The sequence below is a fragment of the Epargyreus clarus genome, unplaced genomic scaffold, assembly GCF_041222505.1.
Source record: "Epargyreus clarus isolate Ecla_fem2 unplaced genomic scaffold, WU_Ecla_fem_2.2 ptg000027l, whole genome shotgun sequence".
Taxonomy (NCBI): domain Eukaryota; kingdom Metazoa; phylum Arthropoda; class Insecta; order Lepidoptera; family Hesperiidae; genus Epargyreus; species Epargyreus clarus.
The window spans coordinates 7,265,346-7,326,293 of record NW_027332234.1 but is presented as its reverse complement, the minus strand read 5'-3'; the positions used below and the strand labels follow the sequence as shown (position 1 = coordinate 7,326,293).

At 35.2% G+C, this 60,948-nt stretch overlaps 2 protein-coding genes across 5 annotated transcripts; one reads left to right on the top strand and one right to left on the bottom strand.

Annotated features, from left to right (window-relative positions):
* The first annotated feature begins 1,346 nt into the window (after window positions 1–1,346).
* LOC140754082 (uncharacterized) lies at window positions 1,347–9,959 on the top strand. Its single transcript, XM_073088995.1, has 2 exons — window positions 1,347–1,491; window positions 2,383–9,959. Exons 1-2 carry the CDS (start codon window positions 1,465–1,467, stop codon window positions 9,811–9,813), a joined length of 7,458 nt encoding a protein of 2,485 aa, XP_072945096.1. The 5' UTR covers window positions 1,347–1,464; the 3' UTR covers window positions 9,814–9,959.
* A 126-nt stretch (window positions 9,960–10,085) lies between these two features.
* On the bottom strand, window positions 10,086–29,476 carry LOC140753972 (protein gooseberry). 4 transcript variants are annotated; one of them, XM_073088845.1, is made up of 7 exons: window positions 29,164–29,476; window positions 28,994–29,071; window positions 26,593–26,765; window positions 25,265–25,405; window positions 22,200–22,308; window positions 11,367–11,563; window positions 10,086–10,986 (listed from the first exon to the last, which is right to left on the bottom strand). In XM_073088845.1, exons 2-7 carry the CDS (start codon window positions 29,028–29,030, stop codon window positions 10,264–10,266), a joined length of 1,380 nt encoding a protein of 459 aa, XP_072944946.1. In that variant the 5' UTR covers window positions 29,031–29,071; window positions 29,164–29,476; the 3' UTR covers window positions 10,086–10,263. The 4 variants fall into 4 exon arrangements, with proteins under 4 accessions (XP_072944946.1, XP_072944943.1, XP_072944944.1 ...); XM_073088842.1 differs by having other exon boundaries at window positions 28,998–29,071; XM_073088843.1 differs by having other exon boundaries at window positions 25,265–25,402; window positions 28,998–29,071.
* Between the last annotated feature and the right edge of the window lie 31,472 nt (window positions 29,477–60,948).

Below are 60,948 nucleotides of genomic sequence, written 5' to 3'. Positions count from 1 at the left end.
CTAAGTATTCTTGTTTTATAACAACAGTGTTATTTGCTATGTTCTAGTTTGAAGGGAGTGGTAATGGAGACATAGTTATACGAAGGATTACAATAATCGTCAGTAATAGCAACGCAGTAGTGGCTGACCTCAGACACTTCAATTCTATGCGGGATTGATTATAAATGTTTACAGGTGGCAGTTGCTACTTACCTTTGGGTGGATTACATTTTTGTTTGCCACCATAGATTAGTAAATATACTTCGCCGCCTTGAAATTGAATGAAGTCATAAACGGCTTATTTTAGTAAGTTCTTTTTTTGAATCCTTGACAAATAAAAACATTTTTAGACAAAATTTACGAATAGATAACTAATTTACGTAATAATTACGTAATAAATAAATAATTATTTCAAATATTTTAGGGACATTTTAGCACGGAGACGTGGCACAACTTTTTTACGCAACTATTTCAATTCTCAAAACTGGGTACATTTTCTTGTTAGGAGTGAGTAATCTTTACTAATCTATGTTTGCCACATCTATATTAAAAGTTGTTGTCAGTCCTAATATGAAAATCATAATGATTATTATCTAATTTCTTAATAGTGCCTTAGCATGTTTAAAGTATTAGTCTAGGATATTAAATCGTGATATTGCAAAATTATCATAGTAATTATTATTAAGCCATCTAATCTAATTAGATGCAAGTATTTTAGTGTTGATATTGAAAACAATTCGATTAGAATAGTTATAGATATATTTTGTTGGTAGTTTTTTTATGTATTACGTATCTATAGGTCATGTATTTCGAGAATTTGATTTGTCAAAAATTCTTCTGTGTTGTTTATTTACTTTAAAAAAATCTCTTTTGATAATTGTACATAGAGCTTTTTATAGCTTGTAGATCAATATATATGGTGATATTATATTCCATACATTTTTAAACCTACTTTTTTTACTTTTCCGGTGACGCTGCGCATGGATATGATTAGAGATATAAAGTGGTACCTATCTATTACTGGAGGAAATATTTATTGCTAAAAGTCGGTATTTATGTATCTGAATATCATTTTACATACAGGATATAATGTGTATATTAGGTAATCTTTAGAAAGCCCCGTAGATGTGCCGTTTCCTCTTATTTGATCTCTTTTATATCAAATATCCGGTTGTTTATGCGACTATTTTAATTATCTGCACTATTATGTTCTTTACGCTAATAGCTGTTGTTTGTTGTGAGTCAGAATGCGAAAACATTGTGTTTGCTTAAGATTTTACTCTCGTCTTTATCACTAGAGGAGCCATTATCTTACCTTATCTGCACTAATTGCCAGGTTGGGTATAAAAGATGCGTTCATAGTTTTGGGCACAAATTGTATCGAACGAGACCAAACGACACAAAAGTTTATATTGGAGATTTTAGTTTAGTGATATTTAAAATTATAAGCGAACGAATATTGGAACTGGAATTTGAACGTTCACAATGAGGATATTATTTATACTTCTTGTTGTGAGTATTAGATTTTATTTTTTATAACTTAATCATAAATCATTATCTGTTATTGATTTTAGATTTTATAAAAATAAAAATAGGTATAATTTAAAGTTAACTTGGTGAACAATTTGCTTTCAGAATATTATAAAAAGAATATTATATTATAATAAAATACTGTGTTAAATACTTTTTTTAAATAAATATTTAATTTAAAGTAGATAAATATAAAATAATATAACTGAAAATATACATATTTTTTTATAAATGGGTATTCAATTAATAATTCATTGGAGAATGCTTTTATGTCATAAATTAATTGTTATTGTATTATATTGTTTTTATATGTTGTTTTTTATTTGAATACTAAATATTTCATCATTTATAATAATTACATTTTTAATAAAAAAAATAGTTCCCTTTTCAATTTAGATTAAAGTTATATTTATAAAATTTTAATTGGGAAAAATAGACACATAATTTTACGCGCTTTAAATTCAGGGAGCACAATAAAAACTACTTCGTTTTAAATTCGTCTTATTATATTGTGTTCTTATTATTCTTTAAATTAAATTATACAGTGTTTAGAAATTGTATGTTAAAAATATCTGTTTATTTCTTTTACTTCTCGGACCCGTAATCATCAATAAATAACCAGTTGGGTTTTAAAAAGTAACGAAATTTATTTTAAAGATTTGCCTTATCAACACAATTCAAAATAATTATAAATCAATGCGCTGTGTCGAATAATTATTTGTATGCAGTAGATTAAATCTTTATATTTTAATCTCTTTTTTTATTCTTATTAGTAGGAAGTTATATTCTGCTAAAATTTATATTGTTATTGCCTGAATTATATTGCCATATGTTTTGTTTTAATTTTCTAAGCAATTACCATGAATTTTTCAGATCGGCTTTTGCATAGTCAGCGCGAAATATATACCCCATGAATCAAGTGATACGGATCCCGTATTATACCGAGTTAGAAGATCAGATTCAGATTCAAATGCGGCATCCGAAGAACGTGATGATAATTCAAGGAACCATAACGATAATGATGACGACAATGACAATAACGATGATTCTGTAGAGAGGAAGGAGAGAGAAAAACAACAAAAGCTTCGTGAAAAAGAAGAAAAAGAAGAAAGAAAACGCCGCGAAAGATTAGAAAAAGAAAGGCAAAAAGAGATTGAAGAGAAAAAGAAACAAGAAGAAAAACTGGCCAAACAGCGTGATGATAACTCAAGTAACCAAAATGATAATGATGACGATAACGACGATAATTCCGCAGAGAGAAAGGAAAGAGAAAAACAACAAAAGATTCGTGAAAAAGAAGAAAAAGAAGAAAGGAAACGTCGGGAAAGATTAGAAAAAGAAAAGGAAAAAGAGATCGAAGAGAAAAGGGAACAAGAAGAAAAATTGGCCAAACAACAGCGCAAAGAACAGGAAAGACTAGAAAAAGAAGAACGCAAGTTACAAGAAAGAATTGAGAAAGAAAGGCGTAGACAAGCAGAAAAAGAACGAAAGGAGGCGGAGAAGATTGAAAAAGAAGAAAGGAAACGTCAGGAAATATTGAAAAAGCAATTCGAAAAAATACAGAAAGAACAAAAAGAATCGGCGGAAGAACGCTATTTGGAAACTGAAGAAGAAAATTCATTGGAAATCGAAGATATATGGAAGACTCACATATACAATAAGTATGGAATAAATGTGACAAGTACGAAATGGGAAAGACAAGCTGCATTACAGAGATACTTACAAGAAGAAATGGGAATTGATGCGAATAGTACAAAGAGTGAACGGCGGCAGGCAATATTGAAATTAATACAAACGAAGCTACAAAATGATTCTGCAACAGTCGACTCTTTTAGAAATCTTATGTTAAGTCACGTAAATGCTGCACAAATACAAAAAATGCGTTCAAAATTAGAGAAGGACTTGCAAGAGTTGAAAAACAAATCGGAATTATTAAATAATATAACGTTACCATGGGCATCTGTAGCACAACAAAATGTAGAAGAAAAAAGGACTTTCTTACAGGCTATTGCTCAATTTTTGCCAAATATTATCCCCAATTGGTTTACGAATAGCAAGACATCAGATAGCTCGGCGCCAACAAATATTTCTAATGCCAATGGCGTGAACAATGTAGTTGGTGTTCAAAACAATGTAAATGGATTGTCTACCAATGGTGAAGTCTCTACAGGGTCTAATTCACCGAATGCAGATGCTCATATAGTTTCTGAGCAACCTTTAAATAAACAGCAACCCAGTTCTGCAGGTGAACCTGGTCCTTTGACTGATAATGTAAATGCTGGTCAAAATGGCGTCATTGGACTGCCTTCTAATATTATTAGTTCAGCCAATACTAATGGTGTTCCATCAACTGATTCTACGCAGTCGTCTTCGAGTTCGACCTCACCAGCCAGTGATAATGGTTCTTTAAACACTAAAATTGTTGTTGTACAAACCAACCTCAATGGAGTATCGACTAGGGGTGACGCTTCAGGTAGTATACCTGCTTCAAGTTCCAGCCAATCTTCAGGAAATCCAGCACAGAAAAATGCAGCCGATGCTAATATATCCTTGAATAATAATGGAGCTGGTACTCAGACTAACGTAAATATATCGCCCGAAAGTAATGGGGCTTCTCTCAACCCTGAACAATCAAATACCGCTTCACAACAATCTACGAGCAACCCATCACAGTTAAACAATGTTGCTTCTCTCAATAATAATATTATTGTTGGTCAAACAAACAATAATGGAGTATCTACAAATGGCATCGCCTCAGATAATTCTGGATTATCGGGTATTGTATCTAGTTCTCCGCAGACATCTGGAAATTCACCACAAAGTAATGCAGCTGTTGATAATACTTTAAACAACAATATTGTTATAAGTCAAAGTAATACAAATGCACAGAATACAGTTTTGCCATCACCTAGTTCAGGTTTAGCAAACACTGCTTCGACTTCCGGATCTTCAACAAGCCCCTCGCAACCTAATGGATCTAGTGGCAATGGATCTCCGATCAATAATATTAATGTCAGTCAAACTAACTTAAATGTACTACCAAAAACAGTTGCTGCTTCAGCTAACCCTGAAGCAAATATCGCTTCACAGACTAATTCACAAAAATCTTCAAGCAACCCATCTGAACCTAGTAATCTCGGTTCTCTGAAGAATGATATCGTGGGTGGTCAAACAGACCAGACCGGGGTATCTAATAATGCTGCTACTTCAGATAACGCTGGTACGTCAGCTAATATGTCTTCTGGTCAATCGTCAGGAGCTCCATCAGAGAATTCAGCTGGTATTGTACTAGCTAATACGGCTGCGAGTTCCGGGCCAGGACAACCATCAATCGAAACATCAAATCCTAATATGTCCAGTGACAGTGGGTCACTAAACAGTATCATCGTAGGTCAAACAGATCAGACTGGGTTAAGTGCTAATACTGTCACATCAAGTAACTCTGGATCAAGCGCTCTCGGATCTTCTTCTAGTTCTGGACAATCCTCAGGTAATTCACCACAAACCTCATCTAACTCTGATTTGAGTTCTTCGAAAAACAATATTGCTGTTGGCCCGTCTGAAGCAACGGTGTCTACAACTGATGCTGCTTCAGTAAACCCTAATCCAGTGAATATTAATCAAATAGGTCAGAAAGGTGCGGCAGATAATACTGTGGTATCAGGTAACTCTGGCTCATCGGTTACTGTATCTTCTAAATTTGAGCAAAAGAATGCTGCCAGTGACAATAGCGCGCTGAACAATCTTGCTGTTAGCCAAACCAGAACCAATTCAGATCAGAATGTAGCGTCCACTAATGCAGTGGCCTCTGGACCATTGGGTACTGTATCTTCTAGTTCTGGACAACCCTCAATCAATACAGCACAAACGAATACCGCCAGTGATAAAAGTGCACTGAATAATAATATTGCTATAAGCCAAACCAATACGGTTTCATTAACAACCAACTCTGATTTACCAAGTGCTGTTTCGTCGTCGGGATCCGGGAAACCTGGTGAAAACGGGTCTGTGAAAAACGATATTGTTGTTGGTCAAACTGACACAAAGGTGCCTACAACCGTTGTTCTTTCAGGTAACGCTGAATCTTCAAGTGTTTCTGCGACCACCACCGTGCCATCACAACCGTCTGGAAAAAATAGTACCTTGAACAGTAACGGTGATGTTGGTCAATCAATTATAGTTGTACCGCCTAAGACAGCTCAAGCATCATCCAGCTCTGAATCCATCAAACAACTCTCGAATGCTGAACCTGGACCACTTCCAGAAATATCATTAAATGCTAATGCTCCTGTGAAAAACGATATTGCTGGTGGCCAAAGTGACGTCCAAGCTTTACCTGAAATCGTTATTCCTTCAATCACCACTGAATCATCGAGTGTAGCTGCTTCTAGCATCTCGCCACAACCTCAACCGTCTGCCGAAAACAATACCTTGAATAGCAACATTGATGTTGGTCAATCTAATATAAATGTACTCCTTAAGAAAGCTCCAGTATCATCCAGCTCTGATTCCACCAAGCAACCTGGACAACCGCCGGAAATATCATCAGTTACTCCAAAATCATCTAGTGCAACGGCTTCAAGTAACTTACCACAGTCTCAAACGCCTGCCGATAACAGTAATGTAAACAATAACATTGTTGTACTACCTAAGGAAGTTACAGTGTCATCTATCGCTGATTCAACCAAGGAACCTACAAATGCTGGAGTTGGAGAACCTCCGAAAAAGTCATTAAATGGTAATGCTTCCGTAGACAAAGCTTCTGTGAAAAACCTTATCGCTGGTGGGCAAACAAACCCGCAGCCACTACCTGAAACCGTTGTTCCTTCAGTAACAACCGAATCAACGAGTGTAGCCGCTTCTAGCAACTCACCACAATCTCAATCAACCACCGAAAACAGTGCTTTGAACGGTAACATTGATGTAGGTCAATCTAATATAGATGTGCTGCCTAAGAAAGTTCCAGCATCACCCAACTCTGATTCCACCAAGAAACCCTTGAATGCTGAACCTGGACAACCGCCGGAAATATCATCAAATGCTAATGCTCCTGTGAAAAATGAGATTGCCGATGGCCAAGCTAACGCGCAAGTAGTACCTGAAATCTCATCAGTTACCACAAAATCACCGAGTGTAGCTGCTTCAAGTAATCCACCACAGTCTCAAACTCCAGCCGATAACAGTAATGTAAACATTAACATTAATGTACTGCCTAAGAAAGTCCCAGTGTCATCCAATGCTGATTCAACCAAGAAACCTATAAATACTCAAGCTGGAGAACCTCCGAAAAATGCATTAAGTTCTAATGCTTCCGGTGTTAAAGGTTCTGTGAAAATTGATATTGCTGGTGGGCAAAATGATGCGCAGGCACTGCCTGAAAACGTCGTTTCTTCAGTAACCAACGAATCATCAAGTATAGTTGCTTCAAGCAAGTCACCGCAATCTCAACCGATTGCGGTAAACAGTACCTCGAGCAGTAACATCGATGTTCGTTTCGCTGGTGGCCAGACAGACGCGCAAACTCTACCTGAAACCGTTATTCCTTCAGTTGCCACTGAATCATCGAGTGTAGCTGCTTCTAGCAATTCACCACAATCTCAACCGTCTGCCGCAAATAGTACTTTGAACAGTACCATAGTTGTTGGTATCGCTGGTGGCCAAACAGACTCGCAAGCTCTACCTGAAACCGTTATTCCTTCAGTTACCACTGAATCATCGGGTGTAGCTGCTTCTAGCGTCTCGCCACAACCTCAACCGTCTGCCGAAAATAGTACTTTGAACAGTAACATTGCTGTTGGTATCGCTGGTGGTCAAACAGTCGCGCAAGCTCTACCTGAGAACGTTATTCCTTCAGTTACCACTGAATCATCGAGTGTAGCTGCACCCAGCAATTCACCACAATCTCAACCGTCTGCCGAAAACAGTACTTTGAAGAGTAACATAGCTGTTGGTATCGCTGGTGGCCAAACAGACGTGCAATCTTTACCTGAAACCGTTATTCCTTCAGTTACCACTGAATCATCGAGTGTAGCTGCTTCTAGCGTCTCGCCACAACCTCAACCATCTGCTGAAAATAGTACTTTGAACAGTAACATAGCTGTTGGTATCGCTGGTGGCCAAAAAGACGCGCAAGCTCTACCTGAAACCGTTATTCCTTCAGTTACCACTGAATCATCGAGTGTAGCTGCTTCTAGCGTCTCGCCACAACCTCAACCGTCTGCCAAAAATAGTACTTTGAACAGTAAAATTGCTGTTGGTATCGCTGGTGGTCAAACAGTCGCGCAAGCTCTACCTGAAACCGTTATTCCTTCAGTTACCACTGAATCATCGAGTGTAGCTGCACCTAGCAATTCACCACAATCTCAACCGTCTGCCGATAATGGTAACTTAAACAATAATACTGACTTACTGCCTAAGAAAGTTCCAGTGTCATCCAATGCTGAATTAACCAAGGAACCTTCGAAAGCCGCACCTGTAGAATCTCCAAAAAAGCAACCAAATGCTTTTGCTACCGGTGATAAAGGGCCTGTTAAGAACGATATTGCTGGTGGCCAAGTAGACGCGAAAGTGCTACCTGAAATAGTTGCTCCTTCAGTTATTACCGAATCAACGAATGTAACTGCGCCAAGCAACGCATCACAATCTCAAGTGTCTGCCGATAATAGTACTACGAACAATAATATTGATGGTGGTCAAACCAATATAGATGTTTTGCCTCAGAAAGTTCCAGTATCTTCTAATGCAACATCAACCAAGGAACCCCCGAATGCTGAACCTGAACAACCACCGAAGAACCCATCAAAATCTAAGCCTAATGGTACTGGTGACAATGGTCCTGTGATAAATGCTATTTCTGTTGACAAATCTAATACAGAGAAGTTACCTAAAAAAGTTCCAGAGTCACCCAAGTCCGATTTAGCAAAGGAACCTATAAAAGATGGACCTGCACAACCACCTAAAAATCCATCGAAACCTGGTCCTAGTGACAATGGTCCCGTGCTAAACGCTATTGCTGTTGACAAATCCAAAATAGAGGAAGGGCCCAAGAAGGTTCCAGTGTCTTCCAATTCTGATGCAGCAAAAGATGTTTCCAAACCTGGACCACCACAATCCCAAGAAAAGCCGTCGAAACCTGAGGCTCCTGGCGACAACAAACCAGTGAAAAAGGATATTGCTGTTGATAAATCGAACACAGAGGTGCTGCCTAAAAAGGATCTAATATCATCCAACTCTGATTCAAATAACGGGACGAATGTTGGGTCAGAACAGTCTTCTATAAAAGCACCAAAATCAAAACCGCCTGGAGCTGATGGTCCTCTAGAGAAGAATAATAACGCTATTCCTGTGCCCGTAACTGTGGCCACTTCAATTAATCCTGAATCAACTAGTGTTTCTTCACAACAGTCGGAGAGTAACCCTTCACAGCCGAATGCATCTGGTACCAACGCTGAGTCGCTGAACAATAATAGTTCCAGTGCTCAAAGTGACGTGAAGGCTCCAGTCGATGCTGTTGTTTTACCCAGCTCTCAGGCACCTAATGCCATTCCAGCGAACATTTCTGAACAACTTTCAACAAATTCACCGCTACCTAGTTCGACTAGTGACAATTCTTCCCTGAAAAGTGACGTAGTTGGAACGACTGTCTCTTCCATAATTGTTAAAGATACCTCACTAGCGTCTGGAACAGAAAATGTTGCCAATACTGAATCTCTTCAAGTAACAACAGCCTCTACTTTGATAAATAAATTAAATGAGACAAGCTCATCTTCCGTTTCTGTTGACAGTTCAACTGTGGTTTCACAAATAAGTACTGTTGCGGGTAATGTTCCTACCAATGTTGTTACTGATGCCGTTGAAGCTGTTTCTACTGGAAGCGAATCATTTACATCGAGTCCCGATGTTATCACTGATGCTAGTTCAATAAATACTCAACCGATTAATGAAAATGTGATTACTGGAAAACTGAGTTCTCAAATTGACGCTGTATCTGACGCAGCTACAACAAGTCCCGTTACAGAAAGTGTAAAAGTTGGAGATTTAACTACAGGGTTTGTAGATTCGCCATTGATAGCGAAATTACGTCCTGTTGTTCCAGTCAAGGTAAATCCTGAACCAGGTACAATTCAAGGTCAAGAAAATGAGAATACACCAACAAATTCTGCAAGAGTCGTAACGGAAACACCATCGGTTCCTGTTGGACCAGTTATGCCTGCTGGAGTTGTGCCTGTTGTGCCGGTTGTGCCAGCTGGGGTCGCCGTGCCAGTTGAACCTGGCGCATCCATTGTTGGCATAAAGACACAATAATTACGAAATATCGTATCGTAATTTAGTTGTAGTATTCATAAATAAGTGTTAAGTTTGTATAAATGTAATTTGAAGACATATTTATTGTACTCCTAATATATTGGAACTGGCTATGTAAAATTTGAATTAAAATTGATTAACATGTGCATCAATTATGTTGTTTACATTATTTTCCACTACAAGCCTTTTTAATTAATTAATTAATAATTGTAAATTGGGAAGGTTTTGAATAAATAAAACAACGTCATTATGCTTAACAATATGTACTAGTGACTTTTCTAAATACAAGCTGTTTGGTTTAAAAATAGGTATCATAAAGTGGAATGCACAATGGAGGTATTTTTTCTCAATGCACACATTAAAATACTTATAATACATAGAATATAATTTAAATAAATTTAACGACCTACTTACACTAAAACAAATCTTAACTAAGCATAAATTACTCTGTCAAAGCCAATACTTGTTAGGTGCATTGGGAGCGTTTGGATAGTTGTGTTGGGCGAGAGGATCACTTATATTAGGAAAGGAGTAAGGATCGTTCATATACTTATATTCACTGGATAATCCAGCTAAATTCATGTTAAGGGTATTATGGGATGGACTCCAACTAGAAGTTGAAGGATCAACGGCTACTTTAGAGTAATCTGCAGGAACTTTTGGATACTCGTTATTTGGTAACTCTTTGTAATCAGTTGCAGTGGGTTTTGCATAGGTATCATCCCTAGGCTCTATAACTTCTTCGGCAACAACCTTATCATCTGCATCATCTTTGGGTAAATAATTTATGGTTTTATTGTACACATCATTAGTAGGATACCGAGCGTAGTCGTTTCTTGGGATACCAGTATCCAGTAATTGACTGTGTGGAGGGCCATTAGCGCCGGTAACTAGGTGGCTAAAGGTAGAGCTAGAAGTGCTTGGGAAGGTAGCGCTTTGAAAAGCTTGGTTGAGATGTTGGGATTGTGCCATCAGTTGGTTATAGTTGGCATATTTTTGGTGGTGCCAAGCATCTGGGTGTTGGGGATGATGCTGGGAAAGTGATGGTATCTCACTAGCCGGGTAAGGGCAAGGTATTTGAGGCATTGGCAGAGTCGAGTAACTTGTTAGCGAGGGTGAAGAGTTTGACCCGGTTTGTTTACGTAGTCGAGCTCTTCGGTTTGAGAACCAAACCTGAAATTTAAAAAAAATATGTTTTTTATTTCATTAAAATTATTTTGGATATAATATGTATTTCGGTAATCAAATATTTAGTTATTTTAAATTAAATTTCAATAATTAATGGAAAACAGAAAACTCTGTATCTAGTTAGTTGTGTTTTTGTTTCTTCTTAAATAATGCACTAAGATAACTAACTTTGACTTTCTTAGTCTTGAACTAGGGTTTTTCGTACAAAAATGTCGTTTAGAAAATTTTCATTCGTTGAATCTCATTTAAGACTTTAGTTTCGCTTGCATAGATATTATTATAAGTATGTTATATATAAACCTCCGAGGTATGTGGAGGTACGTACGTACGCCCGTATCTTACTAAATTCCAACAAAAAATCTTACTTGAATTCTTGCTTCAGTTAGTCCAGTTTGCAAAGCCAGCTCCTCTCTGGTATACACATCAGGGTATTGGGTTCTATGGAAGGCTCTTTCTAAAGCATCCAGCTGTTCTCCAGTGAACGTGGTGCGGGACCGCCTCTGCTTCCTCTTCAGGGTGAGACCTGGCTCCGACTCAATATCTGATGAATCTGAACCTCGTCCTGGTAAAAAGAAAGAGTTACAAAATTAGTTGCGTTCAAATTTTGAGAATACATACGTGTCGAATTAACTTATATGTATAACTTTCAAAGATGGATTAGTTTTGGAATCACATCATAGATGTGTTGTTATGAGGATGTGGAATAATAGCAGGAATGATAGGTGCATAATAGAATTATTTAAAATGTATATGTATAATTTATAAACATATTTTTATGATCATTTTATTTGCAAATACAATGTAGTTTGTAGGTTAAGAAAAATCTATATTTTTAAATAAATTAGGAAATTATTTCATGCATGGCTTACTGTCAAGATATGCTAAAATTGATAGGCCTGTTAACGTTAAAAAGAAAATTATTTAATGGAGACAGTACACAGACAGCAAAGGTATTTAAAATATCACGGATAAACTGGAGCCCTATCCCTCAGTTATCAATGATCTGTCTTCTTAACGCAGAGATATAATTTATGTGACGTTCCATTGTACCAATTTGTCTTCATCTGTTTTTTTATCGCGTAATTTATTAACGGAACGTTTTTTCCAAAAACCCATATCACGTTTTAATTCGCCTATACGTAGCGCGTCTCATATATAAGTCGGTAGCGGTATCCTACGGAAACAGATTAAAAAACAGGCGTAACAATGAGCGGCTTTGGCCTCAAAACTGATTTTAAAAAATGCGGCTTATATTAATAGCCTTTTGAAAGTCAAAATTGAATGAAATGAAAAAATAGGGGCTCAGTGTGGAATAAGGAACACCCAATGCGGCGGTCCCTTTGTCGGCGTGTTTGCTGTTCGGGTGACATTTTGGCACCATTCAATATTTTGGTGTCGCGGACTGGATTTATGACATGTAAAACGACAACGGTTCTTAATGCGCCCGCGCGTTTAGCTTTCGTTTGTGGGGCTTTAGTTGAAGCCTGAACGGATTTTAGTTATTGATCGTAATAGTCAGCGAGACATTTCACATTAGGTAATACTTTGGTCTTCTTTCTTGGTGTTCATGTCTTGGTGTGAATGTTTAACATTTGATTAGGGATCTTTGATTATGTATATTTTAAGCACGCAACTCTTTCAAAGTTATGTAACTTTCAGAAACTAATTAACATCTTACACGTCTGAGAGTCTTTTAAATAAAAGTTCTCAGTATTCGTACTTGGCCAGCGCAATGGACTAAGGCCTAACCCCCTCTTACTTCCAGAGGAGACCCGTGCCGAGCCAACTGCTCGGTGGTTGACGACAATGTAGTTATTGCTAATGTATTCAGTTTCCTTTCCCAGTATGTGATTTCAGTTTCCCTTTAGAGGTGGTGCCCTCAATGTAAGGTGTAGAGGTCGGGAGGTGGAGAGTAGCAGGCGCACTTCTAGTATTTCGTTGTTATGTGAGTTATAATATGATGTATTAGATAAATGTGTTTTTTGTTATCAAAAGACTTAGGCCGGCGTTGAATGAGTTGTAACACAAATCTTTGAAATAAAAGGTAAATATATATGAAATAAAAGGTAATACCTACTAAGTGCAGAAAAAAACATATGATATATCAGTATAATGTCTGTGTTTTTAAAAAATATGCGTAAGTTTATATTTTGTTGTTTTGCTTAGTTAATTAACAAATATCTACATTAATACACTAATACGAAATATACGACTTGCAAGATATCTGTAATTAAAACTATACAACACAAGTTTTAATTAAAAAGACAACGACACCGGTTAATAAAAAACAAAGTATTGTAATAAAATGATTTACATTGCTCAAATTCCCTCGCAGGCACCACACTAAGTTATTTGGCCTTTTTGTTGCGTTGATCATAACGTATGGGACTAAATGAGGAGTACGAAAAAAGGGCTTAAGATCTTAACGCGTGCTCATAAAGTTCAGTTCATTTCTTGTTTCGGGAACGTTAAAGAAACGAGGATTTTTATGTGCGAAGGAACGAGAGAGGTGTATGTAGTTTGGTCGGGTAAGAAAGGGATATAGTTTAGCGATTGCCGAAATGTGACCCCGTGAAGGGATCTCGCATCGAAAGTCATAATTTGGAAGTTGAAAGAGCAGCGGCGGTTTAACACCTTCATAATCTGGCTTCATTAAAACGGTCGGGCCGCCTTTGTTTCAGCGGGTCGTTGCGATGCTAACAGATGGCCGGATTAGCACGTCTGTGGGCGTGCATTTTGCGACCTTCGGATTCTTAAACAAATCGTGGGCTGTATTTGTGTTAACCTAATTTATTCTTAGGGTTATTCTATTAATTACGTCCCACTCCGTCCCTGTCTCGTTTTATTCAGTAAAGCCCTTGTTGTGAGGTCACACTTGAAAATATGGAACTCGTATTGTCACGTCATTGTGATTACTTTTAATTTTGACCTAGCGGTTACGAAGTATTTTGAATGACCTTTGACTAATGATGAATTCACCTATTTTGATAACAAACAGGACTTCATCTCATATTGCGATACAAATAAGAAGTCTACTGCGAAGAGGGGACCCTCTTAATACGCCTTTTAATGGCTTATATAAACCTACAGGTGAAATCTTTGTGTCAGATTACTCCAACCGTTAAAATAAAGGATTTTTTATTTTCTTTCCATTTCTATTGAGGGTCTGGGTGTTTCTATTCTCACAACCTACTCCTTGACATACGAGTAGACCACATACAATTTAAATACACTGTTTCTTCTCGTTAAATAAAATTATATAGTGATTGAATCCTAGGATGTAAATTGTAATAAAAGTAATAATTATTGGGAATGGTTTGATTTCTTCATTGTGCATTACATGTTCAATATAATAACAAGGCACAGTAAATTCTATCTTACAGCTGGGCAAATATCGGTAGTGCTATATCAAAAGACTTATAGGAGCAACTAGCTATATATTGGAAGATCATCTGAACCCATTTCGCCTCCATTCTGGTATGCGACGCCAATATTCTACACAGGGTTGTTTGGAGCTCAATACCCGATACCGAAACCATCGGATATCCAAAATAAAAATTTAACCGAAAGAGTAACTGAATCTAATATAAAAATAGTATAGCGTATTTGTATTTTTTTACTTTTAAAATTCCTTGAAAACCTAATATATGTAACTGAAATTATCCGAGACTATCAGATAACCGCAAATAATTTAATATCTGCAGCAATATCCGAAACGGATAAAGGGTAATACTTGTCATATATTCGTATCCGTATTCATATCCGAAATTTCAAATCCGTAACATCCCTAATTCTGCACAAAGGCTTTAGAGCTTTAAGTGTAGGCTAGCTGTACCTCAGGTATACAAGGTATGCCTTTGACATGTGATAATTTTGTTATGAAGACAATCTTACATTGTAATACGTCTGTATATGTTCATCTTAATGAATTTCAGGGAATAGTGAATATGCAACATGAAAATTTTTGCTTGATTTGACTGCAAATATTGGTGTCTTCGCTATATTCTGGTACGAAAAGCGTGCTAAAGATGTAAGAAATACATATGGTACATTTCCACTCACTTCTTAGACACGGTAAACTAATTGACATGGTGAACAAATTCTGGTAACCCCATGGGTAGGAGCGATCACTTACCATCAGACGTAGAAGCTTGTTTGCGAATATAATTTCATAAAAGTATAAAAATGCCACCAAGACGAAAAACACAATAAGACAAGATCAAAAATTTAAGGAAGGATTGGAAATTCATGACCTATCATTCAAGAGTGTCACACATATGATTTCAAACTATGTAGTACATAGCAACTATGTAGTATGTAGCATTTACCAAGTTGATAGATTATTTTATTTATTATTTATTATTTTTTACATTTTTTTAAACTTGAAATTCATCTTGAATAATATTATGTTTACTTTAACTTCATTATTATACAATATAATTATAATAATCGTAAAAGATACACTAGTCATGTAACTTTATTTGCAAAGTCACCTGTTAGGTATTTTATAACTATTTTTATGGGTTATTAGGTTGGTTATAGACGATATTATAAACAAACGATTATATTTTATTGGACGGGCGACTACTATATCATAAGCGATTTCTAGTACTAATTTATATGATATCAACGTAGCTTGTAGTTTAAATTTCACAAGGTTACTATGATTTTTAAAACATCAGTCTTCAGCAGCTCTCTAATGCGCCATAAAAAGCAGACTTCAACAATAATGTCATTAATCGGATCCAAAATACTCGTATATACGAAATTTTTTTATTGAATTAAAAAGTTTCGGATATTACCGTATTACATTACATGTGATTTGTAAATTACATTATTTCGATACACTAATTATCAATAAATAGGGATATTGATAGGCGTATACCGATCACTTCACATTAATATTGTTAACTTGATTTTTTAATAAAAAAAATCTTTGCGATATCTACCAAAAGTTCGAAAATTTATATTTTTTTAGAAATTGTCGAATGTCGAACATTGATAGATACAACAAAGGATAGATTGATTTTAATAATCAATAATGGGCGATAGTGGATGGAGTTATACAGTATTACAACTTTTTAGTATGTAGTACCAAAATATATGTGTACTTAAGATTTCTAAGTCCACATTTGCACACAAGCCGTCAACGTAAAGCTAGGTTAAAATAAAAGCATTCGACGACACGTACATGGCAGCTGGGTGTTTTTTGTGAGGCTTGATGGTGGCATGTAATCCGAATGTAATGTCTTGGAGCAGCGGTTCTCAAACTTATGTCTACCGCCCAGTTCAACAATAACCTATTTTCTAGCACCCCCTTCTTCCGCTTTTTGGGAATAGTTCAGCGGCAAAAATGGAAATTTTGCTATAGCAATAATCTGTCACTGAAATAGTTCGCCAAAAAAAAGCTTATCGGAGGCAATCCAGCTTTGTCCTGAGGGGTAGCGATGCATTTGCAGGCGACTTCATGTAGGAAACTAATCTTATCTGGGGTTAATTGCAGATGTCCATGGGTGACAGTAACCACTGACCATCAGGTGGACTGCATGCTCGTCTGCTTCTCTGGTACCTATTATAAAAGAAGCTTTGCAAAGTTGAAAATCAAATCATTTATCGCCCTATCACTTAAACACTTGAAATTTAAGTAGGACCATCATCGCCCCTTTAGGCCAGCTGATATTATCGTCCACTTTGAGAACCACTGTCTTAGAGAGATTGCCGCCGTGGAGGTTCTGTAATAGTCCTCCGACCGCGCGACATTAGTTGATTCTAACGAGCGATGTTATTAAACAAATGCGAGATTTTATCGCATACTCTTTTTGTATTGTTCTACCGATGTGAAAGTAGACCACTTGTTTTATTATGGTCGTGCAATAGCCATATAATAAATACGCGGTTTCTAACACTTGTAATGACTTTACGTAAACGCACTGTTGCTTAGTTATGTACAAGTTGGTAGGTGCATTTCCACCTTATGTACTTAGATTTCCTAGTTTACATTCTATATGTATGCATGTGTTATGAGAAAATTTCTTACATACATTTATTTGATTATAGACACATGACACCGTCTCAGCCAAGTTCAAAAAAATGCTTAGTAAACAATTTACATGAATAATTCCATTGGCTTATATTTTTTCATGTTTCTACACGGGAAAAACACAAGAGATATAGGGTAGGTAGTAAAGCTAGGATTAAAAACGAGTCAGAGCAATTTAATTACATACATAATCATAAATGGTATTAGACTAGAGAAGTACTCGTACTTTTCCGATGTTAGGTTTAGGACTTACACATAAATAGAAGTATGAAAACAGTTCTGTTTTAGCTCAAGAGAAGTAAGTTAATTTAATTGATTTAAATTTTATTGTATTAGTATAAAAACGTTAATTGAGCAACCTATAATAACATCACAAGACTATCATTTATTAAATGCAAACTGAAAAATGAAAAATGTTAAATGTTTCTGACCTTATAAATAAAGTCTTTATTGGAAAATGAATGCTTTTGTGAGTTATTTCATGCTGATGAAAAGTTTCACAATTACCATTTTCAAGCTAGACTGAATGTAAAGCCTATCATTTACAAAGAGCTGATGTTAATTGTTTCAATTAATTAAATTGGGAAAAGATTTCCTTTAATTTAATCTCACGTGAAAGACTTATACGATTTAAAAATGCTTAAATACTTTATTTAAAACATACATGCCTATTGCCGTATTGTGTTTCAAATAATTGCATGCCTGATTTTGCACACAATTTTCTAATGACTTCATATTTCTTATTATGTAGGTCTTTGTTTTAATAATAGCTTTGTTTTAAAAATACTGTCACCAACATTATTGTACTTACTATGAAAACGAGCAATCTTATATATAAAATTCTCGTGTCACAATGTTAGTTTCCGCACTCCTTCGAAACAGCTTTACCTACTCGTATTTTCATCAAATTTTATATTTTATATGCATATTCAGTAGGTCTGAGAATCAGCTACTATCTATTTTTGATACCCCTAAGTGGTAAGGGTTATTCACCTTTAACATTTTTTTATTTATATGGCAGCACAACGTTAGCCGGGTCAGCTAGTTTCACTATAAATATTTTTGCTCTACATTTAACGTAACAGGTATGAGGAAGTGTCGCTTTCAAATCAGCCCGACATCAAAATGCACAAAGAATTGAGTGTTTACTATAAATTATGGAATAGCACAACAAAGCCACAATAGGCAAAACATTGTCAATTGTGTACCATTTCAGCACTATCGAATCGCTGCGGGCGACCGCGGTCCGCTTTGTCGGAGGCGTCTGTACTCGCAAACAGGTACCGCTCTTACGTATTGATGTATCTGATTGTGTGGAGGGCGCACCCTTTCATACCAAAGAAGACGATAAATCTGAACTTGCCTTCAGTGGTACGGAGTATAGTCAAGCTCTAAGTGGTAGAGACTATTCTAGAGTTGCTTATAGTAAACTAAAATTGGCATGTATTGGGTGATTTACGTGATATTAACGCTAGTATTTTTTTCAAGTGGTGAGTTTGATATGTATAAATTTGCAAATTTTCATGGAACTATATTGCTTAAGTTATGTAATGTTTTAGTTGTAACGTTTAAGTTTGGTACCTGTTTATCTTTTTTTTGTTGGTTGTGTTTATTGTAGATACTTCAAATTATTACCCGATAGGTACCCAATGATAAACTATCCTGTACTAGTGAGAACTACTTCATTAACTGGTGGTAGATTTGGCAGTTGTTAGATCTCTTATCAGCACCACTTGGGAGTCAGACGGATAACGGGAGTAAAGTCGCTAAAGTTCTGGCATGAATTCGTGCTTCAGAGTTTGTCCGTTTGGCTTTTTAGGCGGTTCAATCTCATACGTCGAGTTCGTCGTCGTCGTTTCCCCTAGTAATGGAGAGAGAAGTATGCCCAGTTACAATCCATAAAAAGGTGCAACAGCCTTAACTTAGGTACAAGCGGCTACACCAACTAGCTATTACACGGATATACGGCAAGTTAACTACTCAACTGGCAAACATACATAATACAACAAAGGCAAAAGCAAAACATGTCGCGTCAATTGTGCCTGATTTCAGCACTATCGTGACGAGCAGCGGGCGACCGCGGCCCGCTTTGTCGGTTGCGTCTGCGAACCAAACGAATGCCGCCCTTTGACGCCTCCACAAACAATATTTCAAGCGACAATGACGTAGAGATTTGTGTGCGGAAATTGATTTTTTGAGTCGTGAGAACTTGACAGGTTGCGCTATTAACTTTTGCAATGCGGATGACGTTTTCGGGTTTGTTAGGAAACGGTTGTGCAACGATATTTGTTTGCATATCAATATCGGAAACTGTTTTCCCTGATATCAGCTCAGTTTCTTACCGATTGTTTTAACTCGTTGAACTTCATTTGCTTTATCTCTGATTTACTATAGGAAACCTTTTCCTGAGCGTTCTTAGAAAAGAGGTCGCAAGTGTGTGTGAAGTGAGTTGGCTAGTGCGATGAACTATGAGCTAAGCCTTCTCTCAGAGAAGACCCATGCCCAAAAGTAGAATAGTAATGTTTTGATGACAAATCGAAAGCATATCTAGTGGGGTGATTGAAGTTCCATAAATATAGGAGAGAGTAGACTGAAAAAATCGTATCGTAAAAGCATACGAGTAAATGTGGCTGAAAATAGATCTGGTACAGGATCCCTAGTATAGTTTTCATCATTTATTACTAACAAGCTGATTTTTCGTGAGTAGCTTCGTTTCGACAAGACGCCCAACATTTTTCTTTACAGCAATGTTGGTAAATGGTAGCTTGATGGGGCAGCAAGGATAAAATATGTTGACCGGACGAATTCTAAAAATTTATTACTAACCAAATTTTTCTTTGTTAATTATCAAGATAATTATTTAAATAACGTGAAAAAATATTTGTCCTACAAAATATAAGGTTTTTATTAAGGCGTCCCCCCTCTCCAACATGTATCATAAACAAGGTCATGAAAAATAATTACTAACCAGCTGATTTTTTTTTTATTGGCTGTCTACCATTTACATAGTCTACCATGCACATTGTCCTACAAATTGCATGGTATGTCATCTCGGACCTACGCTGAAAAGATGTTAATTCCGCAGGATTCTTTTTTTTATTAGTAACTGTAGGACAAAGGTATCACGTGATAGGATAATATAATTTTTATCTAAATAAAACAATGTCCTACAAAAAAAAGGGTAACTTTTATTAATCCTACAAGATTTGTAATTTAACTATAATATAATATAAATAAACTATAAAACTGGCGGACTGGAATAACGTACTTCGCAATTTGTAGGACAATGTGGGTAGTAAGCTGTGTAAATGTTAGACAGCTAATAAAAAAAAAATCAGCTGGTTAGTAATTATTTTTCATGACCTTGTTTATGATACATGTTGGAGAGGGGGGACGCCTTAAAAAAAACCTTATATTTTGTAGGACAAATATTTTTTCACGTTATTTAGATAATTGTCTCGATAATTAATAAAAAAAAAATCGGTTAGTAATATGTTTTTTTGATTCGTCAAATCAACATATTTCATCCCTATTATTTTAGTTATAAACCACAATCGAGAACTTTCGTACGAGAATTTGTTGGGCGTCTCATTGAAACGAAGCTATTCTGGAACACTCAGCTTGATACTAATTATTTTTACATTAAGTATTAGTACTACAACTTTTAAGTGTAGGTCCGAGATGACATACCATGTAATTTGTAGGACAATGTGCATGGTAGACTATGTAAATGGTAGACAGCCAATAAAAAAAAAATCAGCTGGTTAGTAATTATTTTTCATGACCTTGTTTATGATACATGTTGGAGAGGGGGGACGCCTTAATAAAAACCTTATATTTTGTAGGACAAATATTTTTTCACGTTATTTAAATAATTATCTTGATAATTAACAAAGAAAAATTTGGTTAGTAATAAATTTTTAGAATTCGTCCGGTCAACATATTTTATCCTTGCTGCCCCATCAAGCTACCATTTACCAACATTGCTGTAAGGAAAAATGTTGGGCGTCTTGTCGAAACGAAGCTACTCACGAAAAATCAGCTTGTTATTAATAAATGATGAAAACTATACTAGGGATCCTGTACTAATCGTAGAACAATGCAGCAATTCAAGCAGGTGTACGGATGAAGTAGATGTACTACGACTATATCATACGAGAACGTTTTGTTTCAAAAATAAAACGGTGATTATTTAGTTTTGCTGAGCTTATGTTTTTTAGCATATTGTATGTAAGTATGTCTCATTCTTTGGCACCCTCTACAGGCCAAACCGATTGATTTTAACATATGAATTGTCGTCAGATTCCTCTAAGTCTAAATTGTGGGCATGACATAGGTTACATTACTTGCCGTTTCAGTTAGTTAGAATGACTCTGACGAATGACGTAGCGGCAGTACATACGTTATATCCGTAGTACCATACAGGATCGATTGTAGGTAGGCTATACTTTTTGTGTTTAGTTAGAGAGAATTATCCATGGGCAGCATTTAAATAAGATATATCCATTATTTGCATTGAAAACAGTACAAAGTAGCTAATAGTAATGTAATAAATAATAGAAAGTTGCGTTATTATTGCAACATTGGATATTTACTTATATGCCCTTTACTTATAGGACTTACAAAATAGAGCAACTCAAAAAAGTCTCCATAGGACTAACTGACTGCAGGTGTTCTTAATGAAGGTTTCACCATAATCGGCGTGACAATGTAGTGTGTCACTTAAGGCCATGTTATTATAGAAAATATCAAAGAATCTTTATAACCATTTACTTTTACAATTTGCACATCGATAAATTGCACATAGATTTATATACAGCCCTTTTAGATGTAGGTACCTCTCACAGATTCGGAAGGGATTCTATTGAGCGACGTAATTATAAAATCATACAAGAAATAGAGAAACAAGATACTTAAAGGATTTTAAACGTATTGTAAATAGCTTAGATAGAGTCGTTATTTAATGAGAACATGATAGGCTTCATATAGCTGATTACCATTGATTTGCCAATACCGAAAACGCCTTATGCGTCGGTGTAAATGTCGATATTCTTTTGTTACTATACACGACAAGTACCCAATGTACTCGTAGTAGTGCAGGTAGCCAAATTACGAGTATATTACTTTTCAGCAATTCATATGAGCAATACTGTCTTACCTCCAAGAATGCCGTCTATGCTGTAGTCTTTCTTGCCGTCAGGGTCCCTCGCACCGCCGCGTAGCAACCGTGAGATGGACGATATGCTCGGTGGGTCCGATACACCTTCCTGCAATCGTGTGTTTCCTTAATATAATACGAGTTAGGAATAAAGATAAAGAAAGAATAAGTTTCTTCGTCTTTGTGATAAGTATGCATTTCAAGATAAGTTTTCATAGCCGCTCATATCTATTATCAACTTCAGATTGAATAGGAGTTCTGTCTGAAGTTGACGCGTTGCTACTTGAGGACTAAGTTGGAATGTCTCGTATATGTCTCGTATCTCTTCAAACCAAAATATATATGCGCTTAACATTTCTCTTATTACCTTATTACTTAGACACAAATAAGTTTGGCAGTAGTCCCTTAGTTGAACCACATCATATGGCAAAAGTATTCAGTCATTTATTGCCAATGCCAATATATAAAAATACCCACAGAGTTTCAAATGAAACGTATAAACTTTGAATAGATTAGTTTACCATGAAAATCTATTCCAGTTTCAGCAAATTGTTCCTGTACCCTTACCAGGAGTTTTTACGTTTCTACAAATATGACTGTTTTGGTATTTGTTTACGTATTGGCTCATACAATTTCCTAGTTCTGCACACAATCCGCTAGGGGCGCTGATTGGAATTTGTATGGGCAAATACGTAAACAAATACCAAAACAGTCATATTTGTCGAAACGTAAAAACTCCTGGTAAGGGTACTGTTATGCGGGCGAAACTGTGCATTGAGTTTCAGCTATTCACAGATGTGAATGCTGACCCGCGAATTCTGCACAGACTACAGAGAGGTGTTAAATTTTGTTCTCGCGAATACTTTACAAACATTCTACTGAAATTTGCACTGCAATATGTTTATTAAAACTGCACGTTCAGAATTACGCTTGAATACCGCGAATTTCAGGAAAGCTTGTAGAGGAGCTTAATTTCAGGGATGTAATTAATTGCATACTTCAAAGTATATGCTTCGAATTCAGATTCCAGAATTTGTGGAGTTTGTGGAAATTTGGCTGTAGTGTTCACCGCTAATAGTTTGTAGTTGCGTGGGTATGGGAAGAATCTGAGCATATTTTGTAGCTGGTAGAACTATTTATGGTTCGACTCCGTAGGAACTATCGCCACACCAATTTCTGCCTTATAATAGTAGTTGAGAAATATGTTGTGAAAGACATATTTATCCGTCAATTGCATGCTCGTTTGCTACTTCTATAATTAAAAAAATATATATATTTTTAAATTACATACCCTGATTGAGTCTACGATAACGACTGAAACCTACTGCATGTTGTTATTAGTCAACACCATTAAGGGATTGATGACGAAAATAAAAAAAATGGGGTAAATGTTTATGATATGAGATGACACGAAAGCTCTCATCCTCTCGTAAATGCTTTAGTGTGGTTACTCCTATTTACGTAAATGCCGTAAACCTATGCCACAGTCTAAAAGTCTTATGTCACTGGGTAACTATTATTGGATTTAGACCCATGTCACGGACTAGAAGTATATGCGATTATATAAACTTTATAGAATTTGATGTTTTCATGAGTCCCTACAAAATCAGATTACACAATATGTACAGACATGATTTTGAAAATGGGATTTTCATTCGTGTAAATAAGCAACAATTTTTCAAAGGGTCGTCTTTAATTGATTGCAGAGGGTAATGTTTTTCGTGCGTATGTATGTCTCATTCTTTGGTACGGAGCTCAAATGGCTTGACGGATTTTAACATGTGAAGTGTGGTTAGATTCGTCTAAATTACACTAATAAAGTGACAAAAGCTACTGGAATGGGTAAACAAATAGTTTTAAGGAGTCGGGTTTTTATAATAATTCTCTTAATAAAATTTATTAGGTATACACGAGTAAACAAGTGAGCGGTCGCACCTGTTTAATAATCAAGAACAAAATATATTTATTTACTATTTATCATTTGCACAATAGCTACAAAGTACGTGAACTCTTCTAGACTGCGTTGATTGAACGCTGATACAGGTAGATTTTATTAGGTGCATACTTTTTAGCAAACCATATTACTTTTTATGAGACGTTTTTGCCAACAATGCGCCGTCGATTCTAGTCACGATTTATATTTATTGGCGTTTCTTGTTGCCCATATTTGCCATTTTTGATGAACTGTTACAGGCCATGTTTGAGGAGTATTTGTTATGAGTCATTTGGAAGTATCTGAGCTCGAATTTTTAAATGTTCGGATTTTGAAGAGGAAACTCAATGTTGCCAACGGCAATGAAATCCTTACTTCCTTACTAATATTATAAATCCGAAAGTAACTCTGTCTGTCTGTCTATCTGTCTGGTTGTCTCTTCTTCACGCCTAAACCACTGAACCGATTTTAATGAAATTTTGTACAAAGATAGTCTGAGACCCGAGAACGGACATAGGATAGTTTTTATTTCGGAAATTCCACGGGAACTAGGGATGGCGATCTAAGATCTATTAATCGAAGAATCGATCTTTTGGACCAAAAAAATGGATTATTTTAATCGATATTGGTAAGGATTGAATCGGAAAGTATGCATTTGATCAAGTGATGATCTTTAGCAAAGTTGTTGTCCATGAGCCCACAAAGGGTCCAGAGTTGGTACGACCAATTTTAGCCAGATGGTGCCACTGTCGTTCCAATGAAGGTATGAATTTTCAGTTTTATGTCTGTTAGTATGTCATATTATTTTCTTTTGAACGCGGGCGAAGCCGCGGGCAAAAACTAGTTCTTTATAAGTTTACCTGAATGTATGAATGCAATATAACAGTGAAATTTTAGTGGTTTTTCAGATTCATTCTTGATTTTAGGGTCACAACACATGTGGTTAACCGGTTGATCTGTAAGTTCTGTTGGCAATGGGACATAGGCATCTCTATTTATTTTTTATGAAACAAAAATAGCAAATGAAACCAGATCGCATCACGGCCAAACCCATGTAAGTTGCTAATTAATTACACAAAAAAATAAAGTTTATTACAAAAATGGTCTAAATAAAAATTCAATAGATACTCACCTTTATTAATTTTTCTCGAATCTCCCAAGAAAATATCCCTGGATTCTGCCTCTTTAGCTCCTCGATCCTCGCTTCGACCTCCGGTGTCGCCACCCTGGGCTTGGAACCACCGATCACACCCGGTCTTATTGACCCCGTCTCCTGAACAAAACACATTATATTTATGCATTCTCTGATGGAAAAGTAATCTAATGTCCTTAAAAATGTGAACAAAGTAATTTGGGTATGTATGTGCTAAGAAAATAAATTATATTTTTTTATTGAGATACATGTAAGTCTTTTATAACGTCCATTAATAATACTCAATGTTTCCAAATTTTGTGTAATAAAGATCGAAATTTGTCACTTCTAGTATGCAGTAATTGTCAAAAGTCGATCTTTCGTGTGCAAGATTATTAAGAATGGTCGTGAGATTTGGACCAATAAAGCTAAAACAAGTGCATCACATAAGGAGACATATAGTATTTAAAGGCTTGCCTTAAACGAGATGTGTGCACTCTAAATAGCAGATTTTTTACATTTGTAGCCTATGAAATAAGTGTACTAAAATAGTATCATTTTTGTACCAAAGTACATATTGGAGGTTGCAAAAGTATTCATGGAGCGTGGAGAACAGTTTCCTGGACGAAACAATCGCCACTATTATGGTGGATGGCGATGGGAGGTGAAAACGGACCTTCAGGCTTCGATGCGCAGGGCTCAATGGCGATTGTTTCTCTTATGGTGATAGGAAGGTATCGATGTAAATAAAATGAAAGCCTCATTTATTAAAGTAAAAATTAAAATATTAAAAAAATATGTATTTATTTTAACCGAATCGTATAGTGATCTATGCTCTTTATATTCAAGTCAACTTAATTCATTCTTCGAATGCCAATTTTGTTCTTGCACTAGAGATCGTAATCATGGACGGTATATGGGACAGGTCCAATAGCAGCAGCATAGTCGAGGAAGGTGAATTTTTTCTTACCCTATGGAAAGGTCTCGGAATTTTTTCGGCGTAAAACTAAAATGATCCTTGTTTTTTCTTGTTTATGCTATGGGGGTGAAGGTCTGGATCCCCTGATCTTTTAGCAGTAAGAAAAGAAGGAGCACGCAGTTCGTCTGATGGTAAGTGGCTCTTGTCCCTCATGGACATCTGTAATCAACCTTAGATAAAATAAGCCTCATATTTGAGGACCGCCACAGGTGTGTTTCTATCCCTAAGGAAAAAGCTGGAACGCGTTTGATAAATATCTCTTACCCCCCTTACTCCAGATTTCAGGAGTGATTAACTAGATGTGGCTGTGTGTCTCTGGAGTTGAAATTCAAAAGTAACTGGTCCTCACCTGGTACCTGTTGAGGATCTTGGAGACGCAGCCGTGTGAGACGCGCAGCTGCCGCGAGATGACGCACGGCCGCACGCCCGCCGCCGCCATCTCCACGATCTTCAGACGGATGTGGTTCGGCAGCGGACGACCGTTGATGAACAGCCCGCCCAATTGGTTTACCCGCCCTTGTCCTGTTTTAACAGATTGTATCTTATATTTCATATGTCAATTTATATTAAATGATGGTAGGATATTGTACATAATAGACGTCTCTCTCTTCTCCTTCTCTCCTTCTTGTTCTGTGCTTGATTTTTATAGTTAATTTAGGAGTTATATATATTCAACTACTGCGATCACTCAAGTTTCTAGAATGCTTTCTAGAATATCTATATTAAGCAGTGGACTTCTGTCCGTTGGTGGTGATAAAAGTCTCGGTGTCTGACGTAACTCTGATCTATTCTAACGTACACCTAGCTCTGTCTTACAATACTGCCATGTTTTAAGTTAGTTATAGTATTTGTAATCAACTATGAGTATTACAGTGACTTATAATCAGGCAGACTGCATGTATTACCATTATTATAAGAAATAATGATAATTTAGACTTTTTATATCCACCAAAACAAGTAAATGTACCTATTAATATTTTTTAACAATATCTGCAACATAACATTCACACACGATGTGCAACATCCACATTAGAACAATACTAGTTCGTAATATAATACTTTTTATTATACTCTTTGAAAAAAATGTCATTTTAGCCATATGCAGTTCTGTCAGCCTATTTAAATGACTTCAAAGTAAATACATTGTAATAAATACAAAATAAAACAACATACAACATACAAAATTGAAGTACGTGTAGATGTTGAATAATAATTTGCTGCAATAGTTAAGTGGTATTTTGGCACCACCGCCACACCTATTTCTACCTTATAACAGCAGTGTTAGGCGCTGCTGTGTCCCGTTTTGAAGGGTGTGGTAAGGGAGACAGACTTTTCCGAGGCGTTCCAGCTTAGTCCTCAGGGGTAGCGGCACATCTCTGGCCGACCTCAGGTAGGAACATCTAATCCTATCCTGGGGTTGATTACAGATGTCCATGGGCGTCAGTAGCCACTTACCATCAGCTGGACTGCATGCTCGTCTGCTACTCCTATATTATATAAAAAGAAGATATGTTTGCCTATCATTTGGGTAAGTGTGGGGTTCGAATCTTAGACTGTGGTATGTAGAAATTAATTATACTTGCTTTTACAGGGATATAAGACATCCCATGTCTTATATCCATGACATAATTACAGACGTCCATGGGCGGCAGTAGCCACTTACCATCAGGTGGACTTCATGCTCGTCTGATACTTCTATATTATAAAAAAAATATATATTCGTAAGAGACTTTTTTCTAAAAAGACTAACACTCAGAGACAAAGGAAAAAGTCTAATCTCTTCTTAAATAAGATATTTAGTTAGCAATAATTATGTTGGTATCTATTTTACATTTCTTTATTAGGGTTCAAGACTATAGGTACCCACAAAAACTAATTTGGGAGACTAAGGTCCCCTTGTCTACATATATCCAATTTATTTGTACATGCCAAAGCCAATATTTCAGCAAATTATTTCAATATCAGCAAAGATTCGTGCTTGTTGGGCGGACTGACGCAAATCCGATTGCAAATTATTATTCGGTGGTTAGTTCGAAACAAGGGTTCTTGTACTATGAAGGGCCTCGACTTGCGAATTATAAGCTACTCGTCGGTGTATTATTAAATGAGACTGCGAATGCGCAAGAAATAGAATGTTCCTATTATTGTATTAAATTTAATATTGCTGACATAATTCCCGATAAGAATTTGAAAATTGGGGAGTAGTTGAAACCTAAGTCTTAAATCTGGGAACACTTGGCAAATAATTGCACACGTTCAAAAAGGTGAGATCTAAGTCTCTGATCTAATATTTAAGACTAAGTATAATTCAGAAAGCTAATAGATGCAATTTCTTTTTATTATTTTCATACAATGCAAGTAACTTTTTCAGGTATTTTTCTCTTACAATAATGGTTAAATTAAGCATTAATAAATACGATCATTAATGTAGTGATGTCGAAAATCGAAGGGTGGACAACAAATACCAACACACAAATAAGAAAATGCACCACACTTTAATGTACTCAGTCAAATTTTTGAATTTCTCAATCCATATTGTGTACAACTTAGACAAGCAAAAATGTACGGTTGCCCTTATATGAACTTAAATTTAAAAAAATATCATACGTCGAGACGAATCTTATAAACTTTGTTAATAATGTGGTTCAATTAACAGTACTTAAATAATTTCTACTATTGAACAAAAAAAGACATTGCTTAACTTAAAAGGAAGATTGTATCGAGTAACAAAATTACTTATATACCCTTACCTACCCACACATCCATACCATTCTGGTGTCGTTCCATAATGGTATGAGTTTATGGTTTCATCGACGTAGACTCGAGCACTTAAATAGTAAAATTCACAAGGACAGATAGCCAATCATTTTAATACCACACAATGAACTATCTTTCAACAAAAAACATTAAAGCATTTTACCATTGAAACATTAGCACCGTAAAAACGTCACAAAATGATAAATATCTGTTTACATTGAATTAAGCGGATAAGATCGGAACACATAATTTAAATTGATTATCACCCATTTGTATTTACATAATTAAAACGACATGTTTAATTAATTACGCCGCCATAAATATTGTGATCGGAATATATCGACGCGTTCGTTTATAGAGGTAGTTTTATCCGACTATGGCTCCGAAGCCTATCGGGCCAACTTGTCTTTTTTATTAGAGAAAAGATCGATAGACCGCGTTATCTTTTTTTCTGCGCGTGAGTGCAGTAGAGGAGGTTGTGTAGTGGACTGAGAGTACCACTGTGTTCGTACGGACAGGGTCCGGTGTGGCTGTGTGCGTGGGCTCTGAAGAGAGGCTCTGTGAGGTCACTGTGCCGGTGTGTAGGTGAGTGCATGGAACACTCCTACTTGTACAAGTGTGGCAAGAATAGGAGGTACCCGTTTCATTGTCAAATTATAGGACTATGATAAAAACTTATCTTCAAAAAATATGAAAAAACTAAATATTACATACATAAATTTCTTAGATTACACTGAATTTATTACCCGACTGCTAAGGAAGGGTTATTATATTAATTGGCCATATAAAATGGTCTTATAACTACCAAAAATAAAGGTTTTTATTTGGATTTGGATGGAAATTTTTGAAATAAAATGTAGAAGTAGATACACAAAGGAACTGATTTAGAAATTGATAAAAACATTGACAAGAAATAATAAAACATTCTGTGAGAAAGATACATAGTAGAGTTTATAATACTTAAAGACTTAAAAATATTTACGTAAAATTAACATCAATGTTATTGCACAAAAGTATAATAATTTTTGATACTTTGGAAAAACAAATAATTCCACGACTAAGAAATCCTCAAACATTACGAGAAAATCTTTCAATTCTCAGTCGTAGAATTCAATTGGAGAACGACATTCAGAAATGAGGCCAATAATCTTATCAAATTGACTGTCAAAATTAAATGAAGGTTCAATGATATTGCTAAAATGGCAGAATTATGTATTTCCGTCCTTTGCGGCGCCCACGGATAAAAAGTTTAATAAAAATTACATTTTTAATGGGAATCAACATAACAAGATTTTTTTTTTAAATGAACCTGTATTTATCGATTTAATATAATATGTGTAATAACAACGATATGAGATATATTTTTAATAATTTTTGTTTTTAAAATGTAGACATTTACGAAATAATAAGAACGATATAAAATATATTTTTAAAAATTTTGTTTGTAAAATATTAGCATTTGAGAAATAATGACAAATAGCTACATTTTTCCTATAGAGGATAATATTAAGGTATTTTTATTACAATAACAAAAATTGTGGTCTTTTGTTTTGGTTTTCGGTAAAACTTAAGTCAAAATGCTTGTCACCCGAGTATAGTACCAAAACAGGCGCTGGCGCATTTGGAGGGGATTCAGTTCTGCCCACTGAGAGCGACTGACGAAAATATACCTGTCTCTTTCTAACCCGGCACAAAGTAAACTTAAAAGCTTCGTTCCGTTTCAAGTAAAGAGAGCTTTTTTCGGTAAATTCATTGACAAATGCTGATATAAATCAAACAAGGTATTAATATTGATTAAGATTATGGATTAATGTTGGTACCTTAATGGTACTTATTTAAAAACTTTTCCTTTTCTTTATTAAAAACAAACATAATATAAACAGAACAACAATTCTGTCAGATTAAAGTTATTGCCGGTCACTTGAAGGTTGTTAAGGTTAACCTTTGTAAGAATTTAATCTTAACTTATATCAGTTAATACCCAATTTTTATGTGAAATGTGTATATAGGTATTCTTGTAATTAATCGATGGTTAGTTGTTCTAGTATTTTTTTCCAAATATTATTATATTATTGAGAGAGACTATTGATGCAAGTCTAATATGAATGTATGAATATTTATTTATTTATATATTTATTGTAACACAAACGTAAAGTTATAGTACAACAGGGCGAACTTAATGCCTGATGTCTGTTCTACCTGTCAACCCTTGGTCGATGAGAAAAATTTGCGGCAGGTGTTAAATACATAAACATTATAATACACTAAATATTGAATATAATAAGATAATATAATAATATAAGAGAGATGACAATATATGACATTGGGTTAGTGTGTAAGATGGTAGAACCACCACCACACCTATTTCTAACGTGAAGCAGTTCTTTCGTTTCAGTGGAAGAATGTGAATGTTGGTTGACTGATATATGAGACGACCATCTAAGGTCTCAGTGGCAACGGATCTGAGATCGGTTTCAGATAGTACTTTTGTTATATGTGGAGTTGGTCATGTTCATGGGTCGAAGTGACTACTTACCATCAGGTAGACTGCATGCTCGTTTGCTACTTCATAATTATAAAAATTTTTAGTCTTAAGTATTCGGATATATTACGAGTATCTGTTACTAAGAGTATAAATAATTAATTTATGTAGGTACCTACCTAAGTATTCTTATTTAAAGTACTCTAATATATATACAGACATATTACGTTGAGCAAAAGTTTATTAAATACGTTTATAAATAATTTTGGTTCTTAAAAAAATAAGTAGTGACGAGCTCTACTAAAGATACTGGTTTGCATCAAATTTTCTTTACATAAAATAATGAAGTAGTGATGAGCTCTACTAAAGTGACTAGTTTGCATCAAATTTTCCTTCAAATCTGAATTTTTTAAATTACCATGAATTGGGTAAAACATTATACTGGTCACAACTGATTAATGGAGCTGAATTTAGGTGAGTGTCCTATTTCTATACATTGCATAGAATCAATGATACTGGTTTGTCCTATTTATAACTATTCTTATGATGAAATTATTTCATGAATTTTATATCAGAAACCGTGCCGTATCTTAGGACAGGTCTATGGTCGCCAATGGAGTAACACGATCTAAAAGAGATGGAGATAGAACGTTTTTTACAAATTAAAGCATATTCAACCTTTTTCAAATATACTGTGCCTTGTTATTGGCATGTATTGATGATGAATTACTGGAAAGAAAAGCTTTGGTTAACTTGTGGGCTCTAGAACCAAGTTAAAACCCTATTACAGCAGTCCTTAACGATGAGAACACACCGTGAATAAAACTACTTGTATGAGAGTTTTCTATATAATTATAAATCTCAAAAGTCTATTGATTTGCACTTTGCCAGAGTGGCTAACCATTCTTGGAAAGGAGACCCGTGTCCAGCAGTGGGCACGGTTAACAATGACTATCAACCAGTCTTCTATAATTTATAAATAGGAATATCTATAAAATTATGTCAAACTTTGTATGCAATACATATGAGATAAGAGAGATATACGTATGAGAAGCAGCAATACATTGCACTTTATTATTTCTTTATAAGTTTTATACACCGAAAAGTGGTAGAAATTAAACATTATAAAGTTTAAGGACTGCTTATTTCAAAATGAAATTTCTTCCACAGCCTTGAGATCGGATTGCGCATATGGAAACAAATTCAGTGTCCAAAAAATAATAAAAATCTTATAGCAATATATATACAAGATATAACCATGTGTCCACGCATGCAAAACTATGCATGAAAGTTTTAATTCTTCCAATCAACTTTGTGTGTGACGAGTAGTAATACTCGTAAATATAAAATGTAGCTACTTGTATTTCTGTTATTAAAAATGTAGTGACGATTGTATGTAAACTTACCTATCCTTATATTATACCTTCCTAGATCCTATCTTTTGGAAGATCCTAGTTAAGAATTAAGATTGCATATATGGCATTGCCGCGCCAGATAAAACCATATCATTATAAGGCATAGCACGCACTACGATTAAACACACGCGTTCAACATCAATTCTGAAACCGCAAAAAATGTAACATATTATAGCTTGTAACATATTGTAACAGCTTACTATACAAGTGCCCTCACTAGTGACTTTTTTCAGTGACCGATTTAAAAAGCGTAAATTGTTACATTTAGATCGCGGCTTGTTAAGCGCGTTTTGTTAGTGTAATAGTAATCTATGATGTTACTGAAATAATACTAAACCGCAGTGCGTGATCGTAAGCGTTTTTGCGTTTACAGCTATTTCTATTCCGCTTGCGTTTAATCGTAACGCGTGCTAAGCCTAACAGCGTGTATGAACATACTTATATCTTCCGTATCACGACCGCGTAGACATGGTCATTGTCTGTCAAAATATTGGATAAAACCAAAAAAAAATTTGAGTGAGGAAATAATAATTCATTTATTGGAACAATATTGCTACTTTCCTATTCCTTTATTCGAGTAATTTAAAATTCCGCTAAAAATGGAACTGTAAATATCGAATCGAACATTCGCCGTGAAAGAGACAATAAAGATCAGCCAAAGTACAAAATCGTAATTTGGACGCTGTCTGCTGCGAGTGATGACGGAAAATCGACTTAAATCACCTTAATTAATTTATTCCAAACAGAATCGGCCCCACAGATAGTTGGAAGCATTCAATTTTGCATTAAATTGGTAATTTCCACGGCACAATAATTTGTAACTGTTCTATTACGGTTTACTGTTTTTTGCCCCACGGTAGGTACTAAATACGCGAGATCGATTGCAATGAAAATTTTTCTCACGGTTTTGGAAAGTAAACAGTGTTACTTAGCTTTCTTTTTTGGTCCAGAAATTATCGGCACAGCATTATATTGGCAAATAGTGCCTAGGTTCAATTTTCTGAATTTTACACTTCGATGACTTTTTCAATAAAATCCTCCTTTTTTGTTACGCTCCGAGATATTTGCTTACGCGGATTCTATTTCGCGATGTTTGTTACTATGTAGTTAATAATGTTTATTGCGTAAGCAAAAAATGTTGTCCACTTCTCGGTTTCATCTATATTTATTTCGCTGATAATAAAATTTTCGGGCAACATTCAATGGCTATTGTGCGTGAGATTTTATCACGATAAAATACTTCTTAAGAAGTAAATGTCTTTGAATATGAGTCTTAATAAAAATTAATATACAGGACGAGAGATACCCTGACAATATTAATAAACTTACACAGTTTATGCGACGAGGCTGTAGCTAATATAATTTATTTCCTTTGACGGTTCTTCCTCTTAAATTATCTAGGTAGTTTATAAAGTACCTAGATAAATTCACTTAATATTGGTTCACTTAGTATCAAAGGTGGTAGAACCCTTTGTGGTTCGACTCCGGCGGCACCACCGCCACACCTATTTCTACCTAATAACAGCAGTGTTAAGCGCTGCTGTGTTCCGGTTTGAAGGGTGTGGTAAGGGAGACAGACTTTTCCGAGGCGTTCCAGCTTAGTCCTCAGGGGTAGCGGCGCATCTGTGGCCGACCTCAGGTAGGAATATCTAATCCTATCTGGGGTTGATTACAGATGTCCATGGGCGGCAGTAGCCACTTACCATCAGGTGGACTGCATGCTCGTCTGCTACTCTTATATTATAAAAAAAAAAAAACAAAAAAAAAAATATTTATGCTAGAACTTAGACTTAGTTTCAAATAGGTGGTGGAAACCTTTGTGGACACTGCAGTCCCAACAGATATATATGTGTAACAAACTTTAATGTTAATTAATCTGTTATGATTATCCGACTACAGAAAAGTTTTCCAATTAGGCTAACTATGACATTGTCAAACACAGGTTAGATTTAAGATGTATTATCCTACGCCAGTATAATACATCCATTGATTTATAGTATATAAGCTCCGTGGGGCGAAGGTTTTGTATTTTTTTTTCATAATATAGACATAGCGAACTAGCATGCAGAAAGGATTGGAAAGTTACTTTATGTCGGCCACAGATACGTCGCTACCCTAGAGGATTAACTTAGAACGTCTCGTCTGTATCTTCCTTAACATACCCTTCCAACTAAAACATAGCAGCGATTAACAGTACTTTTTAAAGACAAATACATAGGTGTGGCGATGGTGTCTCAGGAGTCAGGTCGCGAAGAATTCTACACCTTAAAACTGTGATTGTGTGATACTTCCAAAATTTGAAACCACATTCAAAAAACGGATTTTAAACTTACTTTCATTTTCCACTTGGAATTTTGTGTAATATTCATAGGTAATGACTTTCTCGGGGCTCGTGAGACCGGCTGTAACACTGGTAGCATCAAACTTGTCAATGGATTCCACGGAATGAAATGCTATTGTGAGAGATCATTTCCAAAACGAACCATTGAAGTTGACGATTGGTGCCTATTCCGTGTACCGAAGGGTCATGTTCGTTTGATAGACACCGAATGGGGTTTTTATATAGTGGAACCTACGTCAGAGGCTATCAATGAAGTCCACTATCGTGTTTGTGTTAAGTCATCGCATTTTAATGAACCGTCGATGACATGCTGTACGCGTAATAGACTGACGGTGTTATTCTTTTTAGCACCGAATTTTTTATTCCACCCCGGACTGCTCACGGGATGCGAGGAATCGAAAATAAAAATGACCGACTTTTTTACTAATGATTTTTTAGCGTACATTCTTGTATTTTGTTGGACTACAAATTAACCTGTTGCATGTGGGTTTGGTTGGAGATTTAAGGAAGCAGTGGAACTAATGTTACAGTAAGTTTTAATATACTACCACAGAAAAAAGTCATAGCCGATTCCCTATTATCATATAAGGATTATCTATTTGTATGTGACCACATAATACGATTGTGTAGAAAAATATAAAATTTGAATGATGAATGCAGTTTGACAATCATTTTAAACGCGAAGTCTTTATTATATTTTTTATAACAAAATAATATTTTAAAAAGTCTATATAACCAAATTTTGTGAGTATCTACAGCACTACACGCTGAGAAAATAATAAACCTTTTCAATGTAAGCTATATTAAAAAAAGATATTTAAATAGAGCAGCGTAGGCCATTTTTAAATCTATCAGAAATTCGAACTTACCATTATACCATAAATTGTACTACATACTCGTATTCTTCTTGAATCTTATAAAAAGCAATATTAATTATACCTACTATATTGTTTTATTAAATTAAATTTCGAGTAGAAGTTTTACTTGGCGATAAACAGTAGTAAACCTAAATAAAAGATTCTAAAATGACTTTCTTCTGGAACCCTAACATTTGGTTAATTTAGTCGTCTATCCAAACTTGTCTAATTATCTATATACTTTTCATTTAAATGGAACAATTTTCTAGTGTCCATCAGCAGGTGTCAGTATGGCCGGAAGCCCATGCCCACTGGAGCGACACAGCCTCGTTACCGACCCCCTTTGATCATTCCTGTCTCATTTCCTCTGTTTTTTACCCGGATTTTATAAAACTTTGGGTCTCCTTTCTCACAGTCTTCTAAAGTTTGGAACAAAATTCATGTTACCTGTAAAACAACTTCATTTTAGAATAACAAAAATCTATTTTCACATGAAATCATTTGTACGAATTTCGTTACATAAGTTAGCTGAAAGATTTTGTCATATTACACATTATTTAAATTGAAAAATTACGTCAAAAACATTTCGTAGCCATCTGTTACAGCAGGAATAAGATATTTTATTAATATCAAATACCACCACCTGTTTAGTATGTAAGTATATAGTTATAACAATTATGTGTTTGAAAAGATCGACATATAATATAATCTCGTTTTATCATAACATATAATAACATGGCATTGTAATTGGCACATAAAAGTCATCATTACTTCTATTATAATGTAAAAAATATAAATATAAGCATTTTTTAATCGGTATGGTCCTTTGTCCTTTATTCGGGTAAGTTTTTGTAGAGACCGACAGGGCATCTAAGTATTTCTAATTTCCGGCCGGACCATATCCTACGGTCAACCTTTTTATTTATTTCCAAAAAACAATAAAAAACAAAAATCATGCCTGAATCATATTCATATCTAGAACTAGCAATACAGCTAGAGTCACCTGCAATACCAAGAAAACAAATCAAGTGTATTTGTAATTACATATCTTAGAGCGGTGTAAGATGTTTGTATATGTATAAAAAGTGCTCTATAGGTCGGTCGATCCTTTGTTAAATAAATTAGTTTCGGTGTCTACCAAATTACGCCTCGAACCTATCTATATGTACAGCACACTCAATCTTGGCAGGAAAATATGCTCTACCTATTATTTAGCGTTGAATAAATTAACATACATGAGAAGCTCTTTACAAAACGGGAGCTGAAACAATAGCAGATTATACATCATTTAAAAAAGCTTTTAGGAATACTAGTAGCCGAATACTATTTGTTTTCATTGATTTATTCATGGTCACACTGGAGATACAAGGCGCCGACGGGGACGGTTCTTTTGAAATAGTTATTCGAATTGGTAATGAGAGTTTATGTGAAACGTTACAAAATAACTCACGGACCGCTACTTAAGTGAAACCGTTTAATTGTTTAGCGGCTGAGGAATTTGGAAAACAAATATGGCTGCAACCTATTTACGCATAACTTATGGGGATCAGATACTAAGGGCCCCTAGCGGACTGTATCAGAACTGACTGGAAATGTATGGGAAATACGTAGACAAACACAAAAACGTTTATTTTTTTGAAAACGTAAAAGCTAATACTAAGGATAGAATAGATAAGAATAGAATAAACTAATACTGAAGGCTCTCAATACGCTTCAACGTCTTGTAGAGCATAGTTTTGAACTAGCATACTTTTGAAGTCACTCTCATATTGTACTAAACAACAACGCAGCTAAATTAGGCACCAAACAAAATTAGAACTAATTGCTAAGCGATCCGAAGCAAGTAAATATTTACGGAAATTTTCGTTTTTAACATAGAAGAAGCAAACGAGTTTCCAGGCCACCTGATATTTAGTGGTCACTGCCGCCTATGAACATCTGTAACCAAATCCATATAGAAGGGATTCTACGTAAAGGCAATTACCGATCTGTGAATACTTCGGAGGACTAAGTTCCTCTTATGTGTAAGTCAATCAACAAAATATCAATCAAATTCATATTGCTTAACCTACCAAGCCATTTGCAACAGCATATACTCCCGAACTACGAGCGTAAAACAAATAATAGGGGCCAATAATAATGGCCATTGTTTATTTTAGTTACTTCTCAAATAAAAATTATCAATGCGCTTTGATAAGGCCACATGTGATAAATTGCCTGTTTCATAAGGCGTTCATTAGAAGCGTGCAAAATGCACTCCGTTGCGCAGCGATAACTTTCCGATAACGGTTTTATTACTTCAAATATTACCTACTAGTATTAGCACATGACTTCATATGCGTAAATCATAAAATGAAACAATAACACAAACTATTACCGACCCCCATTTTAACTTGTTAAGAAAAAGTTGTTTAGCTTTATATCCAGAAAATTTAATTCAAAATTTAAAATTCTTTGCCCTAAAATTGACGGGTTGGTTTTCTAATGATGACAAAATATATGTTTGACCATTTATATTTAGAAAGCCAAATATAACATTTTACATTAAGTATTTTCAAAGAAACTTTCAACCCCCATATTATCCGCTTAGGAGACGAAATTTTCGAAATTCCTCTCTTAGTGTTTACATATGCTATATAAGGAACCCATGTGCAAAATTTCAGGATTCTAGATTCCGTGGTTTCAGCTGTGCGTTGATCTCTAGCACAATCAGTACCCTCACCATTTTATATATATAGATTTGCATAACGCATACATAGAGATGTGCTTAAAAACGTCAAAAACTAGTGGAAAAATCTAGTTCATCGATTGTTCTACCATTGTTCGATTTGTCGCTATCGAGTACTATTTATTTTTGTACTCACAATGTAGGTTATTACGTCAAGTAGAGCTTACTTCATTACTCCGGACCGTGCCCACACAGACTATTAGAACCATCTCGAGTCCAGTCAGTTTGTCTCTACCGACATCGAAGTGGAGAATTACTTATGATTTTATAATTAAAAGTCACATGATTTTGTTTTATTTTCTGTTTATACTTTGAGTGTACTCGTATTTGAACAATTTTCGGAATAGTAATTCACTCTCATGTCCCATAGAGTCCATGTTTTTTGTTTTTAATTCACGTATTAAATCGTTTTTACAACAATTTACAGTTTAAAAATATTTCTTTTTTTGTTGTGAACTATAGATTATAATTATAACATAGAACAATATGTGGTTATTATTAAATACGGCTTAAGAGTCAGACTTCGTATTCTATATAGTTCAGACTTCAGAGGCGGTATCATCAGCTCTGAAGACATCCCATACAACGTCTATGCAGCTGACTTGCATTGGCCTCTGTTATTCATTTCTTTAATTAACTATCGTACCGGGGGCCCTCTCAATTATAAGACGCGGCTACTTGGCTTTTGTGTCCCGCCTCGATTTACTTGACGAATTTCAAAATGTTGACGTACGAAGAAAATAGAGCCCTAAGGCATTACAATAAAGAGGAATATTATTTTGAAAGCCGATATTGGGACCGGCGACTGGTTGTCTCGTGTTTGACAACATTCTCCGTAATTTAATATTAGAATACTGATAAATTCTTCTATAGGCTTAGTTATTCTGTGAAGTCATCGATTGAGGTACAAGCTTTTTTATATCCCAACGCTGGGCATGACTCTTCACTCGGAAAGGACTGGTGTGTTATATCACGTTGCTCCAATTCAGATTAGTAGGAGCAGTAACGAGGAGTAGAGGCTACCTGTCTCGGATATTTTAGGTCTGTCGAATGGTCAAAATAACGCTGAAGAAATGCTGAACGACTGTTTCATAATTATGACAATCATGACGACGACGTAACGAGCCCTCCAAAGGAAAATCGCGCATGTTATTTAGACAAAAATGCTACAAGCGGTCACCCTTACAATTCCCGATCGCACCGGACATTCATTATGTAGATCAATTAAGACCTACAGAAGCATTGGGAAATTGCTGTCATCGAAAGTAATGACACCGCAATTTCACAATATCCACGAAACCCTTACATATACATATTTCACATAAACATTGCAGAGGCAAATGCACTTACATAGCTCACAAATAAAACTAAAACAGAATCGTCGACTCAAAAGCAATGTAATCAAGTTCTCCAGTCATCCATAATAATGTATTTCAGATAATAACAAAAAGGATTCATATATCAAAGGTGACAAATCAAAATAAACAAGTCACGCATTCTCGTCCGGTTGGGAGCAAGAAAGCAGAAATCAAACATCGAGGTCTGAGCCTAATGTATATTAAATATGAGTAGACGCCTCGCCACATGGCATTCAAGTGAAAACGGTGCAAAAACAAGATGGAATTGCCATTATAGCTTATAACTCAATCAGTTGAGTCCTGGTGGTGCTACGATAGGAATTTTACACTTTTTCAACCATTATCTGCGTTCCTTCGCAACACATATGTCATCTTCTATTAGCTGGCCTACCCGCTTCAAACGCTATCGAATTAGAAGAGAATGAGATTAAACTGATGGGAGAAATTCCGCACATTTTATGCGATGTTAGACTTTTTGCATTTATTGTTTATGGGCGTTGTTTTATTTGTAAGAGCTGTCGGTGTTAGATTGTGTTATAAGCGCAGTTTCTTTTAATAAAACAACTAGATTTTTTCTTTTCGTTTAAAAAATACTTACCATTTTAATACCAGGTTAATTTGGAGTGCTAGCAACGTTTGCGTATCTGTAAGACTTAATTGAGAGAAAATTACTACGTACCATATTTTGTAGTTTCTTTTAATAATAAATGATCAAAGTATATATTTTTTTCTATTCTTTTTTCATGACATTAATATAATAACTTCAAGCTATTGCATTATTTATCGAATTAAATAATAATATTTTCAACGAGCCCTTTAAACAAGACGTTGCAATTTTTTTCTGAGTTACATCGTATCTGTTGATCGATCTTAGATTTAGTTCTATTTCGGTCGACAAAAGATCTCCACGGCAGTAGTAACCAATTATCATCAGGTAGATTCCTTACTAATTTGCTAGTCCGTTAAAAGAATAATAACCCATACATAGGAAAAAAGACAAATCATATCAAGAATAAAACGTAAAAAGTAATGTTTATTACTAATCAGGAGTATTAAAAGCTTAAATAACTATAACTAGTCACTGTTATATAAAACAAAAAACCCGATATTTTTTTTATAATATAAGAGTAGCAGACGAGCATGCAGTCCACCTGATGGTAAGTGGCTACTGCCTCCCATGGACATCTCTAATCAACCCCAGATAGGATTAGATATCTCTACCTGAGATGGGCCACAGTTGCGCCGCTACCCCTCAGAACTAAGTTTGAACGCCTCGATAAAGTATGCCTCCTTACACATCCTTGAAGCCAGAACACAGCAGCGCTTAACACTGCTGTGTATGGGCAGTGGTACCGACGGAATCAAACCACAAAGGGTTCTACGTCCTTAAAAATGTTGTAATTAATTAACGGAGAAAGAATAAACGTAACCTATGTCACTCCCAGAGTTTAGATGAATCCAACGACATCGCAAAGAATGAGACAAACAATAGATATGCTCGAAAAACATTACCCTCCGCGGTCGAGTAAAAACAAGCAACGATAAGTGTATAAAGCAATTAATCACTTGTGCATTTCCTTCCCTTGATTAATACTGGCTTCTCAGACGAGGTTCCGATTTAATTTCGAATAGCAATCAACGCAGCTCCTTCGCCTTGTGTTTTGTTCCTCTCATTACCGACTTCTCCACTATGACTGGGTGTACGATAAGCTATACATTTGTCGTAGCTAAAATACAAATGAATTTTGAATTATTATAGTTTGAGGCCATGCTTATAATGGTAAAATATTTTATTATTATATTTAGACTAGTGGAAAATTAAAGAGGTAAAAGTAACCTCTGTAATTCCAAATTATTCCTGCTTTATTTAGGGTATTTCTGCAATGATAGAGATTCAAAAACGTAGGTAGAAAACATTTTAGACTCCGGGTCTAAGTGAGGAATCAATATATTTTTTTCAAAAATGTGCCAAAATATATCTATGTATTTAGATTACTATCAATAACGCAGAGTTTCGTTCAAATCAGTTAAGTATTTTCTAAAGGTAGGTAGCGTAGCGAAAAAATAAAAATAAAGTGTGAGTTAAAAAAAACAGTTAATTTAAAATTATAGTTAAGAGTTATACTTTAATGTTGTTTCTGTAGATAATTCATAGTTACTTTTTATTATTTTCGCTTTCGGTGCGCGTGAAACAAGGGCCTTATGACCGATTTAATGACTGTTATTCTGTAGAAGGACGTATTCCTTACTGGTTCCAACGATTACACTTTCATGATAAATTTTGATTGCTTTCAAACAGAATTGGGTCAGACAGAGGACCCATTTATCTATATATCCAATAGGACATACATATTCTGCTAATTAGACATTTTTTATAATATGCTAGGGCAGACGAGCATGCCATCCACCTGATGGTAAGTGGCTACTGCCGCACATGGACATCTGTAGTCAACCCCAGATAGGATTAGTAATTCCTACCTAAAGTCGGCCACAGATGCGCCGCCTCCCCTGAGGACTGAGCTGGAACGCCTCGGAAAAATATGTCTCTCTTACTACACCCTTCAAACCACAACAAGGCAGCGCTTAATACTGCTGTTATTAGACAGAAATAGGTGTGGTGGTGGTGCCGCCGGAATCAAACCACAAAGGGTTCTACCACCTTTAAATTGTACAAAGACACAATATTGTACAAGAACATGATAAAGTAAAATAAAGGCCGTCATAATTTATTGGTATGAATTTATCTTACATTGAAAGGCAAAGGCTCAAATCTAGGTCTCAATACTGAAACTTGGGAACTTTTTTAGAGAATACTCATCCAAGTGTAGAGAAAAAGTTCCCAAAGGTGGTTTGTAGTCTACTAATTTAGCACCTGATAGAGGATTGCCTAAATTCTACTCATTCTGATAGGAGATTTGTGCCCAGGAGTGGGCCAAGGTTCATGAGTAATTCCTATATATATATATATATATATATTTATTTTATACGCTTTATAACGTTACTTATCTCGACAAAACATGTTAAAATAAGACAATTTATGCAATAAAAACGAAAAGGTACTTTTGTGGGTTACGATATTATACGTAGGAGGGGTCGAAATTTTGGTTTGGTTGGTGGATGTCGGTGGAACCGCCGCTGCCCTAAAATTTGTATCATAACAATAGTGTTCAGCGCTCGTATATTTTGACTTTAAAGGTGTGGTAAGTAATACATACTGAGGCGTTCCAATTTAGTCGTCTGGGGCAACAATGCATATGTGGCCGACCTCAGGAATAGTATTGCAAGAAAGTCGGTATTGTCTTAACTAGATGTGATGCAATGGGCTATAAAGCCCATTTATCTAAGTGGACTGTTTGTTCCTTTATTTCTATTAGGTAAAAAGGTTGAAATAAAAGTAGAACCGATGACAGTAACGGCATTTAGATAAATTAGGTTTAAAAAATGACCTTCAAATTTGTCTACCGGAAAAATCTAAAACAAACAAATCAGTGCAGACGTAAAAATAGTTAGTTTGACAATAGATTTGAAACTTTGGTATTCAAAAAAACTACCCAGTTATCGTGGGAAACCATTAACTGGTATAAGTTTTTTTATAAGTCTGAATTAGCAAACGAGCATATCTGATATCTGATGTTATATATGTTATATATGGTATCTGATGGTAACCAAGTCCAAATAAAACAGGCGTTCGTTCTACTTAAACTTACCTGAAGTCAGTTGCAGATGCGTTGCACTTCTGAGTATTTATAACAAGTCTAATTTCAAATATATTCAATCTAATAGAAAATATTTTTAATGAAAAAAAAAATCGTGATACTAAAGTGTTTATAATCATTTCGATTAAAACATTAAAAACTTGTACAGAGAGGCCTAATTTCTTATTAACATACGACAAACTAAAATCATCCTCGTAAGGTTGTTAATATTATTTTAAGGCATCCTAATAACTCTAGAGGAAATGAATATTCAAAGGATACGTATTCAAAAAGGGGCCTCATAATAATAGGCTGTGTTATCTTATATAGTCGGAGCGGAAATTTCTCATTGTCTCATCATAACACATCAGCGCGAAATTTATCAGATGGCGCAAAAACTTCGAAATAAACAGGCTACCGAACTGCACGTGTTTTTAGGGTTGTCAACTCGTAGATTTAATGCATATAAATAAGTTTTTAAAGTGCAGCGGCACTGCAGGCTTGCGTGATTCAATTTTATAGCAATGTAGCGGTGTACGGTGTACGGTGGTGTACGGTTTGTGCTTTCTTGTTGAAAGTCTAAAAATACAAGAGGGTTTCAGACGCGGTCTCCAGGGGCACCAATTTTTTTTAAATATAGGTAAGCATACGGTCCCCCTGATGGTAAGTGGCTACTGCCGCCCGTGGACATAATCAACTCCAGTTAGGATTAGGTTTCTACCTGAGATCGACCATGCTCCACTACCCCTGAGGACTAAGCTGGAACGCCTCGGAAGAGTATGTCTCCCTTACCACACCAAAGCGTACCTATATCATGTATGCTCCTGTTCTATAATTAACAATTTTTTTGACCTATTTTGGCCACTCGACCCATTCCAGGTTCGATTCCCAATCTGAGAGATACTATATTGTAAATTAGATGCTCTTTCTCAGTGTGATCGTTTTAATATATAAATTTAGACTGACGTTAAAAGATTCCTTGCTACCTTAAGGCAAGCAAATAAAGATTTATTTTTCAAATTCACGAAAGCTTAAGAAGATAAATAAAAATAGCACGTTATTATGAAAGACGGAACTCTGGTTATGAGTGTGGAAATCATTAAAGTGGAGATGTGCAGCCCTGCTGGCACGGTGAGACAGTTTTGACGGCTTCGTGAAATGATGGACGGTCATTACGATGTCATTGACATCATTTGTCTCATCCGCCTTCTTTTACTTGGAGAAAAACCGCAGCTCTCCTATTGTTGTGGCCGGCTACTGGACATCCAGCGCTGGGCACAAATGTTGATATTCATTTAGTAGCTTAAAGTGTGTTAATGATTTACCGGTTACTTAGGTTTATTTGTAAAAGTAAATGTATTAGATGTTTATTAATGTAGCACTCGTGTAACTTGAGGAGTAGTTAGGAGTTCGTTATGAGAAAATTGTATAAGATTATTGTGTCGAAAATCTAAAAAATAACATACTTACCTAAGTACGAGCATATATGTAAAAGTAAGAATTTCCAGAAGAAAATTTATTCACGCAAAACAACACTATGCTACGTACATCTTCAAAAAATAGCGATTCTGATATTTTTGTTATGATAGTCCCTTCTATTTATTGCATACATTGATTGATCTTATGGTATTCTTGTAAGATATATTATTTATTGAGTACTACATTTTTATTAGCGATAAATATATGCAGAATAAAAATAGTTATAGTTCTAGATGTTAATTGTGTATCGTGGCCTAATCTTAGACTTTAATAGACTGATAGTAACAAACTAATAACCAGTTGCGTAGCGTTTGTTTCGTACGCACCTGTGTTATTAACTGGTATTGAGCTAATCTACAAGTGAAGCGTCGTATTCATCCAATTTCGGATCAGTTACCAGGTCTGCTGTATCATCGGTGATCTAATCATGTATCAAGCGAGATTAAAACTGACCGAGCGGATCGCATCAAAGGCGGTATCACACTGTTATTTTGACTGATTGATCTCCTCCAACAAAAAAAAGGTTGCATCGCTACCGAGATCGACAGTAGCCGAGAAAAAACAAATTAGTTGGCTAAACCTTTTCATAAAGCATTGTTATTATCACCACCTACCCTGTCTTATATTCCTTACCGCATACCCTTTTTGTCGTTTTGGTTACCGACCAAATTGTACCGTCATTGGTATACGGTTCAAAATTCGGTCCATTACGGTTTCGCGTTGGCCACACGATTGTGTTTGTAATAGTCGGAAGGCGAAAATCATGCTGCGTCTGTGACCTTGCGTTTGTTACAAAAAACGCGATTTATTTTTTAGGAGAAATGTTTTTCGGTGTCAGATGTAGCGGCTTGAGCTTTGATTATCGAGATTCTCATATTTAGTTTTAATTGGTGGCTTTATCGCGTTTACATTTTACGGTCGGATTCGATGAGAGGTTAATAAGCGGCTTTTTGAAAGGTATCTTCGTTTTTTGGAGGTCCGCGGTGTTGTTGTATTGGTTTCGGAGTTGACCGCTTCGATCGCTAGAAAGTTTTACGTAGGTCTGTTTTAACCGAATTTGTTTATGGTACTGTAAAATGTAGCACCAATGAATCATCCGTGTCTGTGGAATGTTCTTAGCTAAATTGCGACTCGGCTTAATACGGCGTTACATTGCGCGATATATGGTCAGTATGTTGCTATGTTATAATAATTTTTACGGAACCGTTCATGGGATATAATTGTAATGCGCTGTGCCCAATTTTTTATTGTTTAGGCAATAGTCGATATTGATTTCGGGTCTTTGATTCCGACGGATTATTGCTTGTTTTATTGGTACCTGGGAATATTGTAATTAAGCATATCGGACCTTTTTTCTCATCTGAATCCTTTCGTGTCTACGGACTATAATAATTTTGTGACTCACCTTGAAAGGCGTATGCTCCGAAGATCGGCCTCATATTGTTCACCGAAGACGTAGTTCCTGTTGTGTAATCCATTTTGGAACTTTAATTGCGATCGCGTTTTATCTTTCACTGTACAATATCACTCGTAATGAACCAAACGAATCGTAAATCAATTGTAATTATAGAAGTATTTTAATTCATCAAGTAGACACAAAATAACTTGCCACACACTTTTTGCTGTCATAAAAAAATGTTTTTTAACTAGATTTGGTTTAGGCACTTTAGACTAATTTAATTGGACTTGTCACTAATAGATTAAAGTTAAGAGGTAGAGGGTTTTATATTTAAAATTCTGTGTTATTCCGACTAGCCAAATTCTAACTAACTTTACTATCGCGTAACCGCTCATGGTATAAGCGAATCAATTACAAAGTCGCTGGCGGGGCATTATTTCGGGGGTCCTACTCATGCCTATTACAATAGCATTTCGCTCCACCTCTTTGCTCCCCTACCACTTTTTATTTACTGGTAATAATACTAAATCACAGGGTTCTATATGTCGTAGCTTATAAAAGGGTGTCAATTTATGTAACAGTAGCGTTATGGTTCAAAGTTTGTGATAGTGTTTTGAAGAGAATATAATTCGTACTCCGCCGTTGATTAAATCAGTGATAGCACATTGGTTTGAATTAAGCTCCAGAGGTCTAGGTTCAAATCCAGAGCACATTTTATTCAAAGTTATGTTTGATTTAGAGTTTAATGACATTATCACTTGTTTAGCGGTGCAGAAAAACGTCAATAGAAAACTCGTATGCATTGCAGTGTGTCATAATTTTATCAAGCGTTTGTAAAAAACAACACGCGTTTGATCAGCGTGGCGAACGTTAACCCTTTTTCTCATCAACCCTATATAGAGTTCAAACTATTGAGCATCAACCCTATTTAGAATTAAGTTAAAGTTGGGTAGTCTCGTCCACGAACTGTGTATTTTTTAATTTATCGAATCTGAACAAAACAGCGCTATATTGCTGGTAAAACTCGTAGCAGAAATATTTAGGAGTGGTGTATAAGACTCTATGTTTTTAATATTTATCGAACCTGAACAAAACAGCTCTGCATTGCTGCTAACTTGTGGCAGAAATAATTAGGAGTGGTGTAGAAGTCTAATTATATAGACTCCAACCTTTATACGATAAGCGTCATCTATTTCGTAAGTCGATAATAGCGATAGCACATTATAATGCGAGTGATGCGACGTGCAGCTGGGTTGTCGACAATGCTGTCGATAAAAAGCCGTCATGCAAATTATCGACTATTGTGCCCGAGTATTGTATGATTATGCATTTGTGCGCGGTGTCCTGCGAATGTACCGCGATTCGATCCGCATCTCATTTTTTGGGGAATCGTTCGTAAAATTTCTATAAACAGCTGTTCGCGATTTACTAGGATAGCTTTCCGAAAATTTTATTTTGTTTTATATTGGTAATTTAATAATTATAATCATATTTTGTTTAGGTAATGCTGTTACTGCCATTAGAGACATTACATAAAAATAGATAATGTCGGAATACGTACGATTAACAAGGTACCCACAAGTAACCCATAAGGTACCACGTAGGCAAAGAATGGGTTGAATCAATTTAAACATGTTTTTACGTTAAGATGCATAATCCTTCAATCTTGCCGCAGGATAGTTAATAAACATGTAACACGGGTTGATCACTAATCCACAATTTCTTCCGCCGCCGCCCTTCCGAAGCCGCATTGGAATAACGTAGTTACATAGTAGGTGTAGTATGCATGGTCCAGGCTTCCCCAATATGTAGAAACTAGTAGCGTACTAGTACGCTCATAGCACTGGAGTCTGGACTGGCAAAGATATTTCCAGAAGGTAGCAGATAATCTTATCTGCTACCTACCGGGTATCTACCCGTGACTCAACTGCGGCGGCAAGTGCCTCGCGTATGATATTGGTATACATTGTTTTTTTTATATAATATAGGAGTAGCAGACGAGCATGCAGTCCACCTGATGGTAAGTGGCTACTGCCGCCCATGGAAATCTGTAATCAACCCCAGATAGGTTTCGACATTCCTGAGGTCGGCCACAGATGCGCCGCTTCCCCTGAGGACTAAGCTGGAAGGCCTCGGAAAAGTATGTCTCCCTTACCACACCCTTCAAAACGGAACACAGCAGCGCCTAACACTACTGTTATTAGGCAGAAATAGGTGTGGTGGTAGTGCTGCCGGAGTCGAACCACACGGGTTCTACCACCTTCAAAAAATATTTTTTTCTTAATTAAAGGGCGTATTATGCATAATATATAAAGAGGCCCTAATTCCTTTTCAGGAGCAATGACGCGATCGATCGACTTTAAACAGTTTCCTATCTTATTAAATTAAGGTTAGGAAGGAAAGAAAGAAAATAGCCGCTAGTTTGTTGCCTTCATTGCATAAAAATCGGTACAAGAAGAGAAACTCAATATAAAATAGTAATTTGAGCTTAATTGTTACACGTTCTAATTTAATAACATCGTTAATCGTTGCAATAAATGAAAATCCTAAAATGTTACTGGTATAAAAACTGTAATATGCGATATAAAATAAATTTGTGGTGATTTTTTATTTTCGCCCTAATTTATGACAATTTTGCTCTATATAAAGCACTATTAAATGTAATTACTATAAGCCTTTATGAATAAAAAAACTTTCGTCACCAAAACATTGAGTGTTAGAAATTTAGTCAACTGAAATATCAGGATGGTTATCCTTGTCACTGCGATTCAATTTATCAATGACACTGACCAGTTTTTGGACTGTAGTGTCCGTCAGCGGAAATAAATGGCGAATCGTTGGACATGTTTCAGGAAATACGAATTTCGCGTGAGACTTTAAGGTTTTTAGGTCAACTTAAGTCTTTAGAGCTGATTTAGATATATTTATTTAGATTTAGCTTAGTCTCTAGAGGCTTTTATTAATATTATTAGGAAAACTGAAATGTAACTAAAATTTAACTGAGAAAATAATGGAAAATATTTTTTGAAATGCTAATTAATAAAACCATGTTCATTGTAGCTACCACTTAATGGCACTGTTAGAAAATTATGGAAATTATTTTTTTGATTTGCATTTAAGATTTCTTTAATAAGTAATTCTTTTTGGAAGCAAACAAAATTTTGATTGCGCTTCGATTTTCCTTATTTATTTAAGGTTAGTATTGTATTGCTAAGGTGTATCTTCTTCTTCAATTAAAGTAATAACCAATTTCAAATAAAATTATGTTTTCAAACTTCGATTTTGAATCGGAGTTTAAATACAGAAATAATATCTACCTTGCTGCATTTTGACAGATTTTTGGTTATTATTGTAACCACATCATATTTTGTTGTCAAAAAACAACACATTTTATTTTTTCCTTAAATTTCCTTAAAATTAAGGTCCAAAGCTGATGAGTCATGTTTTGTTATAACTTTTTCATTCACACTTTGACTTCCTAAGGGACGGGCGGTCGAAGATTCGTAAAGTTTTGTAAAATTATTAGGGACAGAATAAGTTTTGTAAAACGTATTGCTATACTACCTACTATGTTTGCAATAATTTATAGAACTCTAATATTGCTCTATTTTGATTTTGCTCTATTAATATTTTGATTTGGTTGTAGACAGATATCGTACGAGCGTTCCAACTAAGGTCCGTTATTAATAAATAATCGAGGTACCTATTCAATTTTTAAGACGACGATCAAAATGTGTCTATGTCGAGTAGGGAGACATTTTTAAATTTCGATCTGTAGTAAGCAAAACATTGGATAGATTAGTTATTAATAACGGGCGATAAACTTCATGTATTTGATCGTGTTATTTGGTAACGCTCATCTCTTCGAAATGTACATACTCGTAGAGTTAGCGCTTGGGATTGATATTAATTCTGTAAGCCTTCATATATTAAAATATATCCTAAACTATTATTATATTAGATAAGTCGATAAATAGAGATAAGTTTAACAAATTACAACAACAAATGTGTCTAAATAAATTCAGAATCCATTCATACTAACATTCTTGAAAGCGCAACTAACGAAAGGGTAGAATACCAAGAAACGGATGAATGGATCTCGATTATATTGATGTTAGCTCCGGAATGCGTCAAGTGGCCCCAGACATCAATCTGTGACAAGTTGGCGTGTGTCAAAACAGATCGAGTGGTCTCTAGAGGCAGCTAGAGATCTAGCTAGAGTCCCGCGGTTACGCGAAAATCGCCAGGGGACAATGGGCCAGTGTATATCAACGGCTACTTGACTTTTTGTTAAGCCATTTGTAGCTATTATGAATGTAAGTGGGTGTGAGCATTCATGGCAGCTTATTCATTTGTTCTGGTCATGTAGGTATGCCAGGAACTAAACACTAAACGTGATATAGGTTTTTATATGCGTACTGAGGTAGATGTTCGGTGAATGGTATTTTTAGAAGTGTAATTTGCGTTAATGTTGTATGTAGTTGCAAATAAAATAAATACATACAATATGGTTCGGCAGAGTTGATTTTCATTTTTGATATTTCTTTATTATTTACTTTAATGATTGACTAGGTCAATTTATTAAGGGTCTGAACAATGATTGTTTTTTTGAAGTACCTAGCCTTATCGTTAAAAATGTTTACTTTTTTACTTGGAAGAAATTTGCTTTATAAATCTTTATTTATGAAATTTTGACATGTCTACAATATAAAATTTGTATTTAACTTATTTATTGTTAATAATACAGTAAAAAGTATATACTGTTCAATTCATGGTGTAATAACCAACTAACCAAACAATCATATTATGGTTTAGTGTGTCATGTATGTGAAATATTTTTACACGTTTCAAACTAGCCAAAATCAACTTTCCCTGTAGCTTTAATGTATTCCAGGCCCTATTGTGCTAAATACTTGTGACTGTGTACATTGTAGTGTTGTCAGAAGTTCGATAGTCTATCGATATTATCGATGAATATCAATATGTCCCGAAAATCGCATTGTCAATTTCGTTAGTGATGGTATTTTTTTTTTTGTCGTCATTGCGTTTCTTACGGACAATCTGTATACCATCGGTAGTATCGATAAGGGGAAATTACGCTGAAAGGGGCTAGGGCCTTTGGTTGGAACTACTGAAGGCTTGATGCATCTAGATGCAAAGTTAGTGCGTCAGCCAATTGCGTTTGATTGTTGTTGAATTTGAATACCTAAATATTTCTTAGGTTCTATGAAATATCGATATCATCAATACGACCGGTATTTTTTACCGTTTTATTCATACCAATTTTACTTTCAAGAATCAGTGCACCAATGTTCAATATTATCGATAGATCGATTACAGCACTAGTACACAAGTATTAGCGTTAAGCCAAGTCCATTGTTATGTTAGTCAAAGCCTGGAGCTGTATGTATGTGTATACGACTTTCACTGGCATGCAAATCGGATAGATGCCCGCATTACGATCGCTTTGAACGTTTGTTTGGCCAACTTGTAGGTCGCTTTGACGACTGTTTGTATCGGATTAGCCCCTATCTGTTTTTAGCAACATATTCTAGATAATTTTGTTTCTAGGTTAATATTGGGTACATGGTTTGTTATATAGGTTTGTTATACGACTATTATATTTAAGAATTAAACAATTGATTTAAAGGTGGTAGAACTTTGTGGTTCGTGTGCACTACCACCGCGACACCTATTTCTGCTTCATAACAGCAGTGTTAAGCGCTGCTGTGTTCTGATTTGAGGGATGTGGTAAAGGAGACATACTTTTCCAAGGCGTTCCAGCTTAGTCCTTAGGGGTAGCGGCGCATCTGTGGCCGACCTTAGGTAGGAATCTAATCCTATCTGGTTAGTCAGTTTGCCTGATGGATAGTGACAACTGCCGCCCAAGAACTTCCAATAATGCTAGATAGGATACAATGCTAGATAATGCTATGCTATAATGCTAGATAGGATACAATCGTATCTAAGGTCGGCTACAAAAGACGAATAAGTATGAAATTTTTATCTAGAAGGCAACTACTGGTTAGTTATTTTTAACGTTTAACACTAAGTAAGTCTTATTAGTAATATCAATCAGTACATTAGTAATGCTTTTAAAACTAAAACCTGAGTAAATTCTGTTCTTGAAATTAATCGGTAGGTACAGTTCCTATTTATCGAAACATTATTACTCTACATTATTCATTGCTTAACAGCACTTTGAGTCACTTTAAATTACACCTAGACTGTAGAGTAAGATGTGATTAATTTTATAGAACCACATTGTTACATATTAGTCACATAATAATATGTTATTTTGTGACTTGTCTATGACTACTCAAAGTAACCGTTTTAGTATTATATTTATTACGCTGTTTCCGTTACACAAAAAAAATCATCTTTGGAATTATTATTCTCAAATATTTGACAGTCACTTGAACGCAATGAAATTCAGTAAAGTATCGATTTTTCGTGCTATATAATTGGAATACAAAAATAAATAAATATAATAAATTATGTGAACGGTATCTCAGAAAGTGCCTTTGCACTAAATTTTGATATAAACTCTCTTTTGTTTTGTTTTTTGTGTGCATAAATAAATAAATAAAAAAAATGATCTTAATATGCGGACAGAGCTGATAATATCGTTTTTATTGGTCTGCTCCAGGTTCCTATCATATATTTTCAAAGTCGTATACAATGTCACATCAAGCCAATTAGACAACCACACGACAAACGTACGCTCAATTTATCGGTGTCAAAACAAAACTCCGCCGCGACCTCACTCAACTGGCCCGAACGTCAGTTATATAGCAAATTAATAAAATATGGGAATGTTAATTTAAATCATTAAGTAAGGGGCAAGAGATGCCGACAGAAAAAAGGATAGGAAGAAAAAAATAAAACATGTGATCACGCCGCACGCCCCGCGAGCTGTTTGAGGAAACAAGTCGAATGTGTTGAACATGGCGCCGTAGATCTAAAACGATAGATATGCCCTTAGGATGAGATCTGTGGCATATGGTGATACCCAGTTTACATTAGTCGGATAATAAGTGTGGCGGATTTATATGATTCTCCTTATTATATCTTAACGAGCTTTTGTCCGCGGCTTCGCTCGCGTTACGAAGTAATATTTTCATCCCATATTTTATCCCCTTGGGGGTAGAATTGATCAAAATCTTTTCTTAGCGAATGCCTACGTCATAACATCTACCTGCATGCCAAATTTCAGCCCGATCCGTCCAGTGGTTTGGGCTGTGCGTTGATAGATCACTATGTCAGTCAGTCACTTTTGAGTTATATATATTGAAAAAAAAAAGATTCTCTAAAATGGCACAACTTGTGTCTCTTACTATATCTTTCTACAAATCAGACCTCAGCACATAACTATTATACTATTTATACAATTTACTAAGTTATATTAAAGTTTTCATTAAAATAATGGAGACTGGATACTAAATAACACTTAAGATAATCCGAAAACTTTATAAAAAATGTTTTAATCCACTTTGCTACTAAACTAATTTCCCAAGTTTGGTCTGAAAATAATAAATAGTGGGCGTACCTTATTTATATGCAGTAATAAATTACATTTAAACCCTATTAGTAGATAACTTTAATTTGCAAAGCACCCTTAGTATGAGTTTTTACGTTTTTACAAAAATTACTGTTTTTGTATTTGTTTACGTACTTCCCATACATTTCCAATCAGTTCTGATACAGTCCGCTAGGGGTGATGATTGAAATGTATGGGCAAATACTTAAACAAATACAAAAACAGTCATTTTTGTAAAAAGCGTAAATCTGTACTGTACAGTAAAATAGTTGCACTTTTCAAACTGATATCAATCACGCTACAGGAATGTCACGTTGTACCAAGTTTTAATTGAAAATGTTTGAGAGACACCTCTTTATGATGAACAATGGATGCTGAAGCGAGCGGGACTGCTTCATTTAATATTAATGTTTCACTGATATAACAGCGTCGCTTTAAATATAATATTTTGAAATATCTGAAAATGTATGAACAGTACATAAAATTTAACATACTCAAGAGGAATTAAATAAAAACGATATATGCCTACAATCTTAGTAGAAAATATTTTGGTGCGAAAATTTCAATCTATAAAAAAAATATTAATGTGTATTATTAATAACATAGAAATAAGTTATCACTAATTATATTCTAATATTTCCACCACGATTTCTTTATAATAAATTTGGATTAATCTAGATTATATTCCGTACCAATTAGCTCGACTCTTCCAAAAGTTATAATTCCTTGTGCCGCCCATTAAGTTATTCAATTCACGGCTAGTGAATAGGATTTTCTTTACTATAATGGACTCTAATCCGTCGTCACATGTCTTCAAGGGTCTAATGCCGCCCTTGCATGGGCCACATTATGATTTTTCGTAACGGATCATTACAATATTTCATCGTGACGTAGAAAAATTTTACATGTCATTTGGTGTCATTTCTAGGAGTGTTTGTTTTTCCGCGTAGGGCGGGCCCTTCACACGGTGCGTTAAATTACCGTTTATCGAATGGTACAAACACATGTGTATTAAGGATATACACCGGTTTGTGTGGATATTCTTATCGCGGTTTTACAACCTGGTGGTAATATAAAAATAAGAATATACATTCTTAGCGCAGTTTTAAAAATAGAACGCTGAATTTAGTTTTTTGACGATACAAATGTACTTTATACTGACACTGGTCTTTAAAAGTTTTACTTAGGTAGGTAGGTATAGCATATTAGTGTAATAATCTGTATATAAGTAAAATTATAATTCTTTTGCAATAATCAAAAAATAAAGAATAATATACGTACGATCTGATTCACATCCAAAATTATTTCAATTTTTGGACGCAGTTATGAAGATAGAAGTTATAACTACGGCAACGAAACCAAAAAACAAAATACTAACAAACACAAACGTTTATCTTTTGTTTTTTTCCGTAAATACACACTGCACTGACCTCTCCACTCTCCAGTCTTCCCATAGTATTGATTGATGGGAAGTCAATTAAAATCATTTAATTTCAAAACGCATGGGAACGTGCGTTAATAACACCGTAAAGCTACAGGCTACATAGTTCGGTATACCCCGGAACCCACGAGCCATAGCGAATGGGACTAATTACCTAACCCGGTATGTGACATGTGGCCTGCATTATGACTTGTATAATCATAATTATATTAGGCTATAAGTTATGTGGATCACTTTTATTTATATTTTTTGTGTTTTAGGAGCATTACAATTTGACAATGTAGGTTTAGATTGCTGTGCCGCTATGTATAATAGGTATGTAGACCAAGATTCGTTTTGACTATGTGTTAATTTTTAAAAGATTAAAAACAATCTTTAAGGGTCTTAAGGTCTTCACATCGAATGTGGATACCATATAACACGTACCATATAAGGGGTTTCAAAATTTGTTTGAAAAAAGTTGGTTATACAAACGCAATCGGGGCACGACAAATTTTACCTTATGCACAGATTAGTAAACGGCGGTGACGAAACCAATACTTTATCCATCAGCAGTTGACTGGAAGCTTCATTATTAACCCCCATACTGTCCCATATCGGGCGAGGGTCTCCTTTTGGAGCGAGAGAGGTTTAGCCCACTGTGCTGGCCAAGTGCGAATTTATATTATTGACACATTTTCAGGATTTTTTAAAGTATTTCGAACTATTGTGCGTTTTTCTGTATTACAATAGCGAGTGATAATTAATTTGCAATACGTACATAATTGTAAAATTATGCATGTCTGATTCGAATCTTGACACTTGAGAAGCTGAGTTTCAACTGTCTATACATATTGGGAAATTTTATTGAGAAAACTATAATAAGGTTCTTACACGCGGAACCCTATAATCCACGTGGTAAGCTCGCAATAAGAGTGCACGACCTCTATTATCGTTTTACTGATTTCCATTTCAGAATATCGTAGTATAATTTTGTTATAATCTCATTGGAAAAATACGCATGTTTCCAATTTACTGGACAATAAACTAGTTGTGTAACTTAATGTTCTACCCGGAACGCAATATTGTTTTTATGTTAGCGATTCGATCTGTATTCAGAGATGTTTATATAGAGCACCCGACGCTGTCTACGTGATTCTGCTTTTATTGTCATATGTATTTTAAAATATTAGAAATTGCCAGAAATACTATGTCCATTTTCCCAGAAATGCTAAAGACTGACTGAAGCAGTTACAATATTAAGACTTGCCAGAAAATTATGTCCATTATGCCAGAAATGCTAAGAATACTGAAGTTACTGATATCACCTAATGAGACGGATTTTTAACATGCACAATAAATCTGATAAATAATTTATGTGTATTGATTTGTACGTTATATGTGTTGGTAAAATATACTCGTACTTGTGTATAAAAAAATAAATAATTGTATTTGAAATTAATCAGAAAACTTCATGTTTTTTCTTTTTTTGTTTCATTCATAATCAATGGTTGTAATTTTGCTTTAGGTTATTTTAATCCAATTATTTAAACAAGATATTTATTTGAATAACATTTTATTTTTCTAAGATAGCTTAGAGACAGTGGATTAAAAACTGTATCGCAGTTGATATCGTTCCAGGCCTTCCTTTGTGTTCTTTTGAAAGCCTTGTGTCCAGCAATCAGAGATATAGAGTCAAGGCGTTATTTATTCTCTACATTACATTTTGACATACTTTTCATATTAAACACTGGTACAATTTTTAATGTCTTTTAGACAAATCTACAGTAGGCCTAGAAGTGATAGCTTAGTGGTTAAGAAACTCGGCCTCTCGATCGAGGGGTCGGAGGTTCAAATCCCAGGCACGCACCTCTGATTTTTCAAAGTAATGTGCGTAATAGAAATTAATTATCACTTGCTAAACGGTGAAGGAAAACATCGCGAGGAAACCTGCATACCTGAGAGATTAATAAAAAAAAATCTCAAACGTGTGTGAAGTCTACCAATACGCACTTGGCCAGCGCGGTGGACCATGGCCTAAGCCTACTCATTATGAGAGGAGACACGTGCCCAGCAGTGAGACAGTAATGGGTTGTTGATGATGACAGTAGGTTTACAACGTTAAAAAATATATATGAGTAAATCAGTCTTAAATATCAGAATGACATACAAATTATCTTTACCACTTTATTGAAGTAACTTATAATGAGACAATGACTATCTCGGAGCTTTCTTAAAATAAAAAGCTCAAAGCAGCTTTTCTCATCACGTCTCCTGTCTGCAAATCGGCAATTAGCAGATAGTCGCGTGGCCGTCGACATCCGTGTTATAATTTATCGCTTCTTTGCGCGTGCGCCGCTCTCATTAGGTCTCGTATGGAACATAGAATAAGCACCAAAGTAAGGCATGTAGGTATAATATTCATGCTATACTTGGTGTATATGCCAGTTAATGTGTCTAGTATTAATGTGGTTTAGAATTAGGATCATCAGAGACATAGAATAAATCAGGCAGAAATACTATTAGGCTCTAAACTCTTTTTATGGCTTTTAGGTTTTGTGATTAGTACGTCATTCAATATATCTAAAATCTAAATATATTTGTTTGTTAATGCAATAAATTTTATGATAATGATGTAATTTATGAAAGAAATATTTTTACAATAAAATTAAAATTTAGAAAAATATGTAGAATATAAAACTGTTTACTTTATTTCACTTCTCAGCTTGCATTAGGATATGAGGATATAAAATTAAGTAAAATGTAACAATGTTTAAATGATAACAAAGTTCTAACAAAAATGGTGTGAATGTGAAAAATAATTCTATAGAATACTTAAGTAGGCTATTACGTACTAAGTTGTTAAAATATACGACTTGTCTGTCTTGATATTTGTTCTGTAAAAACGAGACACCACTATAGTTTTATTGTAGTTTATTTTCGCACTATGACTCATTCGCACTTCTCCGATACAATTCTTATTTAGATGTTTTTTTGTGACCTTGCCTATTTTATTTCTAATTAACTTTTATGCAAGATATATAAGTGTTCTAACATTGGGTTCAAGATTAGTAAATTGGTATAAATAATTTGGTGTATTATGTGAATGGTACAGTAGTTCTTTCTGGTATGACTGATGTGTTTCCTTTTGAAAACATGTGCATCAGTACCCTTAGTATGAGTTTTTACGTTTTTTACAAAAATGACTTCTGGGTCTATTATCCATAAGATAGACCCATAATAATCATTATATAAGTCTGTGATATTATTATATAAACAATATGAGTCGACAATTAAAACATAAATTTTACTTTTGTTTCTATATGGATGAAGATTGGGTAAAAAAGAAACATATCCTTAATTATTGTAATCATTAGGACGCGCTATCTATGACTTGTAAAGTTCATTCGATTGTAAACCGTTTATTATTCTTGTTTTACACTAGTATTTTATTTTGGTAGCGTGACTCACTCATAGTAGTTCCTTTTGGCTATTATTAATATTATAATTATTAATTCAATAGTTACATATTGACTCTGTTTAATTATTTTGGTTGAACTACAGAAGGTACATTGTCAGTCTCTATAAATTGGCCATTAAAATAAATATAGTTGAAAAAACTAATAAACACGTTTTTATGATAAAATCAACTAAAAAATAGAAAAGTATTCTATTTCATTCTTTCATACATGGAGGGTAAGATAAGGATGTATGTTGATCTCTTTCTACTGAAAAACGGAGTTACTCACTGACAAACATACAAGTGAAGCTAGTATAAGGCGTGTAATAAAGAAAAGTACTTAATATTAATTTGCGTGTTTATTTAATTATTATTATTATTAGTGTATTGATACTGCAACAAAATTTAACAAAAAATACAATTTTCGTTGTATAAGATTTCATTTTAGAACAGTAATAAAAATAAAGCTACAAAAGTTCCATAATTTGGGGAGCAAATGCTCTATATACTTTTGTATTCTGTTACTTATACTCGTAATGTGATACATTCCAGACTCAGTACTTAATACCAATAGCATTAGTACATCCAATTAATCTCAGGTGCGCTTCCTATTCTGTCTGAGTAGAATTACTGGTGAGGCGGAGATAATGAAAAAAAATATGTAAGGAATATGTTCCACCAATATCCATTTATAGCAACATGGTGGACTGTAAACCTCTATCAGTTGTATGGCAGACTCGTACCAGCATTGAGACATAAACAGCATCCAAGCACCATGAGCGACTTCCACTTCTATTGAGTAAAAGTTGTCAAAATCCATTCCAATAAAACCGTTGGTAACTATTACGTAACTTATCTGCAACGTTCTAGGAAACTCCAGAAGAATCTTTAACCGATTGAAATGAACTTGGCGAGTGAACCGTAAAAGTTATTTCCGAGATGAAACGAAACCTATTGCATCTTACACAATGAGGACGTGACGAAAGCTGTGATGAAAATCAAACACCATTTTTCACGAGAAAAGTCTTTGTCAGCAAACTCATAACTGGATCTTGATTTCGCTTGAATATCTTTGCATACAAATCTATCTTCTTGAATCATTTTATGAAGACGCTAAAATAGACCCTCACAGCCTCACGTTAAGATTTCTTGCGTTATGGGTGCCATGGACACACACAAAGATGAGACCACAAACATCCAGACTCGGGTTCGAATTTATTATTTTGATATCTGTATGGCCGGGAATCGAATCCAACCTCTCTGACAGGCGTCTCGTGAAATATTTTTGTTTGGTTTGCACTTGGCACGATACTGATTCACCCAGAAAAATTAATATATCATGTTAAGTGACAAATTAATACTTATTACTCTCTTTCTTTCTTTAATTTTTCTTCATAGATTATTTTATCTCATTAGATACTGTAATTATCATAGAAAACTTAAAATGAAGGACTTTTTAATAAATTTAAATTAAATTATACAATACGGAATATTTTTTACTAAAATTTCTTTAAAACGAAATCGTTGACACAAACATTTCTCTACATCGGAAATATCTATTTCTGTGGTCCGGCCGAGCGCCGATCGTGACTCTACCACAAACGAAATAAAAAGTAGAGATGTCATAGAGTAATAGAAATGCGTGCCTCCGATTCGTTGTGGTTTTGAATAGACAATGTGTATTTGATTTTAAGTCGAGGTGTGTGGCCTATCAGGGTATATTTTCAGCGGTCTCTTTGGCTTGCAATGGGGCCTGAAGCGTGTACGTAGCGAT

Coding starts and splice junctions, on each gene's coding strand:
- LOC140754082 (XM_073088995.1), top strand. CDS start 1,465: ATGAGGATATTATTTATACTTCTTGTT. Junction 1,492..2,382: donor TATTATTTATACTTCTTGTT/GTGAGTATTAGA, acceptor TGAATTTTTCAG/ATCGGCTTTTGCATAGTCAG.
- LOC140753972 (XM_073088842.1), bottom strand. Junction 26,766..28,997: donor AGAATGGTATGGATGTGTGG/GTAGGTAAGGGT, acceptor CTGTTAAAACAG/GACAAGGGCGGGTAAACCAA. Junction 11,564..22,199: donor CATAGACGGCATTCTTGGAG/GTAAGACAGTAT, acceptor TCTTTTTACCAG/GACGAGGTTCAGATTCATCA.